Genomic DNA, 71,384 nt, shown 5'->3' on the forward strand with positions numbered 1-71,384 from the left:
TATATTTTATAGTAAAAATAATTTTAAAATCTAATATATTACATTAAGACATATTAATTTATATTTATTTTTATAAAATATCTGTGAATGAGGGATTTAAGTGATCTAGTTTACATGGTGCAGCCCAATCTGAATATCGTAAGTTTATAAAAAAAAAATCATGATCTACCAATAATTCTATATCTTCACGAGAGATGGATCAATCACGGAATCAGACCAAACGAGGAATACAGTGTATAATTATGTGTTGTGCAAGTATTATATATTCTTTTTGAAAAATAATAGAATTTATTTTAAAAAGAAATTTATTTTTTATGTAGATTATATATATATTTATTTATTTTAAAATATTATATAATATTTACATATTTTATGACTGTAAATATTATTTATACGATGAGAATAGCCTCTAATACGGCGCAGCTACTAAATACTTTTAGCAGTTCATTGGGTCAACCTTTGCAGGTAGGCTTATTTGGGCTTTCTTTACTCTATAGGGCCCATTCAAGGTTGGTCCAGAAAAAACCATTAAAGCCCAATATGAATCCACCAAACTTGTTTCGACCCATTAGAGAAGGCCCACAAGATCGTGACCTGACCAGATCCAAAAAGTTTTGTCTTGTTCAGTAATGTGTTTTTCTCGACTTGTTGGTCCACTTATCAGTGAAGATAAAAAGAGAAGGGAAACCTATCATAAACATCTGTAAATAGCCAACTCTCGTGAAGGCTGTCCAGGACCGAATTCCTGACCTCTCATAAAAATTATAAAAATAGAAAAGAATATCGTAGAGACCTCATAGTTTCATGCAAATAAAGGAACAATCTTCAGGTTTTTTTATCCAAGTATGTTTTGATGGGATTGGTTGATTCATCTTCGTGTTATCTTTTTCTGAATTGGGCTCAACTTTTTTAGCCCATTCATGCTTTTGGATGGGCCTTACCTCCTCTGCATCAGAGCCCGAAGCCTGACCCCTAAACAATAACAGAGCTTGGAGTTGGGCCAAGGAGCCGGTGCTAAAAACTGAACAGAAGGCCTCACTTCTATGTAACCCCCGGTTCACTTTAATTCAAATAATTAAACTTTTTTTTTTTTTCAAAAAAAATGAAAACTAAATTACTTCTTCACCCCTCTAATTTTATCATTATCACTTACCAAATACCAACAACCGGTTGAAAAAAAAAGTGTACTTTGCCCCAAAAAAACCCTAATCCCCCAAAAGCTAACACCACCAAAAGATAACCCCTCAAATTCCTTGCAAAGCCATCACCAGAGTCACCACCACCGATCTCCCCAAACCCTAGGCAAGCAGGAAGGAAGCTGCAATTCAAACCACATTACACATATAACCCTTTTGTTTTAACAAAATTTCATCGGATTGCCACTTTGCACCATTTCGTTAAAAAAGAAAAAGAAAAAAAAAATCACAATTGGACCGTGGTTGGTACGCTCCCAATACTGGAGCCAATAAAGCCCTAATTTTGTTGCCTACGTCGGATTAGATGGACCGCCTGTAGCCGGTAAACCCATACATCAAGCAACCGGGAAAAATGATCGTCGAGAAATAAAAATTACTTTACCTCCACACCACACCCCCAATTCTTCTCCTCCTCTATTTGAGTATATTGTGAGTGTTTGTATGTGTGCGCGTTTTTATATCCCCATTCTTCCTAAGTCTCTCTCTCTATCTCTACATTGTATCCTCTGTTTCCTGTTTGTGTTCCGAGAAAATCAAAAAGTAAAAACTTGTTTTCAATCCTTAGTATTCTCTCCTTCTTGTGTTGCATAAACACGTGTAATCTTCAGACCGAGGATTCTTTCTTTGTTTTGTATGTTTGTTTTTTGAAAGCTTGGTTTGGAAGACTTTGGTATTCGGCAACTCAACGATCTCTCTCCCTGCAAATTTCGCTTCGATAATATTAACGTTTTCCCTGTGATTTCTCTGGACGTTGCTTCATCTTCAAGTAACGCGAATTACTTGTGTTTTTTTTTTTTGGTCACGATTTGGCTCTTCAGAGGTGATCTGTTCGAGAGGTCCGGATTGGAATTCTTGCTTCTGATATTATTATTCCTGTTTTCGTCTTTTTTTGTCTTTTAGATCTGCTTTCTGGTTGTTTCATTCGTGTGAATGAGCGAGTTGGTCTTGCAGGATTTTGCTTTCCATCGGAGTCGGAAGCATGATTTGCTCTTGAAGAGAGAAGAACTTCGCTTGCAGAGATGAAGAGGTCCAGAGACGACGTTTACATGGCCTCTCAACTTAAACGGCCTATGGCTTCTTCTAGAGGAGAACCGTGAGTTTTTATTCTCTTTTCTCTTTTGTTTTTTTTTATTCATTTTAGTGTTACTGTGTAGACGATGAGGTTAAGCTTCTTAATAATTGAAGTGGTGAATTTTGGCAATTGTTTTTGGCCCCCCGGGGGGCAGTCGTTGTGCGAGTTTTATTAATGGATTTTTATTGATTTACTTCGTTTGTGGTTACTATTTTCTTTATTGTTTATTTTTCTAGATGAGACTGTGAAATATGTTTGATTCGTTGAGAAAAGATCCTATTTTTGCATAATAAATTCTGCTAGAGGTTTGATTTCGTTTAGATGTTGATAGAGAAACCCAAAAAAATAGCGACCGTTATGTGCACTTTTCTCATCTGCTTACGATGAGAATGTGTTGGAGATTTAACTTTTTATTCTAGGGGGGAAATTTTTTTGGGTATTGATCTACTGGAAGAGTTCGTGAATCTCACAATCTGTCCAATTATCTGTGTTATTTTTGGGAAATGAAGGTCTGGGCAGCCCCAGATGATGGGAGGGGGAAATACACAGAAACTGACAACAAATGATGCCCTAGCCTATCTCAAGGCGGTGAAGGACATATTTCAAGACAAAAGGGAAAAATACGATGATTTTCTTGAAGTCATGAAAGATTTCAAGGCTCAAAGGTTTGATTATGATTTGCTTAATGCTTTATCCTGGCGTTTTTTTTTTTTGTATACTTTTCTTGGGGTATGGAGATACTGTTTATTTTACCTTGTTGATTGGTATTACTTTTTTTATTGTAGAATTGACACTACGGGTGTCATAGCAAGGGTAAAGGAATTATTTAAAGGACATCGAGACTTAATTTTGGGTTTCAATACATTCTTGCCAAAGGGATATGAGATCACCCTCCCACTTGAGGATGAACAACCTCAACCAAAGAAACCGGTGGAATTTGAAGAAGCTATAAGTTTTGTGAACAAGATAAAGGTAGATTCCACAACTTCTTCTGAGGTTTGCTTTTGGTTTCAGGTGTTGTAATCTAAACAATTCTCTTCTGCAGACACGATTTCAAGGTGATGATCAAGTTTATAAGTCATTTTTGGACATTTTGAATATGTACAGAAAGGAAAATAAGTCCATCACTGAGGTCTACCAGGAGGTTTGCTTCTTCTTGTCCCTCATTATGGTGCTGCAGCATTTATTCTTAACATTTTTTGAGATTTTTGGTCTCTGCTCTTATCAAAAGAGATTGTGGTCTCTGCTATTGATGATTCTATCTTTTGCCTTATTTAGGTTGCTGCACTTTTCCAAGATCACGAGGACCTGCTTGATGAGTTCACCCATTTTCTGCCCGATACCTCAGCCGCGGCTCCCACTCCTTATGGTCAATCTGGTCGGAATTCAATGCTCCGGGATAGAACTTCTGCCATGCCTATCATGCGGCCAATGCATGTTGACAAGGTTTATTTATTTTCATATCTTCATGTCACCCCACAATTTCATGATCATTCAGCTAACATACTAGCATTTTACCAGAAAGAAAGGGTAATGGCTTCAAATGGTGAACGTGACCTCAGTGTTGACCGGCCTGATCCAGAAAATGATAGATCTTTGATGAGAGTGGAGAAAGAGCAACGGAAGCGTGGTGAAAAGGATAGGCGAGAAGACAGAGACAGGAGAGAACGGGAAAGGGATGATAGAGAATTTGAGCATGATGGCAGTAGGGACTTCAACATGCAACGTTTTCCCCACAAACGAAAACCTTCTCGTAGGCTTGATGACTCTGCCGACCAATTACATCAAGGTGGGGATGGTGACGAGAACTTTGGAGTGCGTCCTATTTCATCCTCCTATGAAGATAAAGGTTCCTTGAAAAGTGAGTGTTTAAACTGTTTTGATGCTATACTCAAGACTTTTGCTAAACTTTGCACCCTTGTTCCACTTACCAATCTTATTACAAAAACACTTTATCTCTCAAGTACATTCTTAACTTATTTCTGTCTGAATATGGTTTTTAATTTGGGAAACGGGGAAAATAATTTATCATTTTGCATTAGAAATTTGTTGATTGAAAAATACATAATTCACATTTGTTTTATGTTGTTGTTGGATAAGATATCAATTATATGGGAACATTCAGAGGTTCTTCAATATTTGCAGTGTTTTCAGAAAGAGGTCACTCATAATTAACTCTAGATGTCAACATTAACTTAATTGCTTAATTTTATCACTGTTCAATGGCGTGATCTTTTTCCTCCTTTTTCCCGGACATGTATACTAAGCATGTTTGCTTCCCTTTTTTTTAGTATTGTTCTCTTAGTTACGATCCTATGTTACATATCATGTGAAGAGAAATCTTTTGGTGAATTTTCTATGTAAATGCTATAAGTTCTCATCAATCCTTATCTAGTAATTTTTCTGTAACCTGCCTTTTCTTACGTTGCTTCTTTTACTTGGTTTATGTTCTGGCAGGTATGTACGGTCAAGAGTTTGCCTTTTGCGAGAAAGTGAAGGAGAAATTACGAAACCCTGATGATTACCAGGAATTTTTAAAGTGCCTTCATATTTATAGCAAGGAAATAATTACACGAACAGAATTGCAATCTTTGGTATGGCTGATAAAATATCTGTTATTTGATAAATTTACTGTGGTCTCATTGTATACTTGAGTTTATTTATTTATTTCGATAAGTTATATGGTTTGAGTTTATTGATCATTCACTAGGATCGATATTACCTCAAACAAAAAAAAGTGCTAAAATTCGTAGGTTATTGAAATACAAATGTTTGGCTGGAGCTCTGTATAAAGAATAGACATAAGGTGGCACTATGCACAGCCGTAATTACAGTGGTTGGTGCCCGTTTAAATTGGTCAATCTACAGCTTAGCATGAGACCCTCTTCTTCTCTTATCTCCTATAACATGGGTAAGGTTGGTCAGTAGTGGTGATGTTGGCTAGTTGGACAGATCTAAGAGGCAATCAACAGATCAAGGCTGTATGGAAAATGCTGCCTATTTGCATCATGTGGTGTGTGTGGCAAGAGCGCAATGAACGGACGTTTGAGGACAAAGAGAGATCGTTGGTGGAACTAAAAGCTTTCTTTTTTCGAACTTTTTGTACTTGGGCCATAGCCGTTAATTTTAATGGCCAAGATTTTCATGAGTTCCTTGTATGTTTTGCCCCTATGTAGTATAGGGTCTTCTTTCTACTGAACATGGCATTGCCTATTCTTTTATTAATATACTCTTTACTTATTAAAAAAAAAAAAAAACATGGGTAAGGTTGGTTAAGATAAAATTGATTTCATATTTGGGGCACACTTGAGTTATCCCAGACCAGATGACATATATGTAGCAAGCTTGTTTCTTTTGACTCTTTTTCTGGATTAAGGAATAGAAGTATACATTCTGATTTAGCACAATGGAAAAAAGATTATGTTGTTTTGGTCTTTCCTTGATGAATTAAGCACATCATATTTTTTTAGATTGAGAAATTGTTAATGCATTAGATGTTTTAAACCCTGTCCATTAGCGAAGGCATATACCAAACTCTAGTTTTTCAAATACTTCCTTTCCTGCATTTGTTGCTGCAAGTGGCGTATTGTAATTTGAGTAAGTTTCTAGTCTGGTGTTGCTGACTGCACTAATTTATATAGAGAGATTTTGTGTCTGCTTGCTTGTGTGCTTAACATTTTCAATAATCATTTATAACACTAGCTAAGTTTCCCCTTTGACTTAAGAGGCATTAACAGGAATGGGATAACTAATTTTTTGATTCTTTGACTTATGTCAGGTGGCTGATTTACTTGGAAGATATCCGGATCTTATGGATGGATTTAATGAATTCTTGGCACGTTGTGAGAAGAATGGTAACTCTTAGCTAGCATTTACCTATGGATTCTGCATTGTTAAATTCGTATCTAACCAAGTCTTGCACTGCAGATGCTCTCCTTGCTGGTGTCATGAGTAAAAGTGCGTAAGATGATTTCTTTCCCTTATTTTATTCTCAAGCTAGATGCAGTTTTTTGTGGGAGTTGTTTTAGGCTGGCGTTGTTTCTGAACAAAACCTTTTTGTAGTTTCCTGTGAATGCATTATGATTTTCTCTAACTTAATGTTTGGAGTGTAAAATTTAGGACTCGTTTGTTTTCAGAGATGAGATGAGATGAGTTAAGATTAAAGTTAAAAAGTTGAATAAAATATTGTTAGAATATATTTTTTAATATTATTTTTGTTTTGGGATTTGAAAAAGTTGAATTGTTTATTTTATTTTGTGTGGGAATTTGGGAAAGTTGTAATAATGAGGTGAGATGAGATGAGATGAGATGAAATGTTTCCTAAAAACAAACGAGCCGTTAATTGAACTGTTACTTCATTACAGAAGCCTTGTGGATTGATGGACCTTCGCCCAGACCTGTAAAGATAGAGGATAGGGACAAAGATCGAGATCGTGAAAAGGATGATGGGGTGAAAGATAGAGACTGTGAAAACCGAGAAAGGGATAGAGTTGAAAACCGGGAAAGGGATAGACTTGAAAAAAGTTCTGCCTTTGGCAATAAAGACGTTGGGGGTCATAAGATGACATTATTTTCCAGCAAGGATAAGTACATGGCAAAACCTATTAATGAACTTGACCTATCCAATTGTGAGCGCTGCACTCCCAGTTACCGTCTGCTGCCAAAACATGTATGCAATGCTTTCTTTTTTTATTTCATAATTTTTAGAGATTGAGTTTCTTTTAGTAACTCTTTATATTCATCTGGGTTTTTTTTTCCTTTCAATGATGCAGTATCTAATACCTTCAGCTAGCCATAGAACAGAACTTGGTGCTGAAGTATTGAACGATCATTGGGTGTCTGTCACATCAGGAAGTGAGGATTACTCTTTTAAACATATGCGCAAAAATCAGTATGAAGAAAGCTTGTTTCGTTGTGAAGATGACAGGTTAGAGGTTGCCTGAGGTTATTATATTTATGTTCCTTGTTTCTTTCCCTTTTTGTGTTTTTCAATGTATTGTTCTCATTGGACTTTAGCTTTGTTTCTCTTGTTAGTTGTTGCTGTTAATTTGTCATCTATGCTTGTGTTCTATTGCTTAGATTTAGGCCCTGTTGGGATTTAGAGGTGAGTTAAGATGAGTTGAGATGGTTGTAGATGAGTTGAATAAAATATTGTTAGAATATTATTTTTAATATTATTATTGTTTTGAGATTTGAAAAAGTTGATTTGTTTATTATATTTTGTGTGGGAATTTAAAAAAGTTATAACGATGAGATGAGTTGAGGTGAGTTTCGAATCCAAATGGGGCTTTCTGGAGTTGGTAATAGCACTATTGATATCATATAAAGTTGGGAGCTTTATCATGGTTTAAAATATGTGCTGTGGAAATTTAGGTGATCTCTTTGTAATTCTGCTGTCAGGTTTGAACTGGACATGTTGTTAGAGTCTGTAAATGTAACAACCAAGCGTGTAGAAGAGCTATTGGAAAAGATCAACAACAATACATTGAAAACAGACAGTCCAGTTCGTGTTGAGGAACACTTCACAGGTAGTTTGATTAGTGACTAATAGAATACTTAAAATTATTCAAGTACGTGTATTGCAATATGTAAAGCTAACTCTTTTTTTTTTTTTTTTCTGATGGGGATTTTTCCTTGTCTGTTTTTGTAGCACTGAATCTCAGGTGCATTGAACGTTTATATGGCGACCATGGACTTGATGTCATGGATGTGTTGAGGAAGAATGCACCTCTTGCTTTGCCAGTTATACTAACACGTCTGAAGCAGAAACAAGAAGAGTGGGCACGGTGTCGCTCTGATTTTAATAAAGTCTGGGCTGAAATTTATGCCAAGAATTATCACAAATCGCTTGATCATCGTAGCTTCTATTTCAAGCAACAGGACACAAAGAGCTTGAGCACAAAAGGTAATTTTGCATTAACATCTTGGTCTATTGATACATTTTAAGCTCCTTAACACCACAAAAGTTTATATGTCATGTTCAATGTTCATGACATACGATAATTTTGTATAACTGAAATAAATATCACTAGCAACCTTTTGAATAAATTCCTTCCTCCCTTGTGCAATTGTTGATGTTTTGTTTCTTCTCTCCTTGTTTGGAACAATGTTTGTGCATAAGATTACAAATGTACACAAAATGTATTTGTACTTAGATTACGCCGTTTAATGAAGTTTTATTACTTATAAAAAAAATAAATAAACTGTGTTAATGCATGACATGATAATGTCACCATAATTTTTCTAAGGAAAATATAAAAGTCTCGATACTACCGGAATAAAAAAGGCTGCTTTACCTATTAATATAATTATATAAAAGACAATAGACTCATCCAATTACCACAAGATGTTCTGATGCAACATATGTTCAGTTTTCATGGTTTATTTGTCATGTGTTTTGCAGCCTTATTGATGGAGATTAAAGAAATTAGTGAGAAGAAGCGCAAGGAAGATGATGTGCTACTTGCTATTGCTGCTGGAAATAGACGACCAATCATTCCAAATTTGGAATTTGAGTACCCTGATCCTGACATCCATGAAGATCTATATCAGCTCATTAAGTATTCCTGTGGAGAAGTTTGTACAAGTGAACAGTTGGATAAAGTTATGAAGATTTGGACAACATTTCTGGAACCCATGCTTGGTGTTCCTTCTCGTCCTCAGGGTGCAGAGGATACTGAAGATGTTGTTAAGGCAAAGAGTGATTCTGTCAAAAGTGGTGCTGCAACTGTGGGGGAAATTGATCTCAGTGCTGGTGGCAGTGCTAATGTGATAAATCCTAAACATTTAAATCCTTCCAGAAATGGAGATGAGAGTAATGCACCAGAACAATCAAGTTCTTGCAGGGCTTGGCCAGTAAATGGGGATAATGGAGTTAAAGAAGATAGTCCTCTTGATGAAGAACATATTGTACATAAGAAAGATGCTTCATGTGATACCCCTCCACATGGTAAAGTACAGATCAATGCATCTATGCCTGATGAACTATCTAGAGTCAGCAAGCAGGATAAATCCAATGAACAGTTAGTTAATTCAAATGCATTGGTTGCCTCTGGAGTGGAGCAAAGTAATGGAAGAACTACCATGGAGAACACATCAGGTTTGCATAATGCTTCGAACTAGTCATGCCCGTATTTGTGACAAAATAATTTCAGTTGAGCCTGTCACTGCTAGTTCTTTTGATTTTTTGATATGTTTCACTTTATCCTTTTTTTTATATATAAATATTATGTGTCAGTATGAATTCTGAGATACTTTTTTTTTTGTTACAAGGACTAGGTGCTACTCCATCCAGACCGAGCAATGATGTTGTTGAGGGTGGGGTCGAGTTACCTCCATCTGAGGTATGGCTAATATTGTGTTGCCGTCCCCCTAAAGTTAACATCTCAAGTTTACCCATTTGTCCCCTGGCCATTAGATTTAGTTGGTTTTGCCTATGGGCTTTTATCGGTCTTAATTTGGACTCCTGATGTTGGTTAGATTAAACTTTTTGATGGTTGCTATGGCTAGTATCTTTAACTAATTATGAAATATATATATTTTTTAAAAAAATGCTATGGACACAAATAGTATACAACTAGTGCACAACTACATATTAAATTTTGTTCTTTTAAAATTTTGTTGACTATTGCTTTGACTTTGGTGTATTTAAATTAAAAAAATTAATATTTTATTTTGAAGTTGTAAAATGGCTGCCCCCTTTGTATTGGTTCCCTTTTATGATACAGTGGTGGAACCACGTTGAGGCTAGAGAGGGCCATGCCCCAAAAAAATAAACTAATTATTATTTAAATTCAAATAAAAATTGATAAAAAAAATAATATTGATTCCAAAACAATTTAAAATTTCTTAAAATATTTTAAAATTTTGAAAATATTCTTCTAATCCCATCTAAAATTCTCAAGTCTTCTTAGCCACTGTTTTGATGGGTAATTATGAAATATATATTCCCAAGTAAGCTTTTAGCCTTTTAGTAAGTCATGGAGTATCATCGATCAATTGGCTATGAAGTTTTATCAATAATTTTTAATTTGTGATATATTCTTCTCTCAATACACCCAACTCCTATGATGTAATTTTTTGTGGTGATGTTTTTGGTGTTTTCTATGGCGTGATTTGTGTTTGAGGCTAGTGTGCAATGGGTTATTCAAAGATTGTTGGGATCGAATCTAAGGTGTTTGAGATGTCAAGGGATGGTAGATACGTGTTCGTAATCAAAAGGGGATGGAAAGTTGTGAAAGAGTTAAGCTTAGGGACAGCCACGACACGATGGTTCTCTAAAGTGCTGGAGGATTGCATGAAGTTTGGGAGTTAGGAATTTTATTTCGCTCATCAGGAAGGAGCCAGGGGCTATATTGCGCAACGATGTTCTAACGCACGAGGATGTTACATGGCACTGGTGGAATATGGTGGAGGTGGCCGTCAGAGTTTCATTTTTATACCAAAAGATAGCGCCGACAGGGGGTGGTGGAAACTGGCAAAGGTGTTGAGGGAAGCTGGAAGAGAAGATGTTACTGAACGCTGGTCACAGCCAGGGATGACGGTAGCTCAAGATCATCACCAACCTTAGTCGTATTGGGAGGCACTCCAACAACCTAGACGTGAAGGTGTCAGAGGGAGAACTAGCTTTGATGTATTGGCTTGCTCGAGAGGTGTTGTAGGCCTGCAAAAGTCATGTAGTGGTGCCGTTTTCGTATATGCTTAGAGTATGGTGGAAGGTGGCATGGATGCTGTCAGTCTGACTGAGGAAAAGTACCAGCGTGTTTTGTATGAGATGAAGAGACAAATGGGAGAAATGCAAGACAAATTAGATTGGCTTATACGCTGCATTGAAGAGAAGAAAGGGGTGGGTGTGGGTCTCACAATGGGCCAGACAAATGGGAGGGCTTCTTCAGGGAGTTTAGTGGGCAAACAAAAGTCTAATGGGCTTCAGCAGAATTCTAAAGGAAAAGAAATAATGATTCTGGGCTTAGGCGTAGGGATCCAGCCCATGGCCCAGCAAGGCCCTAACCCACACGTAGGCCCTGTGTGGAGGAGATAGAAGGGGAGTGATGCAGGCCCATCAGTGCATGGGGATCAGTCGCTGGCGACAACCCAAGGGTTTTTCTCGAAGGTGGTGGAGCCATCGACGGGCGTTTCGTTGTCGTCGGTTAGCACCTACGGTGTTTTCTTAGGGCAAAGGGGTGCTTCTAGCACTAGTTATGTCCTGCTTGTCGTTGAGGTGCCAGGATCAACATAGACGACGGAGGCAATTGGTGCCTTGACTGATGCTACCTCGTCGATAAGTGTAACAACGACAACTTCTATAGATAAGAGGTGGCGAGCTTCGAAGAGGCCATGGGTGAAGTGTCGCAATCACAGGGGTGGTATCCACAGAATGAATCACCAGAGGCTTCTGCCTCTTTTATTGGTATTCTTGCGTCGGAAAACTTACCGAATAGTGGAGGAGAGGGCCCTCAAGGCAGTTACATGGAGACGGGCGATAGTCTTGGCCCAAACTTCCTTGCCAAAGACCCGAGAATGGAGGAGGTAGTTGGGGGGGTGTCAGATGATTCGAACCGGCAATTAATCCCCCATGATGGAGTGTGCAATGATGGGGGAATTGCTGAACCAACCCCACTATGTATGATATCTCCCAGTCTAAACTCAGAGAGGTTTATATCAAAGTGGGTGTTTAAGGTTGAGGAGGTACAAATTGTAATTGGGTTTTCTTGTGTAGGCTTCAAAGAGCAATTTAGAGCCCTCCTTGTAGCTATTGAAGATACTCGTTTGAAGTCAGCCGCAAAGAGAGATAGAGAACTCAGAAGGCTCAAATGTACCATTAATTATGCAACAAAGGAGGGGAGTGGAGGAAGGGATAGATTGAAAGAGAGGGGTGCTTTTTTTGTTAATGAAACCTAAGATCCTTTCTTGGAATGTGTGGGGGCTTTAGGATCGCAACAAGCGCCTTCGCATAAAATCTTTGTTACGACGTGGAAGGTTGATGTTTTGTGTTTCCAAGAAACCAAGTTGCGTGTTATTGATAGAAGAATCGTTTGTTGTTTGTGGGGATGCCCTTTTATGGGCTGGTCTTATTTGGCTTCTAGGGGAGCTTCAGGCGGCATTCTTTTAATGTGGGATAAGAGAGTGGTGGAGGCGGTTGATGAGTGTATTGGGAATTTCTCAATTGCTAGCTTATATAAAAATGTTGAAGATGGGTGGGAGTGGGCTTTTGTAGGCACCTATGGGCCAAACATGGATGGAGATAGGAGTTGGTGGGTCTATACTATTTATGGGATGTGTTGTGGTGCATGGGTGAAGATTTCAATATTACCCGCTTTCCTAGTAAGCGATCGGGGCATATTGAAACTCCTCGGCCATGGAGGAGTTCTTTGAGTTCATATTTGATTTGGACCTCATGGACCTTCCCCTTGTTGGGGGTGAGTTCACATGGTCAAATAGCCGGGGTTAGTCCAGGTTGGACAGATTTTGTCTCCCCTTCGTGGGAGGCTCATTTTCCGGAGTTGTGTAAAAAATGATTGCCTCGAGTCTACTTAGACCATTTTCCTATTTTGTTAGACTGTGGAGGTGTTCATGGGGGATTTCGGTATTTCAAGTTTGAAAATATGTGGCTAACAGCTGAGGGTTTTACAGAGAAGGTTCGTTCTTGGTGGTCTTCTTATCAATTCACAGGTACTCCCATTTTCATTATTGCAGGTAAGCTAAAGGCTCTGAAGCAAGATTTAAAGAAGTGGAACTTGGAAGTCTTTGACAACATTGATGACTAGAAGACTACCCTCATGGAGGAGCTACAAGAGTTAGAAGGGAGGGAAGTGTTGGGAGATACCTCGGAAGAAGCATTATTGAGGAAGAGTTTGGTTGTGACGGAATTGGAAAGGGTGTCGTCGATGGAGGAGACCTCATGGCACCAAAAATCTAGGGCACTTTGGTTAATGGAATGTGATAAATGTACAAAATTCTTCCACAAAGTGGCTAATTCACATAGGTGTAGTAATGCTATCGAGACACTCCACTCAGGTACTCAAGTGTTATCTTCACCCTCTGAAATAGAAGACCATGTTGTACATTATTATGAGAACCTCCTCACAGAATCAGCTTGCTGGAGGCCAAAGCTTGATAATTTGTTGTTTGAGTCTATTGACCGGCAGAGTGCGAGTTGGTTGGAAAGACCTTTTGATGAAGCTGAAATCCATAAGGTCATTTGTGGCATGGCGAAGGATAAAGCACCGGGTCCAGATGGCTTTTCGATGGGATTCTTTCAAGCTTGTTGGAATATTGTGAAATGTGATGTTATGCAGGTTTTCTTTGAATTCCAATCTTTCAAGAAATTTGAGAAATGTCTCAACGCAACGTTCATTGCCCTCGTACCGAAGAAACAGGGGGCTACAGTAGTTGAGGATTTTTGCCCCATAAGCCTTGTGAGTGGAGTGTACAAGATCATTTCGAAGGTTCTTGCAAATCGGCTAAGCCCGGTCTTGGAACAAATTATTAAGCCTCAAAATGCATTTGTTCAGGGAAGACAAGTCCTTGATTTGGATCTTTATTGCCAATGAGTGCTTGGATCATAGGCTGCAGGAGGGAGTTCTGGGTATTTTATGCAAGCTTGACATGGAAAAGGCTTATGACCTTGTGATTTGAGAAATTCTTTTATATTTGCTTGGGAGGTGTGGCTTTGGTGATAAGTGAATTTCATGGATTAGACATTGCAACTCTACTGCTTGCTTCTCGGTATTAATTAATGGCACCACCTGCTGGTTTTTTTAACAGTTCTTGTGATTTGAGGCAAGGGGACTCATTGTCTCCTCCACTTTTTGTTATCGTTATGGAGGCACTTGGTTGGATGCTGAAGGCTGCTGTGGGTGGTGGTTGTTATCTGGATTTCTGGTGGTTAATGGTACTAATGGCTCTATTTTAATCTCACATATCTTATTTGCAAATGATACTCTCATTTTTTGTGAAGCGAACCATGGCCAGATTCAAAATTTACGAGCACATTTGTTATGCTTTGAAGCCTTTCGGGGCTTAAAGTGAACCTTTGTAAGTCCGAGATGGTTGCTTGGGAATGGGGGAGGAACCAAAAATCCATCTTGTTAAGTGGAAGAAAGTTTGTTCTCCAATTTCGAATGGTGGCTTGGGAGTGTGCAACTTGAGGATTTTTAATAAAGCTTTATTGGGAAAATGGTCATGGAGGTTCCACTTGGAGGGGGATTTACTGTGGAAGGAAATCATAGACTCTAGACACGGAAGTATTTGGGGGGGTTGGTGTTCCAATGGGGGGGGGGGGGGGGGCTTATGGAAATTTATTAGGAGGGGATGACAGACTTTAGAAAACCATATCCGTTTTGTGGTTGGAAAGGGCACCAGCATAAGGTTTTGGCATGATGTTTGGTGTGGAGATTGTGCTCTTGATAGGGCATTTCTAGATCTCTTTCAGTTTGCAGCCAACAGGGATGCCTTCATGGTGGATCTGAGGGTATCTTCCCATGGTTCTTACTGTGGAATGTCCTATTTAATAGGGATATTCATGATTGGGAACTACACTGTTTCAGCATTTTTCTGATTGATATACTCTGGGAAACAATACGGCACAAGGGGATAGGATGCAGTGGAGGTCCAATGGCAGTAGGAAGTTTACAGTTAGGGAGTATTACAAAATTTTGGCATCACAAAGTAAGATGATTCCGCTGTATATTATGTGGTGTATTTGGGTGGAAAGGAATGAGTGTTACTTTGAAGATGGGGAGCACACAATGGCGGAGTTTCAGAATTTTTTTTATACACTATTGCTTTGGTTTTCTGCTAATGTACTTAATGGGAACAGTGCTTATGATTTTCTGTCCTTAATTTATCATTCCTAGAATGTATTTAGGTGTTCTTTTGTATACTCCCTGTGTACACGGGCTATGCCTATTTCATTCGTATCAATGAAATTTACCTATTACTTATATAAAAAAAAAAAAAAAGTTTGGTTAATAATATGGTTGATAATCCACTTGTAGAATAACTATTTGGTTGATAATTGAGCTTGATGCTAGGTTCTTTGTCTCGACTCTTGATGGTTACAAATATCATAATTAATATGGGCTGAGAAAATGTTTTTTCTTTTTCAATTGATCCTAAAGGGTGGTGATTCTACAAGACCAATTATATCCACGAATGGGGTGATGTCAGATGGCGTCAAAGTTCGCAGATACCATGAAGAATCTGTTGGACACTTCAAAGTTGAAAGAGAAGAGGGTGAAGTATCTCCAAATGGAGATTTTGAGGAAGATAATTTTGCAGTTTATAGAGATGCTGGTTTAGTGGCCGTGCAGAAAGCAAAGGATGGTGCTGTAGGCAGGCAATATCCAACTAGACATGGAGAAGAAAATATATGTGGTGCAGAGGCAGGAGAAAATGATGCTGATGCCGACGATGAAGGTGAAGAAAGTGCTCAGAGGTCTTCAGATGACACTGAGAATGCCTCTGAGAATGGGGACGTATCAGGAAGTGAGTCTGCTGATGGTGAGGAGTGTTCTCGTGAAGAGCACGAGGAAGATGGAGATCACGATGAGCATGATAATAAGGCTGAGAGTGAAGGTGAAGCCGAAGGGATGGCTGATGCACATGATGTTGAAGGGGATGGGACATCACTCCCATATTCAGAACGTTTTCTTCTTACCGTGAAGCCTCTGGCTAAGCATGTCCCTTCAGCATCACATGAGAAAGAAAAGGATTCTCGGGTGTTTTATGGAAATGACTCCTTCTATGTGCTTCTTAGGCTTCACCAAGTAAGGCTTATCATTTGTTAATGTGATTTCCTTGGCTTTCTAAAAAGGGGATTTTCTAAATGTATTATATGATTGTTATCATAAACTATACTTGTATCTTTTTTACTGATTTGGCAGACATTGTATGAGAGAATACAATCAGCAAAGGTTAATTCATCATCTGCTGAACGGAAATGGAGGGCTTCAAATGATTCAAGCCCTACTGATCTTTATGCCAGGTGGTTTAGCTCTTGTTTGTTTCTCAAATCAACTCAATGTCGGTGTCTACCAATCAGTTGGCTTTATGTTTTTGCTTATATTACTTATAAAAAAAAATGTTTTTGGTGTTACAGGTTCATGATAGCGCTTTACAATTTACTTGATGGTTCTTCTGACAATACAAAGTTTGAGGATGATTGCCGAGCTATTATTGGAACTCAATCATACGTCTTGTTCACGTTAGACAAGCTGATATATAAACTTGTTAAACAAGTAAGATCCATATTTAATTTTATTTTTAATTATCTCCCTTTCTTTCCATTTTGTTATTCTCATCTGACCTATTAGGGTCATCTTCATGCACTTGCTTCAGCTTCAAACACTTGCTACTGATGAGATGGACAACAAGCTTCTCCAACTATATGCATATGAAAAATCAAGAAAACCTGGACGATTTGTCGATATAGTTTATCACGAAAATGCCCGTGTTCTTCTTCATGATGAGAACATATATCGTATTGAATGTGTATGCCTCAGTGATTGTCTCCTTATCTTTCTTGAATAAGCGCGCTTTCTTATTTATTTTTGATTAAAATGTGTGAAGTTTTATATGTGCCCTAAATTGTGTGATTGTAAATTGTTTCCAGTCATCGACACCAACCCATTTGTCTATTCAGCTTATGGACTACGGACATGATAAGCCCGAAGTGACTGCTGTTTCCATGGACCCTAATTTTTCAGCATATCTGCACACTGACTTCCTCTCAGTTGTTCCTGAAAGGAAAGAGAAGTCTGGAATCTTCTTGAAGAGGTATGTAATAAATACGAGAAAAAGATAGTCACTGCTGTTAAGTGGTCATGGCTAATAATTGCCTGCTGCTGTTTGCAGGAATGTTCGCAAATATGCCAATGGCGATGAAAATTCCACTGCTTGCCAGGCAATGGAAGGAGTTCAAGTTGTCAATGGATTAGAGTGTAAGATAGCTTGTAATTCATCCAAGGTATGTTTTATGAAATTTATTTCTTGTCTTTTTTGTTCCAATGATGATATGGTATGCAGTTTAGACATAAAAGAGCAGATAAGCATGTAATTAATACGGAAGATTTCTGTTGTATGTTATAGGTCTCATATGTTTTAGATACAGAAGACCTATTGTTCCGGGGGAAAAGGAAAAGGGACACTTACAGCTCATGCCACGACCAGGCAAAGTCTTCAAGCAGTTCAAGTAGACGACAACGGTTTCACGGACTGCTTTCTAGCTGGATAATATGACTTCCTGTGACCCCAAGTAGATATTTGTATGTACTAACTTTCTGTTGCTGAATCTGGTTTGACTAGGATTGATATCCCATTTTGCTAAAACATGTGTCTGGGGAACATGTCTGTTGGGTTTAGCTTTTAATATGCATATCTCCTATCACACCCCAAAACCACCATGTTAAGTCAGTAATGAGAGCCAAAATGTCTGTATTTAAGTCAAATCATAGCATGCGTCACCAGGGAAAGTTGTTATTGGCTCTTTCTCTGTTGTATTATAATGTTCTTTTTCACAAATTGCTTCTCAATAGTGCAGGATTTGTTGTATCAGGGTGTGAGGGTCTGTGGGCGGTGGGAGTTCTACCTCTTGTATGTGCTTTTGTAGCTCATAGTTTATTTTGGATCAGGATTGTTCCTTTTTTCCCACAACAGAATATTTTTCATCTTTAGTTTTTCCAGCGAATTTTTCATATTAGATTTAAATTCCTATATTTTTCATGAAAGTAGGCCGCAGTTGAGGCTTATGACCTCTGGACTGGAGTAGTTTAATTTAAGTTTGAAGTTGATAGCGTACTGAGTCTTTGCACTGTGCGAAGAAACACGAGGTAAAAAGGCTAAAAATTCAGAGTTTAGTTACGATAGGATTGGCTTTTTTGCATCTGGTGTAGAGTTTGAACTAGAAGATGTAATCCAATAGGGGGATGCATGTACTAGAGAAATTAGTTGGTTCTGAGTCTGCTGACTTATCTGTTGCTCGAATAGATGTAAATTTTATCTAATATGATGATGTGGATACTTTTGATTTGCAGTAGTTTTTTGCACGCTTCAGTTACTCAGGCCACCAGAGTTGAAAAGATTACGACGCCACGAAGGGAAAAGCTTTCGTGGAATGAATCATCTTTCATGTATTCTCACATTTCTGTCTCACCGACCAAATAAGAGGGGGGGGGATATCGCTCGACGGTTGTAGTATACTGCATGTTTTTGTGGCGTTTCTAGCCACAATAAATGTAAATAGAGGTAATTTGTGATGTAAACTTGAGATATGCGTCCGTTCCATTCATCGATATTATTGTTAAAATCTTTTTTTATTTCCCCCTAGGGAGATTCCCTTGTCCTTTTAACATTTATCACAAAATCTCTCTCTATCTCTCTCTCAGCATTTGAAACCTCCTGTGATTTCTTAACATTACAGCAATCCTGAATATGATTTCTTACTAATTTTCCGTGTGATAAAATGTTCTACGGCTGCATTGCTAAAGGCGACTGGTAAATCTTTGACGTGCTAAAAATAATGAAAAACGCTGAGTTTAGTCAAGCAAGGCAAGCGCCGCCTAAGCGGCTGCTGATGTGGCAAACATGACCAAACGTATCATTTTGAATTATTTTTCATTTTTCCAAACTTTTTCGCATCCTCGTCTTTGTGACTTTTCAGGTCAAATTTATTTCCCTTTGCGATTTTTCTTTCCAAACGAGAAGTTTTCCTTTTCTACATTAGGATTAAACGAAACCAATTATTGAAAAACACCATCCTAAGGTTGCTGAGAAAAAAATAAGTAAATATGATCCTAAACTTCTCACAATGGTAATTATTACATATTGAAGTGAATTTTTTTTTTTTTTGAGAAAAGTTGGGAAACGGTCCGGCTGTTAAATAAAGAATAGTAGCCCTTCATTCACACTGCGACACATAGACAATATATTGTGTTTATTTTACATCTGCATGGAACCGATCATTGAATCCATTACACCTTCTTCTTCACTCGTATTTCGTATGCTGCCCCTTATACTTCTTCTTGAGGAACCCCGACGGGCTCAAAATCTCAACACTGCCATCCCACATGGCACTCGATCCAAACGGTGGCGGAGCTCGACCTAGACGGTGGTGGTGACCCAGACGATCCAAAGAATGGGCTGAGGCTAAGAGGGAGTGCGAGAGAGAGAGAAAGAGAGGAACCTGCTTACTTGACTCACCTTGCTCATGGCAGATTCTCTAGAACGAAGGAACCCGGTTCCATCTTCTACAACTTTTGGATAGAACCAAGCAAAAATTCTCAAGAACACAAAAGCCCTTAAGAGAAAGCAAAAAATAACTTGAATCGCAACTCATCATAGCTTTAATCCAACTAAGAAATCATGAAAATCGAGAAACTAATTAGAAAAAATGAGAAAGAAGGTGAGAATCCAACAATGGAGACTCACAAAGATGGGAAAAAGAAGAAAATCTAGAGCTTCGCCCCGTTTAACCCAGTTTAACCCATCTCTCTTGCGTCAGAAGCTCGAGCTCCCCTTGACCGAGTTTTTCCCTTGCTCATGGTCTTGCAAAGTGGGCTGCCTCCAACCTTGGTCGGTGTCTGACGGTGGAGGGTGAGTCTTGGTTGGTGAGCTGCCGGCTTGGTGGCGCAACAAAGTGCAAGAAAACGAAAAGAAATGTGAAAGTTGTAACCTAATTCTATGAATAGAATTACTTGTGATTCTGTGTGGTGAGGCTTAAAGGGTTTATTGTGTTTTTGTCTACGTGTTACTGTGTGCAAGGTTTTGAATTTCGTTCCGTACCGGCCGATATTTCGGCCAGTGTTTTTTTTTTTTTCGTTTTTTCAAACTATAAATTTATTTTTTAACCCTCAATTCAGACTAGACTATTTATAATTTATATATATATGTATTTATATATAATTTATTTATATATAGACTATTATTTTGAAATATAATTTTGAAATATAATTTATTTATATATCGACCATTCCGAAATGTTATCCCGAAACGGTACCGGTATCAAAATATTTCGTTCTAGTGCCTTGACCGGTACAGCATCCGGTATGGTATTCAAAACATTGACCGTGTGAATGGAGGGCTGCTTTTCTCATCTTAACAGCTGGACCACTTCGCAACGGAACTCTTTTTTTTTTTTTTTAATTTCCAAAGGAAACCCAATTGTTCATTTTCTTAAATTCTCGGGAACCAAGTAGGAAGTTCTTCCTTTTTACCTTTTCTAGGATTGTAAATAGGTGTCTTGGACTCCCGTGTTCTCTTGGAAAACTTTAGTTGCTTCGAAGAAGTTTTGTGACTCTCAGCTGCAAGGAGACTCACACAGAGAGGGAGCAGGTGCACTATTGTTGATCCAACTTCCATGTCTAGTTGTCTCCATGAGGAAGAAGAAGAAGACCCACACGGTAGAGCACTGTGAAGAAGAAGACAAAGACCCACAGTGATTTCTTACCGGTTTGTTTAAAGACGACGATGTCGAAGACTAAAAGCAGAAGAAGACGATGACGTTTACCCCATGCGACTGGACTCAGCGTTTTTCCGAGTTTTTTTCCACTTTCTTTGAACAATCAAAGCAAGCACAATGTGAAAGTTTTTTCCACTCCAACCCAGAACTCAGAATATTTCAGAGAAAAAAAAAAAAAAACCTGAAGAAGAAGCTAAAATAACATCTTTCCCGCATTTCTTGTTTTTGGTTTTTTCGTTGTTTGTTTTTTATTTTTTTCTTAATTGACTGATGTGGCAAATTGCCACGTCTGGCTGACTGCCCACCGTTTGTAAGGGCCGACTGCACCTAACAGAATTGAAAAATAATAGGACTGGGCTTCCTTCACATGATTGAGTTTGGGTCAAACCGTGTGACCTGCACACGTTAGACCAAGTTGTCCGACAATTTGTTTGTAAACAGGTCGAAAGATTAGGATTTATTGACTATAATAATTAAATTGTCAAAAGGGTTCAACACATGATACAGATCCCGCAAGGATCGTAAAGTTCTTTGAATTATGTTCGGTTTGACTCTCGTATGTGCATAACCTATCTCCATCAAGGCGAACCTAACAAATTGCCAGCTCTAAAACTATAGTCGCTAAAGTATTCATGCTGTAAAAGTTTGAATGGAGCATGTTAATAATGTGGTCAACTACATGATCGGTAAGTGTTTATTATTGACATTTAGCTGCGGCGAGGATGCGTTTGTATATGAACTAAATATTCTTTGAAATAGCATGCCAAATTAGGAATCAGAACGGGTTCTTACTTAAAATGGCTAATCTGTCGTTTGAAAAAACAAAAACTGATTAAATGATGAAGTAAAGAATGCAACAATCTCCAATAACGCGAAATGAGAATAGAATTGCTTGTAATTTCGAGACATTAGGTATGCAGTTCAAGAATCTCTCTTCTGTTCTCTAAAGTGCGAATAAAAGTATAGTACGAGAAAGGGGGAAGACTGCTCAGCCTCTATCACTACGCACAAAAAACTCGAAAGAGTAACAGTATTTTTGTGGATAGATCTAAAAAAGGAGCATGGAGTATGAGCACACCCTCTTAAGCAAAAGATGGGCCTATTTTTCCAGAAGGTAGGGCTGAGAGATTCAAGTATGACACAGGGTTGCAGCAAAGCTCAAGACTTCGATACCAATTACTGCATCAAACATAAAATGAGTCTTTAAATGTTACCATTCAATCAAGAGAACAATGGATGAAGAATTAGGCAAGTTGAAGACTATGCATCTTCCGCTGACAGGATTTGGGGGTACAGCTTCCATACATCATTTCCCACCAATATATAATCTGAAAGCATACGACCTGTAATGAGATATCAAAATCATTGTACTAACAAATCAATTGATTAGTTTATCAAAATCATTGCATTGCACAATGGAAGTGAGCTAAGTAAAAACCCAAAGCATCTGAGAATAAACAAGCCAGAAAAATTTAATCGTGCAAAAGTTTTCCTGGCTTTGAAATAGCAAATGGCAAACAACCTTAGTTGCTGACAGGCACCTGGTTTTAGTGTCCTCTGAGTAGTTGCATCCTTGTTGCCAACATTTTATTCTGGGGTTAGTGATGTGTCATTCGACATCATGGACAGTATTCAGCCTAGCCAGAAAGGCTTACCTCCACAGAATACAAATGGGCCTTTTGCTGGTAATACGTGTGGAAAATCCATTATGCATTGCAAACGTGAAGCCGGTTATCTTTCTTGATTGAAGTTCAATCAGATACATTAAACAGATGCTGTGAAATATGAAAAGCTATTGACCCTGTAGGAAACAATGGTCACAATTTTACAAGTACCTTATGGTGGCAATACGACACTATCCAGCCAGCTCACTGATTGGAGGGCGGTCCATGACATTAGATGCTATCTTTGCATTGGTTTGCAACAGTGGATCAATATCAGGTAATTTAGGAATCTGAGCTAATATATCAATAGTGCGCCGTAAGAGGCGTGCTAGATCTCCTTCATCCATTGCACAGTCCATCATCATTTCCCTCCAAGATAGCCCAGATGCCCAGGCTTCAACCATACCCGAAAATTGACTATCCAAACAACAAGAAATGTTTACCCCATGCTTTTCTTGAAGTTGCAAAAGGGAGCATCTTTGATCATCCAAGAACTTGACTAAATTGATTACGGTTGTGGAAGGTTCATATATATAGCTGTTGTTTTTCCAAGGACGAACTTTGATCCCTTCAGAAACTAAACTTGCACAGGCAGCAGCAAGTTGTGCAGGCTTTAGGCCTAGAAGGATTTTATTGCGGAGAATCATTGCAAGCCAAAGCTCATTTTCTCCGCGAATTGCAGCTGCAGTTTCACCAAGAGGAAATATTACATGTGTATTGATATCCAATGCCCTAATTTCATGTATGACATTGCTGATTTGCAAAAACTCTTTCCAGCCAGATGGTTCGATCTGCTCTATTCGATTGGTCAAACGTTTTGATCTAGCCTTCAAACGTTTTATCTTTTCCTCGGTCAACTTCGTCATGTCAATGATTTTTTTATATTCTTTAAAACCTTGTGTACGTGCTATCCTTTTCTTCAAGCGTGCAACTTTATTTCTTTGTTCCTTGTAGCGTTCAACAGCTTCACAGTATGGTTCTGACATATGTAACAGCTCATCACTTTCAGAAAGACTATTCAAAACTGGCACATTTAAACTCCAAGACCATGTCTCTAGAGATGCTTCCATGCACCATAAGCAACCAAGTTCAGAAGCAGTAAGCTTCTCCCACTTCATTTCCTCCTTATCAAGAAGCATTGTCATAATTTCCCGAGGCAAAGCATCACCTTGAGCTAGTGCAACATTAGGCAAGCCTGCCCTATACATTGTTTTAATCCACTTTTCTGTAAATAGATACCACGAGTTATCTGAACCAAGGGCCACATAATAAGATGGTTCAACATCTCGGCCCATTTCAAGGTCATTAACACTTGACTCTGTCCCAACTACATTCAGTGCAAAAGAATCGTCAGCAAAAACCATGTTCTTAAGTTTTGAACCATTGAGTGAGTCAACCTTCCCCAAATAAACAGCAGGCAGTGAGTGTTGAACTCCTTCAGAATCTTTATATTGCAAGCACAAAAAGGGCAAGTGTCCATTTTCAAATTCCATTAAAAGAGGTTTCAGAGCAGCAATTCTTTGTGCTTCCACCCTTTTTCGCAGTTCTGTCCGAAGACGTTTTTCCATCCTCAAATCTTCCTGCAAATCTGTAATCTCCATATATGATACCTCTGACAAAACTTTCCTGCTCTTTCTATCTATGGCCTCATCGCTAACTTCTAAAGTCAGCATCTCGATCTCTTTCTCTATTTTAGTAAGCTCATCTTTTGCAGCAAGCATAACGTTGCTGCCAACATAGTTTCCAAAACTTCGCTCAACCAACTTCCTAGCTTCTTCCAAAGTTCGACCCGCTTTTACAGATTTCATTTCACTTACTTCATTAGATCTGCTAGTAACTTTTGCACCTGCAAGAAGATTCAGCACCATACCGTAGGAAGCAGTAAACTGTGAAACAAGAGGTTCAACTCCAGTGAATAGAAGCTTGCAGCACTCTTCAGCCCCTTCGTAAGGAGTCTGAACAAGTACTACATGACCCCTTTCATCAGTGCCTCTACGTCCAGCACGCCCAGCCATTTGAAGCAGTTCATTTGAGCTTAATTGGGTTCGTCCACTATCACTCCTCTTCATGAGTGATGAAATAACAGCTGTCCTAGCAGGCATATTGATTCCGGCAGCAAGTGTTTCAGTAGCAAAGACAACCTTGACAAGTCCTCGCTGAAACAATTCTTCTACAAATGATTTCCATAACGGTAGACAACCAGCATGATGCGCAGCAGCCCCTTGCAGCAGTCCTTTTACAGCAGTCTCCCTGACAGCATCAGGATACTTAATGCGGAACCTCTTCAAGGCTAGTTTAACCTCACTCATCTCACACTCATCTAAGAGATTGCAATCTTCAAGATACTGGACAGCTGCATCACATCCTTTCCTGCTAAAAATAAACCAAATTGCTGGCAGCATGTCCTTTGCCTTAAGCTGCCATAATGTGTCAATAACTTGAGGGACCTGAAAATTAATAGTTCACTCCAGTAATCAAATTGATTTGTCATTCTATAGAAAATTAAAGCATCAGGTAGATGAAGACCATACAAATGAAAACAGTACTGTTATATAAAAGAATTGATGCAATGAGCCCATACTTGTGAACGTCGAATAGTGTTTATATCATTCTTTGAAAGAGGTGATTCGGACATGCTATCAACACTGTCATAGCTCATGTTACTTCCTCTTTTTTTTGAATTTCTTCTTCTAGACCCATCATCCTTGTAAGATTTAACTCCTGAAGCATAAAGTTGCAGATAATTGAGTGACAGCTTCCTGTTCCAATTTAGAAAAAAGAAAATGAAAGTGGTTGAAAATAATAACTTTCCATCCATGCGTTCAAATAACAGATTGAAGGGAGGGGATAGATACAACTAATTGAAGAGGAAAAAAAAATTATATGTTGTACAGTGTATCATACTTATGGTAATCTGAACCAAACCTCGAACTTTCACTGTGAACGTTCACGCGAATAACCACTGGCAAAATATAGCTAGTAATTTTTATTCAAGTGCTGGCAGAATCCAGCTACTTTTGTTTTGTAATGTATTAAAATGATAATTCAATAGAAACCAAAGCAACTAGTCTACAAAAAACATTAACTATTCAATGCTTTAAAGGTATCCCTATTCTTGCATTCATCTATAGTGAAGCTATAAGTCAAAGTGAATGAAGTGACATAAGAATCAATTAAGAAAAATACCTATTCAATTGCGTTCCTTTCTCATCAAGAAGAGGTAACAAAGTTGTCTTCATAGAGAAATGCCAAGTCAATGGAACTGGACGCTTTGAGGATGTTACCAACTCAGTTTTACCATGAATCTAGAAAAAGGATGAAATTAGAAAGACTCAATCCTCCTACAAGTCTATAGATCAGTCAACCCGACAGCAGTTAGAAACCAATGCTAGAGTTGACAGTGGAAATTATTCTATCTTTGTATGAAAACAACATGTAATGACGAGTTGATGATGCCAGGAGACAACCAATGATTACATGACGGATCTAGCAGCAAGAAATGACGGGCCAACACACCAGAAGGCAGAAAGAATGTAGAAGAGAATCATGAAGGGTCTTCAATCAGAAATATTTTCTCTAGACATCAAAATTTGGGTTGCCAACTTCACAAAAAAAAAAAGGAAAGAAAGAGCAACTATGAAATATACTACGACCCCAATTTATGAGTCCTTACTGCTATCCCTTTTGAAAATATAGATTTACTATCAGTTTGTGTAATTAACTCCACATTGAAATAAGAGAGAAAATAGTGGATGATGGCATTGCTAAGACACAGCTTCACTGAGGCAAATATTTAAAGAAACCCCCTCAGTTCATTTTGAACCTTTGTTTTTTGTATTTCTGATAACTATATGTTTAATTGTGCACTGCAGGATCAATAGCACAAATCATTGCCTAATGAACAAAAAATATCCCAATAGAAATATCTCATGTGATTTGTTTAGCTCTCCTAAATTAACAAAAGCAAGAAAATCTATCTGCTGGACAAGGCCTTTTTTCTAACATCAGATGGTGTCTGAAAATGTTCTGTATTTCCCCAAAAAAATATCGCAAAAAAATTCATTATCAACATATGGCACATTTTTTTTCTTTGTAAATAGAACTCTGCAAGGAGAACAAATAATGCCTTCATCTTTCCATTTCAACATGTGACAAATGGTATCGCTATATCCAAAACATAAACTAGGTCAGCTAGGGAAAAAAAAAAAAAAAACAATACCTGACCAATCCAACCAGCAAGCTCATCAGGATTTGCCACTGTTGCTGATAGGCATATGAGCTGGACTTCTTTTGGGCAATATATAACCTGAAATAATTGATTACGCCATATGAAGAAAAAGTGTGAGGAAATCATTGGCAATAAATGAGATCCTGGACAAGAAAATGTACTTACTATTTCTTCCCACACTGTACCCCGAGATATGTCACTTAGATAATGAACTTCGTCCAAAACAATCACATCAACATGGAACAGTCCACTATCAGAAGAAACCATTCCAACACTGCATGTGAATATGAAGTAAACCACCATCCTTTTAATTTAGAGAATCAACTTAACCAATGAAGAACAAATTTATGGAGGTCACAGATAATTTCTAGAGGTAGCAACCATGTTGAGGAAACACTTACTGCACTAATGATATTTCCTACCAGCATACATTTTTCGATAATTCTATTTACAAAGCTTCTGTACACATCTCTCCACACGGCCTCGTTTGTTTTCAGAGATGAGATGAGATGCGTTGAGATTAAAGTTAAAAGGTTGAATAAAATATTGTTAGAATATATTTTTTAATATTATTTTTGTTTTAGGATTTGAAAAAATTAAATTGTTTATTTTATTTTGTGTGGAGATTTGGGAAAGTTGTAATGATGAGATAAAAGGTTTTCAAAGTTTTCAAGATTTTGGATCTTGAAAGCAAACCAGGCCATATTGGCATTGTTAATCTCACATCCAGTTATCATATCAGTTAACCTTAATTGAAACTACAAGGTACGAATGAGAAGTAGGCAAAAGAGAAGTGTAAAGAAGGTGTGCAATAACATATTCGTATAGTTTGTCGCTGAAGATATATGCAGTCAGTTTACAGATCAAAACGATAATATGTAGTCTGCAGCCAGCTAATGGATTGCAAAACCAGATCATAACATTAGTTCAAATTTATACATTACATCACGCCTTCATTAAGCAATTCTCATAAGCTACAACTAGAGTTTTAAATTCACTATAATGTACCTCTGATATAACATATTGCGTAAAATCTCCGTAGTCATAATCAAAACCTGAGCATCTTTATTCACTGCAGAATCCCCCGTAAGAAGGCCAACATTGCTGTCTCCAAATGTCTCGCTGAACCACAAAACATTATTAATACAGCGGCATAAGTACAGTTGACAAATTCAAATTTCTGCTATTTACACTGATTTAGAAAGACTTATATACCGAAATTCGCGAAACTTTTGATTGGATAGTGCCTTGAGTGGAGTCGTGTAGAAGATTCGCCTTCGCCTGGCAACTGTGGCCACTGCGGCGGCTTCGGCAATTAAAGTCTTCCCACTGCTCGTCGGCGCAGAGACCACAACCGATGAGCCTCTCAAAAATGCTTGTATCGCCAAACGCTGCCCAAAAGAGAAAAAATAAAATAATTACTAAGAGTGTCAAAATTTTCTTTGACCTGAATATCTACATTTCATACAAGATAAGAAATACATATAATCTTTGTATGCTTGCGAATAGGCAACTGAGTTTAAGATTTGAATATCTGCATAGAAATAAACCTGAAATTTATCTATGCGGAAATCGTATATCGAAGCGAGCTCATCGGCATCGATAATATATTCGCCGAAGTCTCTGACTTCGTTGCAAAGCTTTTCCACTCTCTGCCACTTGGACTCCTCATGCGGAGTCGGCGCCTCTGTTGCAGCAATAGGAATTTCGGTTTCATCGTCGCTCTGTTCAACTCCTTCCAATACATCGCCGGAGATGTCGTAGTATTCATCAGCAGCCACATCGTCATCTTCGTCGTCGTCCTCGTAGTCGTCGGCGTCGGAGATTTGGGGTTCTACGGGGTATAGAGAACTCGGGGACTTAATTGAAGATCTTGATTGTGGAAGTGTGCCAAGTGACTTGGGGGAACAAAACCCTAGGGACTGGGAAATGACGGGAGTTTGGGGATACAGAGAGGTTGTGTAAGTCGAGAAGGCGAGGACAGGAAGCGTCGAAGGGTATGGAGGTGAAAGGATAGGGAGCGTGTTCATGGCGGGAGAGATTTCTCGGGGATTTTCGGATTCCACCGTGGCTAAATACGGAATCACGTGATTTTATGGCGAGCGAGCCAGCCGCGCTGGACTAGGCATCGTTTGGAAGTTAAATACATTTCAATTCATTTTAATTTTTTATTATAATTTTTTAAAATTTTAATATAAAATATAATAAATAATTTAATTTTTTTAAATTCTAAAATAATAATAATAAATAATAATATTTTATCATCTCAACTCAACTCAACTCAATTCAGTTTAACATCCAAATACACCCTTAAAGCATTAACATTGATCTATACATATGCATATACAAAGTCACCTCTTTTACATATCCACTTTATCATTCAAGCACGTTAGCTTATGAATATTTGAGATAAAATATTATTATTTTATTATTATTAATTTTTTATTAAAATCAATTTTTTATATATATTTTATAATTAGCATCCACTACATACATTTGACATTAATAATATAAATATAATAATAAAAAATATAATTTTTTTATATATTATTTTAAAAATATAATAAAATGAAAAAATATATATATAATATATTATAATAATATAATGAATGTGTAAGTGGAGATTTGTTGTGTTGTTGAAGAATGGAGAAAAATAAATGATTGTGAGAGAGAGAGTGAGATGAGAGATAAATAATGATTAAAATATGATTTGTAGGGTGAATAGTAGTTATCCAAATTTAGATAAGAACTGTTGTAGCTAAATATTTGGATATGCATAAACTAATTTGAAAGATTTTAAGATCATGTTATGTAAATATGACTTTGCAATGCATATGCATAAACCAATACTAATACTCTTAATAAATGGCATATAGCTTACAAAATTCGATTCAACTCATTAAATTTCGTTAAAAACTCTTCGTTTATGATCAACTCAGCTCGTTCACTCAATTTGATTAAAGTTCATTTATATAATATGTATTAGTTAATAATATAAATATAACATCTTTATAATTAAATATATAATATATAATCTAATTACTTATGTCTATATATTAAATATACTTCATAATTATATTTTATAATTTATTTAATAATTAATCGATAAGATTTAATGATTTCATATACTAATATGTGGAAACCACATATGAAATAATTATGTGTATTTATTAATAATATATGTAGACATATAATATATTATTATTATGGATAAATATCAGCTAGTTAGATATTAATTATTTATAAATTTTTAAAATCGTATAATTAACTAGAGGTTCTACTTGTTAGTTGTATAAATTTAATATTATATTTTTTTATTTATCTAATTTATTAATTATTAAATCTTATTCAAAAAATTAAAAAAATAATAATAATTCGAGCTTGTTTGTGGGATGAGCTTAAACTCAAGCTCGAGTTGAGAGTTTAGTTTACCGAACCGAGCTCGAACAAAAAATAAATAAAAATCTCAAGTTCAAGTTTGAATATTTTGAATCAAGTCGAGCTCAACAAACTAAAGATCGACTCGACTTGACCCGATTATAGCCCTAATACCAACTTGTAAATACAACGCTTTATATTATTATAATATAAATTGGTGAATCATTCTACCTAAAACTAAGTGAAAACGTCTGTTTCAAAAAAAAGAGAGTGAAAACATAGCATTTATATTTTACAATCTTTAACATGACATGTCAATTTGAAAGATTCAAAATTTTAAATTTCTCTCGTAAATTAAATCATATTATATCTATGATATAAAATGAATGTCCTCCACACCGCTTGCAAATAAAACTTTTTAATAAAATTTATTATATCTTTCTCTTTTTCTGATTATTGCTATTTTTAATCTTCTTTTTCTGATTATTGTTAAATGTATTTTTTTAGAGGGTTCAAAGATATTTCGTCTATCGTATCCAGCCTTGTTTATGGGAGTTGACCATGTTCGAAGTCGTTAGCTTAATTAGGGGATGCTAAAAAGGCAAGGTTGGTCATTGTAATAAAGTCGTTATACGGTAGCCAGATTGAAAGGCGCGGCTAAAAAGAGAACATCTTATAGAAAATGATAGGATTACTCTACTTATTTATTATTTTTTTTGTATTTGATTTTTTTTAATTTTTAATTTTATTTAATAGTTAATAAAGTAACTATTAATAAATTTCTTTTTAATTTTTTCTTAATGATTAATGATGTTAAAAAAATATTTTAAAACAATGATAAAAAAATAAATATATTATAAATAATAAATGGGTAGTAAAATGGTAGTAACCCTATCACTACCCATATCTTATAATTGATTCATCCGTTCTCTTCCAAATAACACCCTCTAATGAAAGTACTCCACGTAGAGGCTTCATTTTACTTACCATATGGCCGCACTACAGAAGAGAAATGATGTACGAAATGTTGCATTTAGATATATAAGTATTTTTAGGTATTCTGTGTATAATAGTAAAAAAATAATAAAAAAATAATAGAATATTGAATAGTATATGACCCTCTCTCTCTCTCTCTTCCAAAAATTACTTGCCTTATTCTATGTCCCCCCACTTCCGAGATCTCCCTCGATGACGCACAAGCATCGAAACGGAGACTAGGGCTTGTTTGGAAATAATCTCAATTTTAAAATTCTCATTTCATCTCATCTCATTATCAAACATAATTTAAATACAAAATTTTTAAACTAATTATTACAAGCTTTTCAAATTAATCATTACAATTTTCTCAAACGTTTAAACAGAAAATAAAAAATAATTCAAGTTTTTCAAATTCTCAAATAAAAATAATATTATAAAATTAGATTCTAACAATATTTTAACTTTATAATATTTTTTATTCAATTTTTTCTTTCTCATTTTTCTAAAACTCAAAAAATACTCAACTTGAACTATCTTATTACTATCTACAAATTATCTTACTATTATTTACAAAATTCTCATATCATCTCATTCCTCAAATTAACCCTAAAAACGATGGTGATTAATAAGTTGCTTTCATAGCATTGGCAATGTTTAGAAGTCCAGATTTTGGCTATAGCATTAACTTTTGGCTAGGTGAATCCATATTGAAAAATATAATTATATATTAATTAATAATTTAATTATTATTAATGAAATAGAAGAAGGTAGAAAATAACGGACTATTTAGCAAACTTGAAATAAATAATATAGACTTTAAAATAATTAGATAATATAATAGTTGTTGGAAATGATTAAAATATTATTGTGGTGAGTGAATAGTATCTAGCCAAAGATGACTAGGGAGCTTAATTTACTGTAACTCATATGTTGAACTTTAATGGTTTGGCTAGTCCAATATAGAGGATTTTATTCATGCCTAACCAAAGTATGAATATGAATTGGCATTTGGCTAGTCCAATGGCAATGCTCTTAGAAGAAAAGTGAGAATACGATAGTTTTCTGATTTTCATCCCCTATGATGTGACTCATGAAAATTGTGTGCAGGTGCTGAGTAGTTATTGGAGGGTGTTAAACCCATGAGATCAGAAGATCCACTCCAAAGAATTTATGGACTACAAATTTAACTTAAATGTGTGGTTTGGATAGTGAATTGAAATAAGATAAGATAAAAGTTAAATAAAATATTATTATTATTTTAAAATTTGAAAAAGTTGAATTATTTATTATATTTTGTATAAGAATTTAAAAAAATTATAATGATAAGATAAGATGAGATGAGACACTTCTTGTATCAAAATGAAGCAAATGGAGAGCAAAATGACAGAAAAATAACGTTAATTCTCTTTTTGTTGACAAAAATAAATCTTTGAACTTTGATTAAGTTTTTTTCATTTTGTCCCATTCAAAATCAATGCAATGTATTTTCTTAAATTTCAGAAATATTAATAAATCCAATTATACTAATGAACCAAAATAAGAAACAATTGAAGAAAATTATTAGATGGTGTTTAAGAAAAAATGTAGTATTTCTATTCTATATATGAGATCGTCTCATTAAAATTGTTTATATAATAAGTATTAAATCTTTTATAAGTATATAAGCATTAATTAATTTTAATGGCATGCCAATAAAAGTACCAATATTTGTATTCCAGAACGACCTAGTAATTAATTTTCTTTTGGATGAAAAGTGTTAAGACAAGACTGATGGATTTGTGTTTATGAAAATTATTAGTACTTTAAGAATATAAATAACATGGTGCTCTCATTTTAAAAATGTTGTTGATAATAATATATGTTGCTAAGAACCACTACTTTGTGCTCCTAATGCTCTTGCAATAAAATAAGAGCCATGTTTGTTTGCATATACATTAAATTTTAATGGCATGCTAATAGGAGTACCACTTATATATACTCCAAGACTGTCTAATAATTAATGGATAATGTTAGGGTACATTCTATCGAGTAATAATATACACACAACATATTACACAACACATTATATAATAATGTTATAAAATGAAGGTATTTTTATAAAATGATGTTACTTTTATAAGATGTTTTATAAAAATACGTCTCATTTAAAACATAGTTGTGTAAAGTATTGTAAAAAATATTATGTATAAATCATTTTCTCATTCTAAATGTGTACATTAATGCAAATGGTCTTTTTCTTTTTTCTTTTAGGTATTTTTTAAACATACTTAACTATTAAGAAAAAATAAAAATAAAAATTTACTAATAGTCACTTCCTTGATAATTAAAAAAAATAAAAATATAAAATCAGATGATTCAAGTGTTACCTATTGCACTATATATAAGCGTGGGGAATATTGGATGAGTACTATAAATTGGTCAATTTTGCACAATGCTTAGCCATTATAAGGCTTATCCCTGATATATCAGAATTATGTAATCACCACATTATCCATATTCATAAAATGATGGTTTATCCACCCTAATAAACAGGGTGGCTAGGGCCTACGTTCGATTCACGCGACTCCTTTGAATAGTTATCATTTATGGATGATGGGCCTTGGGCCCTTAGTTTGAGCTAGACCAATATTAACTCTTCCAATATAAGTTATTGTCGACAATTACATTAGCATGCTTGGCAACATGATGGGTGGCTAGAATAATAAATTTATAAATCAAATATGTCATGTGGATAGTGTGATATAGAGGTATTAGAATGTTGTCATAGGGATATAAGGCAATACAAGAGTCCCACATTACTTAAGTGAAACACTTGTATTACCTTGATCTCTTATATAAAGGCTACACCATGCCACATTATAACTTGCACAAAGTATTAAGTACAAATTATAATTAATACATATTACTATACTTATATATAGTAAGACTATTAACATATATTTATAAACATGTATAAATATATATTTATATAAAATATATGTAAGTAGGCGGAGTAGGAGGAGGTGCGAGGCCTCGTTGGTGCCAGCCCTCCCCTCGCCCCTGCAGGGGTTCCTTTCTGTGGGGGAGACGGGGGCGGGGTAGCGAGGTGCGAGCCTCTACTGTCCATCCCTAATTGTTGAAGCTAAAAAAGAGAAAGATCTTAATAGATGCAGGAAGAGTTGTGTGTGGTAATTATGAAAAGTATTTGAGACATACTGCTACGGCGGGGAAGTCAAATTATAACACTTTTAGATGTATTAAGGAGAGAGTCTGGCAGAAGATATACAACTGGAAGAATAATTTTTTTTCTCAAGCTCGGACTGAGGTATTAATCAAAACTTGCTACCTACATATACAACGAGTGTTTTTAAACTGCCAAAAACACTGTGTAAAGAGTTAAATTTGATGCTATCAAGATTTCGGTGGGGCAATAGAGAGATGGCTAAGAAAATCCAATGGAGGAGCCGAGAGAGGATGGGATTGTAGAAAGCTAAAGGTGGCATGATATTTAGAGAGTTTTAACTTAGCAATGCTTGTAAAACAAGGCTGGAGAATGATTCAAAAGTCTTTATCGATTGTGGCTTAGGTTTATAGAGGTAAGTACTTTAGAGTACTAATCTTTTGGAAGCCAAACTTGGGAGATGTCCATCCTTGATCTGGAGGAGTGTATGGTCGGCTATTGGTTTACTAAGAGAGGGCTTAAAGTGGAAGGTAGGCAATGGAGAAAAAACATCAGAATATGGGGCGACAAATGGTTATCAACTCCTTCATCTTTTTGTGTGCAATTTCCTACTAAGATTCTCAATGGGGAAGCCAGAGTGAAGAAGCTTATTTATGCACAGACTAGGGAGTGGGATGAGGCACTTGTTAAAGAAATATTTGTGAAAGAAGAAGCTGAGCAAATATGCAGGATGCCTTTAAGCAACTAGGATTAGAGGATAAATTAATACGGGGATACATTAAAGATGATTTATTTTCTGTTAGAAGTGCTTACATACTAATATTAATAGAAAAAGTAAATCAAAAGGGGAATTATAAGGGACAAACTCAAGTGAAGCAAGTTGGAAGAATATATGAGAGTTAAATGTCCCCGAGGTGGTGAAGATGCTTCTTGGGAAAGCAAGGGATAGCATTTTGCTACTAGGAGTAATCTTTATAGCAAGAAGATAGTAAGCAATTATTTGTGTCCAATCTATGAAAGACACGAGGAGATAGTGATGCATGCCCCATGGAGTTCTCCATCTGCCAGTGATGTATGGGCATAAAATTTAAGTCCAGTGCAGAAATGGGTCACAATTGAAGAGGACTTCCTTGAGATGTGGGATAAATTGATGTGGAAGTTTAAAAGGGAAGAGATAGAGTGGAATGCAATTACCACGTGCATAATATGGTTAAGAAGAAACAAATTTATTTTTGAGAATCAATTCTATAGCCCAAGAAAGGTGATTCAGATGACTCGTCAAGGGATGAAACACTTTCAGTCTGCCCAGGTGTTGCTGAAAGAGATACATACTAGGGCTGTGCATAAAAGGCCCTTGGGCCGATCCATCCACAAGAACCAACATTGCCTACCAGACAAAAGTCGGGTTAAAACTAGATGCAGGTTGGAGGGGTGTTTAGCGGGTGAAACTGTAACCCGTATCCAATCCCCCGATAATATCTAACCCCATTTCTTCATAAAAAAAACCCTACTCTCTCTCTCTCTCTTAGATGGTGGTTTGCTTTGCTCTTCTTCACATCAACATAACATGGTGTATGTAAAAAACGGTGAAGATTACTTGATTAACCAACGTGTAGGCTCCAATTTCTTCAATGATGAGGTTCTTCAAGTCTCACACTGCAGATTCTTGGGAGAAGGGATGGTCATTATGGGCGAAGCAGAGCGAACATCATCCAGTGAAGGATAGCATATATCCCGAGCCTGCTGATTTTCGAATTCCAGGGTTGGGTAATGAACTTTTTTTGCATCCGAGAAATGGATTCCAGACGAGGAGTCCACTTCTGGGCTCTCAGTTTCGACCCTTTTCTATTTCGTTTTGTAGTTCTTCACCTTGCAAGAAAAATTCAGCACACCATTAGGCTTTTCGTCCCTCGTTCTAACCTGATATCTCATAAACCTCACAATTCCATTGAGCTCATCGTCAATCAAGTCCTTGAATATCAGCGCTTCGCCGATGGTTTTCTTTCCCAGAACGATACCTTCATAGCGAAGATCGAACTTCAGAAAAAGATTTTGCTTGTAGTCATCTCAAGAACCTAGATTTCTTTAAGATCAAAGTGCATCTCGTGATTTGACCCAGGATTCCCATCCCCCACTCTGTCCACCGGCATTTCTTGACGCTGAAGATGTTTTCGCTCTAGCTTCTTCGATTCATCAATGACAAACGATTTTTTAAGCTGCAAATTTTGTTTCTTCTTGGCTTCATCATTGACCAGCGTTTTTTAACCCTGTAGATATTGTTGGTCTGGCTTTTTCTTCGCTTCATCATAGACAAGTTAGTGGTGTTGGTGGTTAGAAAAAGGAAGAAGGGAAAAAAAGGAAAGAGGTGAAATGTCAGTTTTGAATTTTTGACCCGACTCGCATGTTTGTGGGTTGGATCGATTTAGTCTATATTCCAAATGTTTGCGGGTCGGGTCGTGTCGGCCTCAAAACTGGTTTCGGTGGATCGGGTATTAATTAAATGTTGGAAAAAAACTAGATATTAATGTTGTAAAGGCTAATTGAGATTCTACTTTAGATTCAAAGAGTAAGAGGATGGGGTTGAGAATTCATAAGATATGCTGATGGGGAGATATTGACCTCTATGTGTGCTAATAGAGTGAATATTGATAAGCCAACCTTAGCAGAGAGTTTTAAACTTTGAAGTATGTAATGACCTAGCTTTCAGGAATGTGATATTGGAAGGGGTAGTGATAGGGTTACTAGTAGTACCCACCCATCTACTACCCTATTGCATTTTAATTTTTTTTTATAATTTTTTTAAAATATTTTTTTAACATCCTTAATTACTAATAAAAAATTTTAAAAAAAATATAATTTTATTAATAATTATTTTCTTAATTATTAAGTAAAATAAAAAAATAAAAAAAATAATAAATAAATAATAGTAGAATAGTAATCCAATCGTTAGAACGAGGGACTATATTTCGGGATGTACTTGCAATCATCAATGCTGCGAGCTGAGGAAGAATCTTCATGGATTGGTCATATCATCGAAAGCGAGATATATCATAAGGGAATACTGTGGGTTTGCTTGTTAAGTATGCCTTGACTTTAAGGGGGAAAAAGGTCTGGATGGAGGAAGGACCTTCTGTGCTGTTTGAATTTTATTAGCAATATGTCAATATGTTTGAGTATTGATTTAAAAAAAACCTTGAACGTAACGAATATATATATTTTTTTAAATAAAAGACTTTTTTGGCTGAGGAGAAAAAAGTCAAGTGTCGTTTGGACTTTAGAGTGTAGGCGCAGCTGAAGAATACTAAAAGAGTAGAGACTGCGCCTACTCAGACACGCGCAGCACATTTTTGTTTACATTCTGCCGTTCCAGCTTCAGGGAAAGCAAAAAAGTCAACATTTGAGATTAGATGTTGACGTGAGTTGAGTTGAATTGAATTATTAAAATATTATTTTTTAATATTATTATTATTTTAAAATTTGAAAAAATTAAATTATTTATTATATTTTATATTAAAATTTAAAAAAATTATAATGATGAATTGAGATGAATTGAGAATAATTAATAATTCAAACGAAGCATTTTTGACAGAGAAAATGGTTTTAGTTGTACGAACTACGCAGGCTCAAGCTTACGCACACCAGTAGGCAATAAGCTTGCTGCGTTTTATTTAAGAAAAGCTTTCACTTATTTTTATATATAACAAACTATATTTACTTTTATTTTTTAAATTTTATTCTTTTTAAATTAATTAAATTATTCTATTCATTATTTATATATTATATATTTTATAAAAAAAATTTAAAAATGTTAATTGAATATTTTATTTAAAAATATTTTAATTAAGAAAATTATTAAAAATTATATAATAATTATATATATTACAAAACTAAGGACAAAAATAAAAAAGAAAATTGTACGACATCTTATTACTTATTGGCTTTTATTATATATAAAATATATATATATATATTTTTTTGCGCGATAAACCGATTTTTATAGGAAGTCCAAGCAGCAACACGAAGGGTATTTGTGCTCCACTGTCTTTTTAGCTTCGAGGCTTCCCTCGCTGTCCCTCCGAACAAATCCTCTTCTCTCTTAAAGCCTCTAACAAATCAGAGCACAACGTCCACGGCCCACTGCGTTCTAACAATCGAGATGGCTCTAGCGCACCTAACCTCATCCTCATCTCGCTCCAATCTCCTGAAGCCCATTTTCGCCGCCTTATCTTCCACTCCATCTCTCCGCCGTCCGATCTCCTCAGCCGCCGCCGGCGACAGCAGCACCCTCACCATAGAAACCTCCGTGCCCTTCACCGCCCATCAATGCGAGGCGCCGTCGCGCTTAGTGGACACCACCCCGGAGGAGCTCCTCACCTTCTTCCGCAACATGGCAACGATGCGGCGCATGGAAATCGCTGCAGACTCTCTCTACAAGGCCAAGTTGATCCGCGGGTTCTGCCACCTCTACGACGGCCAGGAAGCTGTGGCCGTGGGCATGGAGGCCGCGATCACTAAGAAGGATAGCATCATCACCGCCTATCGCGACCATTGTACCTACCTTGCCCGCGGTGGGACCCTCCTCGAGGTTTTCTCCGAGCTCATGGGCCGCCAGGCTGGGTGCTCCAGAGGGAAGGGAGGGTCTATGCACTTCTATAAGAAGGAGGCTGGGTTTTATGGCGGTCACGGTATAGTCGGGGCTCAGGTACCGCTAGGTTGTGGCTTGGCCTTCGCGCAGAAGTACTCTAAAGATGGGACTGTGGCGTTCGCGTTGTACGGTGACGGTGCGGCTAATCAGGGCCAGCTGTTCGAGGCCTTGAATATAGCTGCGCTTTGGGATTTGCCGGCGATTCTGGTCTGCGAGAACAATCATTGTAAGGAAATGGTAGATTGAGTGAAAATATGGTTTATTTGTTGTATATGCTGCGCGCTTTAATTTGGATGTGCTTGGTTATATCACAGATGGTATGGGAACGGCAGAATGGAGAGCGGCAAAGAGTCCGGCCTATTACAAGCGTGGGGATTATGCTCCTGGATTGAAGGTGAGTTTGATCCACGTTTTAGTTGATTGATGTATCAAATTTTGGATCCTCTCGTTCTGCACATGTTGTTACTACATTGTTATCGGTAATTAAAAGTTGTGGTTAGTGAAAAATCGATATGCTTCTGTTTTCTAGGAAGTAACTATGTGCCATAAAATATTAGATCAGTGTGGCGTTGTATTTCTAAAATGGCGTTTGGTTCAATAATCTACATTCTCTCCTGAGGGGGAATTCGGTTGTGTTGGAATGCAACTAAACTCATGTTTGGAAATGACTAGGAATCTAATAAGATTTTTGGGAATATTAAATTACTATGTTTGACTTCTTTATATGCATTTATGGATACCGAAATATCTTATGTTTCCCTCTTCAGGTGCACAAAACTGTTCTATACAAAAATATTTACAAATTAAACATAAATTGTGGTTTTTCTTTCATTTCTCGAAATATAAATCATATATACTAGTCTGTTTATTTATTTATTTTAATTTTTGTCTCAAACCAAATAATCAGATTTATTTTCCTTTGTTTATAGGATTTGACAGCAGCCACAAAGTATTAACTAGCAATATGTTCTTCATTCAAACATTCATCCCTTTTTCTTACCATACAAAATTCTGCTTGTGCACATCGACAAAGAGGTAAAGAACAGATAATAAAGTCAAAGCAACTGAAACAGTAATTTTTGTGTTTTTGTAGCCTTTCCATATAAATACTTAGATGGCCTAAAGTCTTCCTAGAGGGCATGCAATTGAAAAAAGGAATGTTTTTCAATTTAGAAAAAACAATCCCAGGGCTAGGGGAATGTGGACTCTCATCTCTATACAAGAGAATCCACATTTTCAACAAAAGTGGGTTGTGAAGTTATTCATATTCCCCATCTTTTAGGACTTGGAATTCTGAAAAAACCCCACATCCTAACGCCACATTAGTGTTTTGAGTGTTCAAATTGCATTTCAAAAGTCCAGAGACTGCTTAGCCTGTCTTTGTGATTGAGTAATTTTCTTGTTTGATATCGTTATCATTTTAATTGCCGGTCCTGTTAGGTGCATCAGTTCTCTACTCTTCTGCAAGCCACAGTTTTTATTTAGGTAAGTTGATTAAAGAATGCGGCGCTGATGTCTTTAATGTCCATTTATTGTTTCTTACTCTTATGAACAGGACATGGAAATGCTTGCTGTTTGTAAATATTGGTGCATTTTAGATGTGGTTAACCTGCTATGACTCTTAGATTTTTTGGATGCTAAAATGTTTATGAGTTGCATGTTCAAGATTAAGATATAACATATATTCAATCTTTTAGATGTAGTGTCTGAATAGCTTTATTTTATTTCCCTTAGTTTTTTTTCCTTTTCCTTTGAGATATCACTTTGGAAACTTGTGTTCTAGATGGAAAACTGTCTTAGGGATATTAGTTTGTAGAATGCTGACACAAAAGGGTAGTGGGGAAAATGCTTTTGACATTGAAGGAGTCCGGTTTCCTCTATCTGATTTCTTGTTATGATAAGTAAAAGAAAATACATTTAACTCTTGTCTGAATTTGGCTGCTGCTTGTATGCTGTGTGAGTGTGACATATAATTGGCTTTTTCTTAAGAACTATAAACGAGCTATTTGTTTCATACTTATGTATTATTGGACATCTTTTGCATTTCTCATATTGTTATTTTCTTTTTCAACACGGTTATTTTTCTTCCCCACCCCCAAAAAAAAAAAAAAAAAAAAAAAAAAGGTGGGAAGGAAAAGCCCAGTTGTGTGTTTCCAAAGAATTGTTGACATCAAACCGGATAGGAGAGTTTTATGCTTTGATATTCCTTTCCTTTCTTTTATAACAGGTTGCATATGTGCGGTCTCCATAACTTGCACTTTTAAGTAGCATTTAACAACTTATGTTATCTTATATTTTTTATATGTTATATTTTGTTTCAGTGATCAAAGCTAGAGAGTTAACCTTTTAATAATGGGAATTATTTTGAGAGAGCAGCTGTAAGAGTTATTGTTGCCCATGTGGTGAATACATGGATTAAAGTATTCTGATAGACATCCACTTGTTAATTTTATGAAGTATGTTTAACACATTTAAGTTTTATGTCTGTTGAAAATTATTTGGTCATTCTGGAGTTGGTGGTTTGAGTATCAATAGAATCAATGTCTTCTGGAGGAAAGAAAATATCATGTTCTTTGCATGCAGAAATGATTACAGTACTAGACTATTGGCAGATTTTCTTTTCTAATATTAGGGGAACACTTATATTGCCTGTTTTTGAATTAAAATATTGCTAATGGCTTAACATATTTGTATATACGAAACAGGTTGATGGCATGGATGTCCTTGCTGTGAAACAGGCATGCAAATTTGCCAAGGAGCATGCTTTGAAGAATGGGCCAATTGTGAGTTATTTTTTTCAGTTGTTCTGGTATTAATATTTTTCGAAGTTTCTTCTGGAAGCTATTGTTGATAGTAGTTAAATTTCCACTTAATTTCCAGTCCACTGAATTTCCTCACTTCATTAATCAAAGAATATGATAATTACTTGGTAAAAACAATGCAAATTTCCTTTGTATACTTCCTGTGTACTTGGGCTGTGCCTATTCTTGGTAATAAAATTCATATTAATTATCAAAAAAAAAAAAAAAACTGCAAATTTACATTTTGAATTCAATATAGATGTAGTAGGATTTATCAATCATGTATTAGGAGAAAAGCATGGCCAGGTTGGTCTCGATCCATCTCCTTAGGGTGGCTATAGAAGTCTTTCTTATATTTTAAGTGTTGGATAATAATTTGCTTTTAGTTTCCAGCACTTATAAAAAAAAAAAAAATTGCTTTTAGTTTAGCCTTGTTAAAGGGCATTATTGTAATAAGTATAACTTATGAGGGTATAATTCTCAATTGTATGTTTAGTATATATGTATATAGTGGAATGGTAATGAATAGCCTTTTTTTTTTAATGTATGCAGACAGACCAGGAAAAATCAAACTTACAAATGGAATCAACAAGAAGCACGCTCTAATACCATGTTGTGAAACATGGAGAAAACCCAAACAACCCTTTGATAAAAAGAACTCATGCTATTCATTACTGTTCCACTATGTATAACTAAACAAACAATTGATGATTATACCCTTATAAGTTATACTTATTACAAGAATGCCCCTTAACACTCTCCCTCAAGTTGGGGCATATATATTATATAAACCCAGAACATATAAAATTGAAGTTTTTTGTTCTAAAAATGCTAAAGAATATCGTGGGTAGCCCAAGTGGCAAGGGCTCACTTGTGTGCATGTGCCCCATGTCACAGGTTCGATTCTCCCTGGGATCAAACTAAGATTTAAGTGGGAGGCTATGGCAGTTGGTTGCTGTGCTAGTCTCCCCAAGCGTTTAGGTTCCATGGGTGAGTCCTAAGGCCAATTGTGAGCTATTTTTTCAGTTGTTCTGGTATTAATATTTTAGGAGTTCCTTCTAGAAGCCATTGTTGATAGTAGTTAAATTTCCACTTAATTCTAGTCCACTTAATTTCCTCACATCATTAATCAAAGAATATGATAATTACTTGGTAAAAAGTAAAAACAATGCAAATCTACACTTTGAATTCAATATAGATGTAGTAGGATTGAATTTATCAATCATGTATTAGGAGAAACGCATGCCCAAGATGGTCTCAATCCATCTCCTTAGAGTGGCTATAGAAGTCTTTCTTATATTTAAGTGTTGGATAATAATTTGCTTTTAGTTTAGCCTTGTTAAAGGGCATTATTGTAATAAGTATCACTTGTGAGGGTATAATTGTCAATTGTATGTTTAGTATATATATATATATAGCGGAACAATAATGAAATAGCGTGAGTTTTTTTTTTTTTTAATGCATGCAGACAGACCGTGCGAAATCAAACTTACAAATGAAATCAACAAGAAGCACGCTTTGATACCATGTTGTGAAATGTGGAGCAAACCCAAACAACCTTTTGATAAAAAAACTCTCATGCTATTCATTATTTTTCCACTATATATATATACTAAACATGCAATTGACGATTATACCCGCATAAGTTATACTTATTACAATAATACCCTCTAACACTCCCCCTCAAGGTAGGGCATATATACTATATAAACCCAGAATATATAAAATTGAAGTTTTTGTTCTAAAAATGCTAAAGAATATTGTGGATAGCCCAAGTGGTAAGGGCGCACTTGTGTGCATGTCAAAGTTTTGAATATCGTACCGGACGTCGTACCGGTGAAGGCACTGGAATGAAATATTTCGGTACTGGTACCATTTCGGGATAGTTGATATATGAATAAATTATATATAAAAATTATATTCTAAAATAATAGTCTATATATGAATAAATTCTATATAAATACATATATATAAATTATAAATAGTTTAGTCTGAATTGGGAGTCAATAAATTATATATAAATATCGGCGGGTATTTGGGCCGTTACGAAATATATGTAATATCTGTACCGGATCAATGGCCGGTACGGCATATACCGATCGTACCAGCCGGTACGGTACGGTATTTAAAACAAAGGTGCATGTGCCCCATGCCACAGGTTCGATTCTCCTTGGAATCAAACTAAGATTTAAGTGGGAGGCCATGACAATGGGTTGCTGTGCTAGTCTCCCTAGGGGTTTAGGTTCCATGGATGAGTTCTAATGGTTCTGCTGTGGGGTGGTTCCCCCGTTATAAAAAAAAAAGAATATTGATCTAGTTCCTATGCTATTTAAGTTAGTAATAAAGGAATTGTTCATCAAACCTCATGTTCTTATACCCACCAACAGAACGGTGTGGCTAAACACAAAAATCGTCATTTGTTAAATGTAGCCCAAACACTTTTACTTCACATGCATGTTCCTAAACGTTTTTGGAGTGATGTTGTCCTTACTGCTTGTCACCTTATCAATCGCATGCCTTCATCAGTCCTCGATGGTGCCTCTCCTTTCTCCATTTTGTTCCCTAGATCTCCTTAATTTTCTCTTCCTCCAAAAATCTTTGGGTTTGTTTAGTATGTTCATAACCTTGGCCTAGAATTTGTTAAGCATGATCCACATGCTACCAAAGCTATCTTTGTTGGTTATTCTCGGACTCAAAAAGGATATCTTTGCTATAGTCCCGTTCTTAGATGCTACTTCAATAGTGCTTATGTCACGTTTTTTGAGTCCATATCCTATTTCTCGGACACATCTTCGATTGATGAGTGTGATCTTCTACCATTACCTACTCTTACCCTTCCTTTCTCACCCTTGCCCACTCTTACTCATTCTTCCCCAGTGCCTTCCACCGTTCCTTTACAAGTTTATTCGCGTCGCTTGTGGTCACTTTCTCCTATGTCTCCAACCTCGTCTCCGTCTTCATATCCTAAGTTACCTAGTACTTTAGATTGTTTTTTGAAAAGGTATTCGTTCTTGGGTTACTCAACACTCACTCGGCCAATTTGTCTCTTGTCATGATTTTGTCTCCTTCATTCTCATGTTTTGCTTCTCAACTTTCAAAACCTTTTGTTCCTAAAACAATCTAGGATTGTAATGACTCGGTTCAATAATTCTAAGGTCGGAATATTGATAATTTTTATTGGGCCTAAATTATATTTAATGGGCCATTAGATTAGCTCACGAGCGATAAATTATTGAGATTGATTAAGAGTTTTAATTAGATTCAATAACTAGATTAAATCTCATTTATTATTTATTGAACGAGTTAGACTCGTTTTAAAATTTAAAGATCACCCATTAGAAATTTATTTCAATTCAAAATATCACTGATTGAAGTCCCATAAGCAGTCTCATCTATTGCCAATCCTACATTGAATGAACTACTAGATTGTGTTTTTAAATTCAAACTCTCTTCTTGAGTGATCGCAACCGAATCCAACTCGAACTCGAACTCATTAGCACCCTTTCCCAAATCTCTCTATAAATATATTCCCTTCCGTGTGTTAGTTGAAAAAATCATAAACCTCCATAAGTGCAGCAGCCGAACCTAAGATATCTAGTCCAGCACCGTGAATTTCCCACGTTCACCACGCCGCATTTCCCACGTTCACCACGCCAATAGTTGACTGCCTAATTCCTCTCACAATATCCCTCACGTTTTCTCTCTCCTCTCTCATTTGTTTTCTCTCAAGCTCTTGGTAATCTATTTCTCTCTAGCCAGGGCCGAGGCCATGAAAGGAAATCAATCGTGTCTTGAAAATCGGATTAGTGCTACAAGTAGCTTGATCATAAATTATGATTAATATACGTTAGCTAGTTATATATATTATTATTAAAGTTATTTCTTTGGAAGTCAGTGTTTATGTACCACGCATGTCATGATATTTGCAAGCGCTTTATTCATTATGTTTCATTCTGCATATTACATTTATATATGTATTATGCATCTCACGCATATCGCGTTGCATAAAATACATAAGCTTTTATAAGATTAAGTGTAAATAAGCTCAGAACAATTAATCATATGGTCTCATTCAGATACATGGTACCAATGCAATCGGGATGGTGCAAGTCACAGACTCCAGCGTGGTCCACCATAATATTTTATCAAATCATATCAGCGGTTCCCATTTTGGCCACAGGATGTGGGACCGGTGTACAACCTTGCACACATGGTTAAGTGTGTTGGCCAATCAGATAATTTAGATCAGCCAGACAAGTCAATTAATTCAGATAAGTCATGCATATTATAACATACGTATGAATAGTCATGATTTTAAGTTCTCAGCATGAAATGTTTTATGAAAAATCTTATATTAAGTATATTTACGTTATAGTGGGTTTCTTATTGAGTCATTGAGTCATTTTAGTTTGTTTTTATGTTTTTAAACCACATTAGATCAAAATATTTATGAAGGTAGAGCTGTAGGACGAGACTTAGTTCAAGGAGGCATGATAGTGCCTAGATCAAGTACTGAAATTTTAAGTTATGATATTTATGTCATGGACTTTGAGAAATTTTAATAAATACTTTTGTGCACTCTTATTTATGATTTTATTATTTTAGTACAAAACGACTCTATTTATTATAAGGAATCTTTGTACTTGACACTTTCTTTAGAATAAAAAAAAACAAATATATTTTTAAGTCAGGTTCAATAGTAGCACTCCGGCTCCCGTATTTTCTCAAAAAAAAAAAAAAAGAAAGCCTTTTTTAACTATGGGGAGCCAGGTGTTATAGGGATGTTTTATTTGATCCAGGGTGGAGAACAACTATGAAGAATGAAATGAATGCTCTTCACTACAATGAGACGTGATCTTATTCCACTACCACCTGATAAACAACCCATTGGCTGTAAGTGGGAGCATACAGTCAAATCCCATCCTGATGGTTCTGTGGAACGTCTTAAAGGCCGCTTGGTTGCTAAGGGTTACACTCAAACTTATAACATTGATTTCTGGTTGCCAAAATCTCTTTTGTTCGAGTGTTGATCTCTCTTGCTGCTAATTTAGACTGACCCTTATTTCAATTAGATGTTAAAACTGCATTTTTACATGGCGACTTGCATGACGAAGTTTATATAGAGCAACCACCTAGGTTTGTTGCTTAAGGGGAATATCGAGGTGCTGTGTGCAAGTTAAAAAAAGGCACTATATGGTTTGAAGCAATCCCCTCGAGCATGGTTTAGAAGGTTTTCTCCATGTTTAACAAGCAGCCTAACACATGCCTGAGAAAATTTCCTATGACTCGAGGTTCTCTTCATTCTCAGCACAAATTCCAATTTTGGAGCCAAGGAAACTTTTTTTTTTTAATGAGAAACCCCCAAAGACCATGCAAATGCAACATGTCTTTTATCTGGTTAAGCCAAGGAAACCAATATTGCTAGATAAAATTAGTAATTGTCATCCCTTGTCTGAGGGATTTTAGTCGGTGCTTTAGAATTTGGGAGCCGCTCCCTTCCCCATTCGGAGCCTTCTTGTTTCCTCCCATTTTAGCTTTAGACAAAATGACAAGTGTGTAAAAATGTTATCTAACGACTAATAGTCTTCCATGTCATTACCACTTCAAAAGTAACATTAATGACACAAGGATAGAGGTAGAGAGAACAACTAACGACTGAAATGGTGGGAGAAAAGAAGTTAAGACTGCAAGATGGGTAAGATTGTAAAGAGCAAGAAAGAAAAAAGCAGAGTCCAGGCAAATTTGGCATGGGGATGGAGGTGGTGTTTGGTGATGAGAACAATCCACTGCCAATTTCATCGGGGAAGGGCAATGCTTCCTCAGTCATGCATTCCTTGTAGATCTAAGAGGAATTAAATAATTCTTCCTTGCCTGAAATATGGTTTCTGCTTCATCACGAGAATGCCAAGTATTAGAAGCCACATGTGATTCAACAGTGTGAATTTCACAAAACTATGAATGGATTTTAGAATTTGTTGGAGTAATTACTAGACAAGATGGGCCACATTGGCAGAAGCCCACTTTAGTTTAGTCTCTTTTCTAAGGACTTTGAATGCAATGGTGGTGATTTCTAGTTAACTCTTTTGCCTTTCAAAATCATCCTTTAAAACAATTATCTTGGCTTCCTCCACTTCCCATTGTGTGAAAAACGATTTTTTATTTTTGTCCCCGGGACAGAGGGACAGAGAGAGAGAGAGAGAGAGAGAGAGAGAGGGAGTTGTTTGGGTGTAAGGGAGGTGGGGAGTTGTTTGTGCTAGTGAGATTTCAGCCAAGTTTGTTTTCGCAGATGAGATGAGTTGAGATTAAAGTTAAGTTGAATAAAATATTGTTAGAATATATATTTTTAATGTTATTTTTATTTTGGGGTTTGAAAAAAGTTGAATTGTTTATTTTATTTTGTGTGAGAATTTGGGAAAGTTGTAATAATTAGATGAGATGAGTTGAGAGAGAAGTTGTGAAAACAAACGAGGCCAAACATATGCTTGACACAATGAGATAATTTGTTCAAGAAGCCACTTAAAAGCTAAATGTTCTGCCGCCTCTATTTTTAAGAGCTTTGCTGCTTTGGTTTACTAAGGAAGACAAAGCATATTATTGGAAACAAAACAGAAAAATAGAGGAGCATGGGACAGACCCAGCAACTCGTCGAGTCATTGAAGCCTGGGGGTAGGACTTTTAAATTTGGACTGGATGCGCCTTCTGGGCTTTTAAGTTTGAACAACTTTTAAGCTTTTATCATTATGTTAGCATGGGGGTAGGATTTGGTTGGATTTTCTCATTTATCAAATCACTATATTCTGCTTTTTATATAGTAGACTTCTACTTGAACTTGTTCCTAACTCTAGTAGGCTTTTAATTGAACTCATACTGGTGATAAAATGGCAGTTATTCTCTTGATAAAATGGCAGTTTTTTTTCCTTCTACTATCTATAGACATGTTGGTTGTAACATTCTTGATGCTTGTGTTCAGATTCTTGAAATGGACACTTACAGGTACCATGGCCATTCCATGTCTGATCCTGGTAGCACCTACCGCACTCGCGATGAGATTTCTGGTGTGAGACAGGTCGATCCATACCTGATACTCCTTTCCACAAAGGGAAGCAATTGTTGATTTTATTTGGAAGTATTCATGTCTAATTTTGTGTTCTTTTTACCAATATGATTCTAGGAGCGTGATCCAGTTGAAAGAGTAAGAAAACTGGTATTATCTCATGATCTAGCTACTGAAAAGGAGCTGAAGGTAATTTATGACGCTTGAATTTGAAGTCAATATTGAATGCTGTACTGCTAAAGAACACAACTGAATATAATTTTCTCACTTCTGCAGGATATGGAGAAAGAAATAAGAAAAAAAGTTGATGAAGCCATTGCTCAAGCCAAGGTAGGAAACACTATTGCAGTTATAACTTATAGTTTTGAAATTGTTTCAAAGTTCTTGTTCCTCGTTGTGCGTTTGTTTGTCTGTATAGTTTTCAATTTATGGAGAAACATTATGGAATATTTTCAGTTTCCTGATGGTTCATTGTTTTTTCACCTTCGATATTTCCAGGAAAGCCCAATGCCCGATCCTTCCGAACTCTTTACCAATGTATATGTGAAAGGTTTTGGAGTCGAGGTATACTCTTTGTTTCATCGTACCTGTTTGTGTTCAATATTTTTTTTATTGTTTTTTCTTCCTCTTTAAAACTCCAATATTGAGATGATCACTTCATGCATGAGATATCACTTGATCAAATTGTACAACTCGTTATCCTTTTTAACCACTTTTTGAAATGGAGTGGAATTTCTGTCCTTCGAAATTGGCTGCTTCATGCATATATGAATAATGTTATGGATTCTCACCTGATCGATCTTTTTGTGTTCTTATGATGGTGATTGCATTGATATTGGTTGCAGGCATTTGGACCAGATAGGAAAGAAGTGAGAGCTTTGCTTCTATAAATCGACATTTTTTGTGGGAAGTTGCCAAAACCCCTTGAACGACACCCCTTTCCTACCCAGAAAAACCAAACCCATTAAATTACAACAATAAAATGGTTCGAGTAAAGATGGTCAGCGCTTCCTGGTTTTTGAAGTTCAGTCTTTTGTATAGGAAACTGATTCTTTAGAAGCTGTGGCGGAGTTGCTACATTCTGCCCTGTATTTTTTGGGGAGCCTACAATCTGACATTTATGTGATTGATCTGAATAGTCCCATGCTCCTGAAAATCTGTATGTAGTAAAAATTCAGTTTCAAGTCGAGGGATTATTTTCTCGGTGCCTGCTCTATTCATGAACATCCTGTATTTGTTTTTTTTTTTTTTAACAATAAAAGAAAATCATTAGAATTCGTCACTCGAGGTTTTCTCCTTTTTATAGATCGTATTTGTAGTTTTTACGAACCGGGTTATTAAATGGATGCTACTGGAAAGTATTGCTTTATTGTTCAGTTGTTTGACGACGACGTCATTGACGTACTGTTTCTATTTTAGCGTTATTTGTTCTGAGAAAAAAAATCTATTTATTATCTATTTTTTCATCATTTTTTATCATTTCATTATGTGATATTAGATGATAAATTTATAAGTGAAATATAATAAATAGTTTTCAATCATCTAATGTTACATTATGAGATGATGAGTCAAATGAGAGAATGAGAATTGAAATGATGAATATCATTACTCTTCTTTGTTTGAGAATTATAGATGTTAATAGGTTATTCCTATTTTCATAATTATTATAGATATTCTTCTATGATTATAATGTAAAGCTTGTACTCACGCAATTGCTTTGTATTTATTTTTCTCTTTTATTTTTTTATAATGTGGGATTTGGAAATTTCAATGAGTTTTATGTGGATCACTCGGCAGGTCTAATAAGAGTATTTGCTAAGGTTGTGTTTGGATGTTGAGCTGAGTTGAGTTAGATTTTCTATGAATAGTAGTGAGTTGAGATGAAGTGAGTTTTGTAGAGCTCATTCAAGATGAGTTTAAATCTATTTATGAGAAGTTGAAAAAGATTGTGGGTCCCATGTGTGAAGAGATGTTGAGTTGAAAAAAGTTGTGAGTCTTACATGTAAAGAGGTTTTGAGTTCAGATGAGTTTATTGATTTGAGGGTTGAGTGTTTGAATATTAGAAGATATCTAACTCTAAATCGAACTAAACTGAGCTGAGTGCAATCAAGAAACCAAACGAGCCCTAAAGTTTCAAGCAAGTTTCTTATTTAAAGCATTGGCTTGGCTAAATGTCAGTGAATTAAGCAACATTCGGTTATCAGACTTTGATCTACAGTAAATCAAACTCGTTGCTCATCTTTGGTGTGTATTGTAGCAAGGTCATTCTAACTATTTACTATTATTTCTGTTGTCGATAATGGATCTCATATCGATTAAGTATGTGATTGGTTGGTAGTTTATAAGTCTTTAAGCACCTTCCCTTGAAAACTGGCTCACAAGGGTGAGTTCTTCTTAATGATAACAAATAGTATCAGAGCCACCCTACGTATGCAGTCTATGTTGGCACGGTTGCAATTGTGCGGCATGGGGGGTGATGCCTGCATGACAGTGTTTATCCGGGGCTAGGGAAGTCCTAGTTCATGGCCAGTCCGTGTGAGAGTCGGAATTGCTGTGGATATCGGCTGCAGAGCGTGATGGTTGTTACGATCCCACATCGACCAAGTATTAGATTGGTTGGTGGTTTATAAGCCCTTAGGCACTATTCCCTTGTAAGCCAGTTTTCAAGAATAAGTTCTACCTAGTAGGTTCATAACATCTGGTTTAGTGGAGAAATGTTAGGTAGGTCGAGGGTGTACCAATGGAATGCACCGATTGCTGTATTCTTGTTTTTGTTTTTTTGTTTTGTTTTTTTTTAACACTAAGAAATGCATTGATTTTTTTTCTTAAATATTAAGAAATGAAAAAAAAAAAAAAAAACAAGAATGCACTAATTGATACATTCTATTGGTAGACCCATCGATTTCCGTAAAAGCACTGTATGGTGGATGCCCTCTCTTTGTTGTAGACGATTTCTTCGACCCTTTCAGTCCACTTAAGGAAAAATAAAAAAGAAACTCTCTCTCTATGATGTTTGTGTATATATGTGTATATATGTGTGTGTGTATATATATATATATATATATTATAATAGTAGGAATACTACCAACAGTAGTAAACTTGTTAGCAATATCTAATGGAGTAGCAAACTCATTTTTAATAAGTTTAATGTTAGGAATTAGGGGAGGACTGACAATCTTCTTCTCTTTATCTTTTTTCTTGCTCATGGTTGTTGCAAGAATTTATGAATAAGAAAATCAGAAATAGAATTTTGAAATTCTTTTATATATTCAATATCAAAATCAGATACACTTAAAATAGAATTCTGGCAAAAATATGCTTCGAAGCAATGTTTTCAACATTTTTTTCTAAAACATATTTAGCACTTTTACAATCAATACGTAATAAGAATTTTTTATTTAACAAATCACTTTGAAATTTAGAAATACATAATACTATAGATAAAATTTATTCCTTAATAATATTACAATTAAGTTGTGCATTATTCCAGACTCCAAAATAGAAACGAACAATTTGTTCGGATGAGTCTGGTGAAACAGTTTGTTTCAGAATGCCACCATAACCAATGTCCAAGACATATGTTTCAACAATTTTGAAAGAAACAGAAGTAGAATACCAAGACACGGAAGAGTTTTAACATGTGTCTTGATCTAATTAATAAGATTAATATGAATTTCAGTCCAAGGACAAGGGTTGAAATGTAGTCGTTCAAAGAGTTGACGACATTATTTTCTCATATCCTTTTAGAATTCTGGAGCATAGTTGAGAGAACCAAGAAATCTCTGCAATTGGGTTTTATAAAAAATAACATTGGAAAATCTGTCAGCAAATTCAATAGCACTGCTAATAGGTTGAATTTTACTTTCAGAAATCTCATAACCAAGGAATCTAATCTTGGTTTGGAACAATTTGATTTTTTTAGTAGAGACAACAAGACCATTTTGTCTAGTCATATCTAGATACGAATTCAAATGTTTTCAATGTTCATCAATAGATTTTGAGTAAATAAAGACATCATCAATGTAAACAATAGTGATATGTGTGAAGGGGGAAAATCTCTTATATTGGGCCAAGAGCAGGGCCAAGGTTACAACGTAGATATGAGGCCTGGGTTGAATCGGGCCAGAGATATGGGCTGGATTAGGGCTCAGATACACAATATGGGCTGTGATAGACAGTAACACTTGGGTCAAGGCTCGGGTATGATGCCTGGGTTGGATCTTGTTCACAACGGAAAGCAAGACAGGAAATACAGGCGAGGCTTGAGAGGGAAGGAACCTAGCACTCAGTACCAGACGAAAAGACTTGTGGCTGTTTACACCCAGCATTAATGAGAAGGCATGCCTCATTCAATGCGGCTTAAAGCAGAAGGCGTGTTGCATTCAATGTGGCCCAAGGCCCGAGCCAACCTTGAGCACTTCATAGCTCGGCGAGGTGACAACACATGAGTAGCTTGGCGAATCGGCATCACAAGTATATTATCTCCTGCTATGCAACACCCCACTATCGTGGAGACCAGGTCAGTAACTATAAATAAGACACTACCAATAGTAAACAAGGTAATCAATCATTATCACTATACACTCTCGTCTTGTCTACTATTTATCATCTCATTCATTATCACTAACTTAAACATCGGAGGATCAACGGACCCCAAGGTCCCTCCTTAGTTACTGTGCTGGTGATCGCTTGAGCACTGCCTGCGTGAAGTTGCCCAGGCTCGCGAAACACGACATCAACAGCGATGCTGTCTGTGGATCTCTGTTGTCCCATAACTAGTGTGTCCTTCGTATGCAGGCAACGACCCGCTCTCAGCTTTCCCAGCATGAAGTGATCCAGTCCGAAGCAATGGAAGCAAGATTCAATGAACAAGCAGAAGCAATACAGAAACTCATGGTGGACATGGAGACCCTCCGATAAGAAAATGCTACCTTACAGAGGGATAATGAAGAACCTGAGGCAGACCGACAGAGTCATCACTCTGAGGTCCATCCTCATCCCCACGCAGTCGCCGCAAACGAAGAGCGACGTAGAAACATGCAAATCCAAATAGATGTGGCTAAGCAAATAGGCCAGCCCCCATGGTAGATTAGCTCCTTACCAACGTAGAACTACCATATAGTATTGAGATTCTGGCAGCACCTATACCTCCAAAATTTAAAGTCCCTTAGATGGAAGCATATGATGGGTCAAAGGATTCGTTGGAACACCTAGAGACATTCAAGGTCCATATGACTCTCCACGGCTTCCCTAGTGAGGTAGCAAGTAGAGCTTTTCCCCTCACTTTGAAGAGAGTAGCACGACCGTGGTTTGGGTCCCTATGGCCTGGAACTGTGGGTAGCTTCAACGAGCTAGCACGTCTCTTCCTAACACAGTTCATGGCCAGCCGAACAAGGAGGAGACCAGCGGCTTACCTTTTGACTGTTAAACAAAGGGACGACAAGAGCCTCAAGTCATATCTCTCCCGCTTTAACAAGGAACGAATGACAATGGATGACCAAGATGAAAAGATCACCTTGGCCGCCTTGTTAGGAGGAATCTGGCCCCGTAACCCCTTTATGACGGAAATAACCCGAAAGACCCCAGCCACTCTAAGGGAGTTTATGGACCGCGCTGACGGTTACATAAACGGCGAAGATACTCTCCGAGTGTTAACTGCCCCCAGTAGGAGTGACTTGGAGAGTGCAGATAAAAAGACAGCAGACTAGCATAAAGGATCGAGCCGAGGGGACTGCAAAAAAAGGGCTTATGAGATTAAGGGCAAAGGAGAATAGACCCGACAAAGAAGATCCAGTCCTTGTATACATTCTAACCTAACGGTGGAAATTGAGGAGGACCTAAATTTACGAGAAGAGCAGAGACGAGATTCATTAAGTCCCAAATATTGTTCCTTTCATAGGAGTAGTGGGCACAATACTCAAGATTGCTATACAAGGAAGAAAAAGTTTGAAGACACGGGGATTCGAGCCAACCAATATGAAGATGAGAGGGATGGGTCATAACGAGACTACCATCCCTATTCTCGGAGAGATTAGAATTGAATCCCCATTCGGAGAAACCAGGGTCCAGTTCGCAAAAGTCATAGCCGAACTTGCAGGGATCGAAACTCTACTCAAAGGAGCCCCAACAGAAGAAGAACCGCGAACCCAAGCGAAGAGATTTCGCATCAAAGAAGCTCGGGTAGAGAAGAACCCCCTATAGGCGAAATTAGCACCATAGTAGGAGAATATGCAGAGGGAACAACCTCCTCGGCATGGAAGGCCCATGCAAGGAGGGCCAGGTATGAAGAAGTATTCTCAGCCTACAAACCATCCCTCCACAACAAGGATCGAGCTGGGGAACAACTTATAACTTTTAGTGAACAAGATGGAGAAGGTTTGTCATGCTCACATGATGATGCTCTAGTAGTAACAGCACAAATCGCTAACTATCGGACAAGAAGAGTTCTGATTGACAACGACAGTTCCAACGACGTCCTCTTCTGGGAAGCGTTCACTAAGATGGGGATCACTCCCAATTGGTTGTGACCTACTCCAACCCTTCTCCAAGGCTTCACAGGGGACACAATCCAACCAGTCGGGGCAATCACTCTATTCGTATTGGCTGAAACCTCCCCTAAAACAACGTCCTTTATAATAAATTTCCTGGTAGTAAAAGCCCCGTCCTAGTACAATGTGATTTTGAGACATTCGTCCTTAAATCTGATGAAGGTAGTAACCTCCACGTATCATCTAAAAGTGAAGTTCCCGACCCCCTTGGGAGTAGGGGAAATGTGTGGCAAACAACAGACTGCAAGAGATTACTACACTCGAGAAATGAAGTCTAAGGCGATAGCTATACAGGCCTTCGAGGAAGACCAAGGGGAAACAACCATGCCTCCACCTCCGACCCTGACAGAACTGGACAAGGAAGTAAGGGACAAAGAGGCATTGAGGCAGGCCGAACCTAACGAACCATTAGTTTTGATACCAATGGATCCCGAAAAACCAGAACGAACTGTATGAATGAGGTCTAAGATGCCTATCGAATTGAGCCAATCCATGAAGCAACTACTCATTGAGCATTGAGATGTGTTTGCCTGGAGTCATGAAGAGATGCCTGGCATTGAAATGACAGTAGCAGAATACCACCTCGGCGTGAATTCTGAGGCAAAGAGAGTCAAACAAAAGCGTCGTAGCTTTAGTGCAGAGAAATACGCCGCCATCGCTGAGGAAGTAGATCGACTTTTGGCAGCAGGATTTATTTGGGAAGTTCATTATCCCGAATGGATTTCCAACGTCGTGTTGGTTAAAAATGCAAGTGGGAAGTGGAGAATATGCGTGGACTTCACCAACTTGAACAAAGTTTGTCCTAAGGATAGTTTCCCCCTCCTAAGGATAGACTTGATAGTAGACTCAACAGCCGGGCACACCCTGCTTAGCTTCATGGACGCGTACTCCGGCTACAATTAGATCAGGATGAGCCCTGATGATGAGGAAAAGATTGTGTTTATCACGGACTAAGGCCTTTATTGCTACAGAGCAATGCCCTTTGGTCTCAAGAATGCGAGAGCAACGTATCAGCAGTTGATCAACCGAATGTTTAAAAATCAAATTGGAAGAAACATGGAAGTCTATGTGGATGACCTTTTGGTTAAAAGCAAGAAATCAGAAAAACACCTTGACGATCTCCGCGAAGCTTTTGCAGTGCTTAGAAAATATAAAGTGAAGCTCAACCTGCAGAAGTGTGTTTTTGGAGTCGAATTAGGGAAGTTCTTGGGATTCATGGTCTTTGAGCTCGGAATTGAGGCTAATCCCGAAAAAGTTAAAGCAACTATGGATATGCTTCCACCCTGAACAATCAACGAGGTTCAGAGACTCGCAGGGAGGATAGCTGCCCTAAGCCGCTTTATCTCGAAATCAACCGACCGGTGCCACCCTTTCTTCAAAGTTCTATGAAAAGCACAAGAATGGGATGAAGAGTGCGGAAGGGCCTTTAGCGAGCTAAAGGAATACTTGACCCATCCGCCTTTGCTCAATCAAACCACATCAAGAGAAGATTTGACTGGCTACTTAGCAGTATCACCCAATGTGGTGTCCGCCGTATTGACTCGGGTGTAAAAAGGAATCCAATGGCCCGTTTATTATATAAGCAGAGCTTTTCAGGGTGTAGAGGCTAGATAACCCTGAACAGAAATGCTAGCATTCGCATTAGTAATCACTTCCAGGCAGTTGAGGCCTTATTTTCAGCTCATCCAATAAAAGTGCAAACTGATGTCCCTTTGAGAAAGATATTACAAAATCCTAAAACATTTGGCCGGATAACTAACTGGGCAATCAAGCTAAGCGAGTTCGAAATTGAGTACCTTTCACACACCGCAGTTAAGGGATAGGTATTGGCAGATTTTGTCACTGAATTCTCGTATTTTCCAGAGGAAATAGTCATTATGCCCTAGGGCAAGCCTTGGCAGGTCTACGTCACCGGCTCTTCCTACTGGACAAGGGGAGGAGTGGGAGTGTAAATAATAACAGACTCAGGAGAGAAGCTTGACTACACACTCAAGCTCGGATTTAAGGTCCCCAACAATGAAGCTGAGTATGAAGCACTTTTGTCTGGTTTAACAATTGCCAGATCGTTGGGGACTACTGAAATTGAAGTAAAGGCTGTTTCCCAGATAGTAGTGGGGCAAGTGACCGGACAATTCCTTACGAAAGGAGAAAATTTGAAAACGTATCTCCAACAGCTAGGAGAAGAGAGTGATCTCTTCCAATACTCTACCATCCATCAGATCCTGAGAGGAGAAAACTAGGAAGCGGATCGACTAGCTAAAGTTGCCTCAGGTCAAGAAGAAGTACCACTCCCGGATCATGTTGTAATTCGGGCTATTGACGTAGCAGCAGTAGGGATCCTATTGTCCACTATCGAGGTCATACAACCCCCAGAATGGGCCACTAACATTCTAAAATTTCTTCAAGAGGGAGTCCTTCCTAGATGACCGGGAGGAGGTCTGAAAAATTAGGAAGCGAGCGGGTCGGTTCACTTTGGTAGAAGGAGTCCTATACAAGAGAGGTTACGCCGAACCTCTATTAAGGTGTATCTTTTTTCGAACAAGCTCAGTATGTGCTAGTAGAGATACACGAAGGAGTTTGTGAGAATCACGCTAGTGGAAGGGAACTAGCGGCGCGAACTACTTGGGCATAGTATTATTGGCCTAACTCTCTAGAGATGCCGAAGAGTTCGCCAGAAAGTGTCTCAAGTGCCAGGAATACACTTCTATTCCTCATTGCCCCTCGGGCCCCCGTGGAAAAACTCACTTCTGTCACCTCCCCATGGCCCTTCGCGCAATGGGGATTGGACCTTACTGGCTCCCTCCTTGTGGGCAAAGGAGGAGTAAAGTTTGTCGTGGTAGTAGTCGACCGTTTCATAAAATGGGTGGAAGCAGAAGCTCTAGCAACAATTACGACTCGGGCAATTACAAATTTCCTCTGGAAATCTATAATCTGCCTATTCGGAATCCCCCAAAACTTCGTATCGGACAATGGAAGACATTTCTATTGCTCCCATTATCGAGAATGGTGCTCAGAGGCTCAGAATCAAGACTAAGTACTCATCTCCAGGACATCTGCAAGCCAATGGGCAAGTAGAAGCAACCAACAAAACGCTACTCAACATCTTGAAGAAAAAGCTGGGAAGCCAGAAAGGGGAATGGGCTGAATAACTTCCTAGCACATTATGGGCATACTGAACGTCAGTAAGGACCCTTACATGGGAAACTCCTTTCGCCCTTGTCTATGGAACCGAGGCCATGATACCAGCTGAAGTGGCGGTACCCATGTATCGTGTACAACACTTCGATCTGGATCGTAAAAATGAGAGGCTGAGAGAAAACTTGGACTTCTTAGAAGAAAGGTGAGTGGAAGCAGTAAGCCGAACGACAGCCAACAAACGAAGAGTTAAACAGTATTTTAACAAACAAGTCCGACCCTGCAACTTCAAAATAGGGGACATAGTTTTAAAACAAACAAGAGTTACTACTCAGGATGAAGGCAAACTAGGCCCCAAATGGGAAGGGCCGTATGTGGTAACAACGACCGGAAGACCTGGTTCTTTTCGACAAAAGAACCAAGAAGGACATGAATTGTTACACCCATGGAACGTCGAGCATCTAAGGAAGTATTTTGTATAAAAAGTCCAACCCAGGCACGAACAATGTAAGCTTGTGATCTATTAAATTTCATGGACTAATTTTGAATGTTGCATTATCGTGTCTCCTACAAATAGCTTAAATCAAACAACCCCGGTCTCTAGATCGGCCACAAAGTATAAAGCACAGGAACCGAGCCATGAGCTCTGACCTGCTAACAGCTATTCTCAACACAGTCTAAATGACTTGCCGAGCATCGTGCAAGGGTGCGTATTGATGCGTTGGTGATGGAGCAAGGCCCTCGGCCTCTGCCAACCTATAACTGCCAATCCAAGAAGTATATAGCACAAGAACCGAGCTATGAGCTCTGACCTGCTAACATCTATTCTCAACGTGGTCTAAATGACTTGCTGAGTTTCATGCAAGCATGCGAAATGATGCGTTCGTGAGGGAGTAGGGTCCTCGGGCTCTGCCAACATATAAGTGCCAATCCAAGAAAGTATAAAGCACATGAACCGAACCATGAGCTCTGACCTGCTAACAACTATTTTCAACACGATTTAAATGACTTGCCTAGTTTCGTGCAAGTAAACAAAACGATGCGTTGGTGAGGGAGCAGGGCCCTCGGGCTCTGCCAACCTATAAATGCTAATCAACAAAGTATAAAGCACTGGAACCGAGCCATGAGCTTTGACCTGCTAACAACTATTCTCAACGCAGTCTAAATGACTTGCCTAGTTTTGTGCAAGGATGCGAAACAATGTGTTGGTGAGGGAGCAGGGCCCTCGGGCTCTGCCTACCTATAAATGCCAATCCACGAAGTATAAATCACAGGAATTGAGCCATGAGCTCCGACCTGCTAATAGCTATTCTCAACGCGGACTAAATGACTTGTCGAGCTTCGTGCAAGGATGCAAAACGATGCATTGGTGAGGGAGTAGGGCCCTCGGGCTCTGCCAACCTATAAGTGCCAATCCACGAAGTATAAAGCACAAGAATCGAGCCATTAGCTCTCACCTGCTAACAACTATTCTCAACGTGATCTAAATGCCTTGTTGAGTTTCGTGCTAGGATGCGAAACGAGGCGTTGGTGAGGGAGTAGGGCCCTCGGGCTCTGCCAACTTATAAGTGCCAATCGACGAAGTATAAAGTACATGTACTGAGCCATGAGCTTTGACCTGTTAATAGCTATTTTCAACGCGGTTTAAATGACTTGCCGAGCTTCGTGCAAGCATGCCAAACGATGCGTTGGTGAGGGAGCAGGGCCCTCGGGCTCTGCCAACCTATAAGTTCTAATCAACGAAATATAAAGCACAGGAACCGAGCCATGAGCTCTGACCTACTAACAACTATTCTCAACACTGTCTGAATGACTTGTCGAGTTTCGTGCAAGGATGCGAAACGATGCGTTGGTGAGGGAGCAGGGCCTTCGGGCTCTGCCAACCTATAAGTGTCAATCCACGAAGTATAACACACAGGAACCGAGCCATGAGCTCTGACCTGTTAACAACTATTCTTAATGCGGTCTAAATGACTTACCGAGTTTCGTGCAAAAAAACGAAACAATGCGTTGGTGAGGGAGTAGGGCCCTCGGGTTCTGCCAACCTATAACTGCCAATCCGCGAAGTATAAAGTATAGGAACCGAGCCATGAGCTCTGACCTGCTAATAGCTATTCTCGACTCGATTTAAATGACTTGTCGTTCAAGCAAGGATGTAAAACGATGCGTTGGTAAGAGAGCAGGACCCTTGGGCTCTACCAACCTATAAGTGCCAATCTACGAAGTATAAAACACAGGAACCGAGCCATGAGCTTTGACCTGTTAATAGCTATTGTCAACGTGGTCTAAATGACTTGTTGAACTTCGTGCAAGGATGCAAAACGATGCATTGGTGAGGGAGCAAGGCCCTTAAGCTCTGCGAACCTATAAGTGTCAATCCACAAAATATAAAGCACAGGAACCGAGCCATGAGCTCTGACCTGCTAGTAGCTATTCTCAATGCGATCTAATTGACTTGCTGAGCTTCATGCAAGGATTCAAAACAATGCGTTGGTGAGGGAGCAGGGCCTTCGGGCTCTGCCAATCTATAAGTGTCAATCCACGAAGTATAAAGTACAGGAACCGAGCCATGAGCTCTGACCTACTAATAGCTATTCTCAACGCGGTCTAAATGACTTGTTGAGCTTCGAGCAAAAATGCTGAAAACAATGCAAGCTCAGTCTCTAAACTGACCACAAAGGGAGCAAAAGAGAAAGACAACAAAAAGAAAACTAAACAGCCAGGTACACAAAATTATTTTATTAATTATACAATCATGCCTTCGTAGGATACAAGCCCAATCACTTGACTGAATGAAGCAAAAGTTAAAGGAAAATGGCAGCATGGTAAAACTCCACATTAGTGGACTTTTCACAACTCGAATTTAAAAGCCCAATATACAAGAGCGGAATAAAAGCAAAGAATCATGCAAATAGGTATACAAAAGCATCGTAAAGTCATTTTATTTCCCGAACATGGTTATAAACAGGGTTACAAGAAGAATATTACATCGTCAAGAGCTACAAAGATAGAAAGAAAAGTCTTGTCCAAATAAAAGCAAAATGATCAGCAATGCAATATCTCCATTAGGTAGGAAGGCGTCCAATGGAATCTCGTTCTGGCCAGACAGAATAGGGGGATGGGCAAAGTGATTTCTCCCTTAAAGAAGATGGACACACAATAGAGCTAGGTTCATCTAGGCAGAACTAAGATGCTCAGCAGTGTAGTACCATCTCCACACAACACCGAATGGGATGCTCAACGCTACTATATCTTCCTTCTCAAGAAAAGGGGGAGTCTAGTGGCACCCCACCCAAGTTCTCATGAGAGCAAACCGGGCTCAGAGTTGATCGGCGTAGACGTCCTGAAGAACAGAAGGATGGTAGAGCAACAAGAGGAATCAACTCCAAAGATTTGATTGCCACCTTGAACCGTTTGTTCTTGTTCTCCTCAAACACCACCACCATGCCCCTATCCTGTTTTTGCTCCATACAGGACTCGTTGGCTGTGAGTTCTTGTATAACACTTACGGGAGTTTACCCATGTAAGCAAGGGGGTAAGAACAAGCGAGGCACCATAAGCAAAAGGGCAAGGCCAAGAGGTATGGGTAGCATGTTTCTTCTTTGATACTCAAACCGCCACAACCAGCGACAACCTAAACACCATAGAAGAAGGAGTCACCCCCTATGGTGAAAAGTATGAAATGGGAAAGACATAAGAATTTGGAAGTCACTGAAACTTAGAAAGAACATATGAAAAATGGAATGGGATGAATTCCTCAGAAAAAAGGGAAAAGCCCCATTTATAGGCAAGAGCGACGTTTAGCATCCCAAGGCACCATAACTCCTGGGACTGCCCTGGGCGACCTCGTGTCTCCAAGACCTCCCAAGTTGTCCATACGTCTCTCATGGGAAATCGTAGACCCTTGAGATTCGAAAAAGGCAGAAACTTCAACCGATGTATTAAACATAGTTCATGGAGAAGTTAATGACAGGGTTAAATGCAGAAACTTCAACAGACATGCTACACGAAGTTCATGGAGAAGTTAATAACATATTTAAATGCAGAAACCTCAACCGACGTGCTACACGAAATTCATGGAAAAGTTAATGATAGAATTAACAGTAGGTTTAACTTTACCGACGAAACTAAACAACATTCGAAGCAAACAAGGAATGAAAATACGTTAATAAAAGTAGTTTTAGGATCAACGTGGAATCAACAGTAGGTCAAGATGCCCACATGAGTAAAAGTGGTGCCGCTCGGTAAACGCTCAGCAAAGTGGTGCCGCGGGTTGAACACTCGGCAAAGTGATGTCGCGCGGTAAAAACTTTATGCATTCAGCAAAAAGCTTGCTGCGCGGTAAACGCTTGAACATGGGCTTAGCAATGGAGAACTACAAAATGCAACATGTAGAAAAAGGAGAAAAATCAAAAGCTTTGAATTAGTCGAACTCAAACAAACCAAAGGCATATTATTTTGTACAGATTATCAAAATTAACTCAAAGACCAAATGCAGGTCTGGAAAAAAAAAAAGAAAAAAGAAAAAAAAAAGGAGTACACAAGTGATCAACATACGTCCACACTAATATGAAGACTTAAGAGACGTTCTGGTTGATACGAAGAGTTGCCGCTTGGCAATCACCCATACAAGAGTACCTGCTCGATACCCATTTATGTGGAAGGATCTCACACTCCACGACGCAATGACCCCAATGAAAGATGCAGCTTAGTAAACATTAAGCAAAGGAACCCAACCTTGGCCCCACTCAAACGAAAAAGAAACCAACTCGACCTTCATCAATCGAAGGGTAATATGTTCAATTTCTATCAACAATGGATCAGGATGTATAGTTCAATGAAGGAGAACCATAAAAAACAGCAGGCAATAAAAAAAAAAAGGATAAAACGAAAGATATGTACATAACCAAAGGTACCGTCATTTGTATTGTCAAAATTACATTGAAAAATCGGGCGGGTCTAGTAACACGAACGACAGAACATGAGCTGAAAGCTAAGAAGGAGCATCGCGGAAGGCTAAAGACATGTCCTCTACACCCCACGTCAACAGTTCCTTGTAAGCACATGTATTTGGCGGGAGCTCTTGAAGATTTAGAGTACGAAGATCGGTCTTAGGATTTTCAAGAAGCACCTCCCGAAGACGCTCGAGACCTTCCTTATTCCCATTAATCTAGGCTTTGTCATGCAGGGCAGGGGCCTTTCTGAGCTCAGATTCAATAAGTTCCACACGAAGCCGAGCTGCCTCTACAGAAGACTCCATAAGAGCAACTGTAGCCCGGGCAAAAGCCCTTATCTTATCCCCTTATTTGGCGATCCCCAAGTATTTGTGGAACATGCGGCATCGAACCTGGATGGCACGTTTCGACGGCTTCTTCGCTTTGCCTCAGCTCTTCCTGGGCGGACTCCAGCTCGCACTCCAGCCTCTGGACCTCAGCTTGGGTATCGCCCCTTTCGGTAAAAAGGAGATCGGACTGGACTCGAAGATCCTCAATATCTTTCTTTACAGATTCTAACTCTTTGACCTTTATTGACATCTTCGTACGGATTATATCGATCTCCACGTCTTTTAGCTGAATCTCCTTGTCTTTAAGCTCGAGCTCCATGGCCATTACCTTCATCGCACGCTCCATCTTCTCAGCCTCCTTTTGTCGAGCATGGATCTTTTGACTATAGAGCGCGTTGTCCCTTCTTAGGGATTCATTCTCCACCTCTAGAGTAAGGAGGTCACCCATCAGTTTCTCTCCTCGCAGGTTCATCAACTTGTTTAACACACTCAAAGCTCTAAAATCTTCTTCAAGAGCCTCTTGCTCTCGAGAAACCATCTCTGCTAGTTGATTGGCGGCCTGAAAGACCAGCAAGATATGAAATTTATCCACCAAATATGAAAGATGGGAACCCATTAACGGAAGATAATTACTCACATTAGCAAAAATGGGTTTGAACTTTCGGGCCTGTGCCTCAAAAGATTCAGCTTAGGCCTTCTTATAACCTGGCCCGAGCTCCTGCGAATTTCCTTGCCTAGAAGAGGAGGAAGGTTCACCGCACACCAAAGGCAGAAAGGCCTCGGCATGTATGGAAGGCAGACTGGGTTCCTCCTCTTGTTGACAAGGAACTTCGACTTGAGGAGCCTGGGGGAGGGCGAACTGAGGGTTTAGCTGTTCCTCAATCTGGGCCAAACTCTCACCCTGAGCAGCCCCCGAACGAGGAGAACTGCTCGCGAATGAAGAATTGCCCTCCACTACGACAACGCCTTCATGTAACAAGGAAGGGGACTCGGCTTGAGGAATGACGAATTCCTAACGCAAATAAGTAGCTTGACATAAGACACAATAACAATGAGAAAATAAGGGAAAACAATTCAAGTGAAAGTAAAAGAAGTGAATACCGGAAAAGTTGGAGGATGAGGGAAAACTTCTGGGATCGTTGAGGGAACCAGCTCGGCAGTCTGTCCCAACACTGATGATGAGACTGGAACTTCAGAAGGAATTGCTTCCATAGCCCCCTCGGAACATGGCTCCATAGTCTTAGGCGGTTCAACAACCTCCGTAGAGCACGGCTCCACGGTCTCGGGAGGAGTTAGCTCTTCGTCTCCTACAGGAGTAAGCTCCGTGTCCAAGGGCAGAACAAGAGGGGAGGTGGAGACTGTTGGAATGGGAATCGAAGGGCCGTCGGGGGAAACCAGACCTGGGATTTTCGAGGGTGAAATGGGGAAGTTAGTTAAACACTCCCCGAAGGATGCTTCAACCTCGACAAGCATTTCCTCGAAGGGAGTTGGTAACTCATGCAGAGGAACCTCTTCCTGACTAAAAGCTTCCTCAAAAGAGGTAAAAGCTCCCATCGCCGGACCAGGACCCTAAGGCACCGGGTGGTCGAAAGTTCAAGCAAAAAGAAAAGCAACGACAACATCTGCATCATCTCCCCTAGCGGGACTTGGAGAAGAAGGCAAAATAATATTATCTTCTGGAAATCTCAAAAAATTACCTCTAGGAGGGTTGTTTTTTGGAGCAGCTTGGTCAGAACTATAATCAGGAGCAGTTTGGTGAGAATTGCCCTCTGAAGTGGCTCGGTGAGAACTGCCCTCTTGGACAACTTGCTAGGAACCGCTCTTCTCCTTAAGAGGAACACTTGACTTAGTCAGACGCAAGGTAGTGGCAAGGATCTCCTTGGCAAGAACTTACTGAGTAGGAACGGAAACACCTTCCTCCGTTCGGGATCACTTTGGGCAGTTGCCTCTGAGTGGAGAAGCTGCGCGACGCTTCTCTCACGGAGGAGGTGGTGGAACCGATAAGAAGTCCCGACCTAACACATGTACACGGTGTGGGAGAGCAATATAGCGGCGAATGTTCTCATTGCTCGGTAACGAGTCGGTCTCGGCTAGGGTTGGATGAGCCGCCACCTAAGACATTATAGAAGCAATCATGAATTCATCTCTCTCTCCGATAACTTAATAGAGAGAGATTTGGTAGTCGAAACCTTACCCCAAACGGATCGAATAGGGAACTCGTTGTATTCGCGCTCTCCTTCTGGGCATTTCCATTCTAAGCCCCTAACAAAGAAGAATCGCCAGTGCCAATTTTTTTGTGAAGAATAACGCCTCTCAAAATAGTGAAACATTTCTAGGCGGACTAGGATTGAAAACTACAGATGTTTCCCGTAAGCCGTTTGATTCAATATGCTGACAAAAACTCCCGAGCAGTTAGATCGGGGTAATCTTCTGAGCCACTTAGAACGATTCGAAAGGCCACACAACTGGCCATGATTAAACGCCAAGCATTAGGATTGAGTTGAGCCGGAGCAAGTTGCAGAAAATCCAGAATCACCGGATGGCAAAATAGCAGATATAATCCAACGGAAAACATGTGAGGATAAAGAGCCACCTTTGTCGACATGCCATCCTCATCCACCATCGTAACGCGAGGTTGAGGGATTTCAAGAATAGTTCCAGTAGGAACATGAAATCCTCTACAGAATGTACGAAGTTCGTTATTAGTCATGATTGACATCCACCGTTTCCAAACAAAATAACTGAACCGGGGATCGTTCACGCCTCTTTTCGTCATAGTAAAAGTAGACAGAAGGCTTAGAGTGTCTTTTAGAGTTTCAGAGAAACGAAAGAGGAGGATGAGATGAAGAGGAAAGGGAGGAAATGAGGAAAGAATAAGGAAGAAGAAATAAATAGGAACAACATAATGGAACGGCTAGGTATCCGAAACAGCGGCACAAAATTATAAGGGACGCCTCGGCTATGGGAATACAGAATGACGTTTACCTATCGCACGCGTAAGTGGAACGAACCAATCCCGGGCAACGTTGTTACGCTAGAAAGTACCTTTAATTAATGAGAACGACGTTAATGATTATTCAAGCCCGATAACACTAGAGATCGGTTCACATCCCAGTAAATATGGAGATCGGTTCGCATCAACAGTGAAGGGGCAAGTACCTGTTCACCTTCTACATGTCTAGGTTCGAGATCTTTAAAAAAAAAAAAAGAGAGAGAAAAGAGAATTATTACAATTTCCAGCCCACAAGTGTGCTAAAAATTTGCGAGATACTGTGAAGGAAAAAAATCCCTTACATTGGGCCAAGAGCAGGGCCCAAGTCACAACCTAGATATGAGGCCTGGGTTGAACCGGGCCAGAGATATGGGCATAACATAAGCATTCTTCCAACGCGAAAAAACGAGCATACACTTTTAGTTTCATGGGTATCTTTCCGGTGGGCTCTAAAAGTTATTTGCTGCGTCAATTAGATCACATGGTAAACCATGGGAAAACACACTTGAAGCCCCCATTATTTTCACGGGCGAGTTAAGGCAATCATAGGGATAAGACGGGTTTGGATTTTGCTCTTTTTTTTTTTTTGGAGATTTCATTCGAATTTTAATATTTATTCTTGAGAGATTCATTCGACGGTCATAAATAATGTGCCACTCATTTTATATATTTGTCTTCCTTCATTTTTGAGCTCTAGAATTCGAACTCTAATCCTAGGGTGTGAGGGGAGTAATCCCCAGGGCTGGGCTTGGGGAGTAGGCCCGGACCTGGGAGCAAGGATAAGGTCTAGGCTGGGCCGAGTCGACCCAGGAGGCCCAAGAAGAGAAACAATTGGGTAGAGCACGCTGACAAAAGGACAGAAGGTAGGGCAGGACAGTCTGACACCACTACTGGCCAACATTCAGGGACATCCCTTGTCCCTGAACCTTGGCATCCAGACGGTGTAGAAGGATGGATGTGCCTGACTAGAACCACGCTGCATTTAATAGAATGGAGACGGGCACACCATAATAGGAGCCATGTTGCATTTAATGCATCCCGGGGATCGGCACAACATGGCATGCCTCCTGGGGTGTCAGTGACAGCCGCAATCTGGTTTAGTTGGTTTGCAAGATAGTACGGAGTTGGCAGGGACATCCGACCCCAGTACGGAGCCTCACACCCGCTACCTTTGCCTCGGGAATCCCTCGGCCAGGTATAAATACCCCTTTCCCTCAGCCAAGGGAGGAATCACACTCCTTAATACTTCAAATCTCATCCTCCTTGATTGATTATTTCTCTCTTTCTCTCTTTCTCTCCTTTCCTACAACTAACTTAAGCATCGAAGTTACAACGGCCCACGAGGCCCCATTCTCTCTCTCAACAGGAACCAGGTCCCGAGCTCAGCATCATGGAGTTGCCTAGGCTGCGAAACACAACATCAATAGTGGCACTGTCTATGAGATCTCTTTGTTTGCTAGAGTAGTGTGTCCTTCGCATGCCGGCAACAACGAGCTCACAAGCCTCACGTCGTGAAGAAGAACAACCCGAAACGATGGAAGCAAGAACCAACAAGACCTTGCTAAACATCCTAAAAAAGAAGCTGGGAGATCAGAAGGGGAAATGGGCTGAAGAGCTCCCTAGTGTGTTGTGGCCTACCGAACGTCTGTCAAGACCCCCACAGGAGAAACACCCTTCGTGCTTGTATACGGTACCGAAGCTATAATTCCAACAAAGGTGGGGATGCCCACGTATCGAGTTCAACACTTCAACCCAGCCTACAACGAAGAAGGATTAAAAGAAAACCTGAATCCCCTAGAAAAAAAGCGAGAGGAGACATCGAGTTAAAAGACGACCAACAAAAGGAAAGTGGAATAGTACTTTAACAAGCGAGTCCGACCCCGAGCCTTCAAGGTAAGGGACTTGATTCTGAAGCAGACGAGAGTCACCACCCAAGAAGAAGGAAAGCTAGGTCTCTGATGGGAAGGGCCCTTTGTGGTGACGACTAGCCAAAGACCCAGCACTTACCGATTGAAGGACCAGGAAGGTCGCGAATTACCCCATCCATGGAACGCCGAGCAATTGAGAAAGTATTAAAGACCACGGGTTTGCCCGACTATGTAATCAACAACTTATGAATAAGAAAATGTGATTTCATCTCCATTCGCCTTTATTGAAAAGCTTGGGTCATACAAGCCAAGTCTCTGGACTGGCCGTGATGCATTGGCTAAGAGCCAGAGTGTTTCAAGTTCTGCCCACCCACAACCAGTCAGACATAAGTCCCTTGATTTGACGACCTTTGTGCTACAAGCCCAGTATCTGGATTGGCCGCGATACATTGGCTAAGGGCCAGAGTCTCCGAGCTCTGCCCTACCCACAGCTAGTGGACACAAGTCCCTTGACTTACCAACCTTCGTGCTACAAGCCCAGTCTCTGGACTGGCCGCGATACATTGGCTAAGGACCAGTGTCTCTCGAGCTTTGCCCCACCCACATCCAGTTGGACACAAGTCCCTTGACTTGCTGACCTTCGTGCTAAAAGCCCAGTCTCTAGACTGGCTGCGATGCATTGGCTAAGGGCCAGAGCCAATCGAGCTCTGCCCCGCCCACAGTCAATCGGAACCAAGTCCCTTGACTTGCCTACCTTCGTGCTACAAGCCAAGTCTCTGCGAGGAGGCTCTGCCCCAACAACAAGTAGGACACAAGTCCCTTGACTTGCCGACATTCGTGCCACAAGCCGAGTCTCTGGATTGGCCTCGATGCATTGGCTAAGGGTTAGAATCTCCCAAGCTCTAACCCACCCATAGCCAGTCAGACACAAGTCCCTTGAGTTGCCGACCTTCGTGCTATAAGCCCAGTCTCTGGACTGGCCGCGATGCATTGGCTACGGACCAGAGTCTCCTTAGCTCTACCCTACCCACAGCTAGTCGGACATAAGTCCCTTGACTTACCGACCTTCGTGCTACAAGCATAGTCTCTAGACTAGCTGCGATGCATTGGCTAAGGGCTAGAGTCTCCCAATCTCTACCCCACCCACAGCCAATTGGACAAAAGTCCCTTAACTTGCCAATTTTCGTGCTACAAGCACAGTCTTTGGATTGGCCTCGATGCATTGGCTAAGGGGCCAGAGCCTACCGAGTTTTGCCCCGCCCACAGCCAGTCAGACACAAGTCCCTTGACTTGCTGACCATCGTGCTACAAGCCAACTCTGGACTGGTTGTAATGCATTGGCTAAAGGGCCAGAGCCTACCGAGCTCTGCCCAGCCCACAACCGCTCAAACACAAGTCCCTTGACTTGCTGACCTTCGTGCTACAAGCCCAGTCTCTAGACTGGTCGAGATGCATTGGCTAAGGGGCCAGAACCTACAGGGCTCTGCCCTGCCCACAGCCAGTCAGACACAAGTCCCTTTACTTGCATACCATCATACTACAAGCCAAGTCTCTGGATTGGATGCGATGCATTGGCACCCCAAAGCCTCCCTAGCTTTGCCCCCCAACAACCAGTCGGACACAAGTACTTTGACTTGCCAACCTTTGTGTCGCAAGGCGAGTTTCTGGACTAGCCGTGATGCATTGGCTAAGGGCTAGAGTCTCCCGAGCTCTGTCCCATCTGTAGCCAGTCAGACACAAGTCCCTTGACTTGCTAAGCTTCGTGCTAAAAGCCCAGTCTTTGGACTAGCTGCCATGCAATTAGCTAAGAGCCAAAGTCTCCCGAGCTTTACCCCACCCATAGCGAGTCGAACACAAGTCCCTTGACTTACAGACTTTCGTGCTACAAGCCTAGTCTCTAGACAAGCCGCGATGCATTGGCTAAGGGCTAGAGTTTCTCGAGCTCTGCCCCACCCACAACCAGTCGGACACAAGTCTCTTGACTTGCCGACCTTCTTGCTACAAGCACAGTCTCTGGATTGGCCATAATGAATTGGTTTAAGGGCCAGAGTCTCTTGAGCTTTGCCCCACCCACAGCCAATCTGACACAGTCACACAAGTCCCTTGACTTGCCGACCTTAGTGCTACAACTCCAGTCTTTGGACTGGCTGCGATGCATTGGCTAAGGGCTAGAGTCTCCCAAGCTCTGTCCCACCCACAACTAGTCGAACACAAGTATTTTGTCGTGCCGACCTTCGTTCTACAAACCCACTCTCTAGACTGACCGTAATGCATTGGATAAGGGCTAGAGTCTCTCAAGTTCTACCCCACTCACAACCAGTAGGACACAAATCCCTTGACTTGCCAACCTTAGTGCTATAAGCCCAATCTCTGGACTGGTTGCGATGCATTGGCTAAGGTCTAGAGTCTCTCGAGCTCTGTCTTACCCACAGCCAGTCAGACACAAGTCTCTTGACTTGCTTACCTTCGTGCTACAAGCCCAATCTCTAGACTGGCTATGATGAATTGGCTAAGGGCTAGAGGCTCTCGAGCTCTGCCCCTAGTGGACACAAGTCCCTTGACTTGGACCTTAGGCTACAAGCCAGTCCCTAGACTCGCCGCAAGATTGAGGTCGGGCCAGAGCCTCCCAAGCTCTGCCCATGTGGCCCCTAGGAAGCGAGTCCTTGGACTCGCCTAGCCCCGTGGTCGTTGTCACAAAGCTAAGGCCTTAAGGTGAAGGCTGAGCTCGCCATGCAAATAACCAGGTCCCGAGCTCAACAGCGTGGAGTGCCCAAGTTGTGAAACACGACATCAACAGGGGGTATGCTTTTGTTCTGATTGATTTATATTCATACCTCCATCCCAATATATATATATATATATATATATATATATATACACACACTAGCGGTGGATCAATGTGATAGACACGTTTGTCCAGTTGG

At 38.9% G+C, this 71,384-nt stretch overlaps 4 protein-coding genes across 13 annotated transcripts; 3 read left to right on the forward strand and 1 right to left on the reverse strand.

Annotated features, from left to right (window-relative positions):
• The first annotated feature begins 1,613 nt into the window (after window positions 1-1,613).
• Window positions 1,614-18,664, forward strand: LOC109008676 (paired amphipathic helix protein Sin3-like 4). Of its 3 annotated transcripts, XR_001998980.2 has the most exons (25): window positions 1,614-2,032; window positions 2,148-2,289; window positions 2,778-2,933; window positions 3,054-3,240; window positions 3,314-3,412; window positions 3,547-3,714; window positions 3,790-4,129; window positions 4,726-4,862; window positions 6,047-6,122; window positions 6,196-6,225; window positions 6,633-6,937; window positions 7,041-7,195; window positions 7,669-7,796; window positions 7,919-8,173; window positions 8,672-9,367; window positions 9,541-9,611; window positions 15,390-16,037; window positions 16,155-16,255; window positions 16,370-16,508; window positions 16,609-16,761; window positions 16,883-17,046; window positions 17,125-17,236; window positions 17,359-17,534; window positions 17,810-17,862; window positions 18,303-18,664. XR_001998980.2 is itself a non-coding variant. In XM_018988861.2 (24 exons), exons 2-23 carry the CDS (start codon window positions 2,216-2,218, stop codon window positions 17,506-17,508), a joined length of 4,344 nt encoding a protein of 1,447 aa, XP_018844406.1. In that variant the 5' UTR covers window positions 1,614-2,032; window positions 2,148-2,215; the 3' UTR covers window positions 17,509-17,534; window positions 18,303-18,664. The 3 variants fall into 3 exon arrangements, 2 of the variants coding, with proteins under 2 accessions (XP_018844406.1, XP_018844407.1); XM_018988861.2 differs by lacking the exon at window positions 17,810-17,862; XM_018988862.2 differs by lacking the exon at window positions 17,810-17,862 and having other exon boundaries at window positions 18,306-18,664.
• Window positions 18,665-21,587: 2,923 nt separating this feature from the next.
• Window positions 21,588-28,703, reverse strand: LOC109008662 (DExH-box ATP-dependent RNA helicase DExH15 chloroplastic). 8 transcript variants are annotated; one of them, XR_004797999.1, is made up of 10 exons: window positions 28,168-28,703; window positions 27,833-28,008; window positions 27,626-27,739; window positions 26,783-26,891; window positions 26,609-26,695; window positions 25,576-25,694; window positions 24,971-25,148; window positions 22,561-24,836; window positions 22,248-22,460; window positions 21,588-22,068 (listed from the first exon to the last, which is right to left on the reverse strand). XR_004797999.1 is itself a non-coding variant. In XM_035684488.1 (9 exons), exons 1-8 carry the CDS (start codon window positions 28,645-28,647, stop codon window positions 22,581-22,583), a joined length of 3,519 nt encoding a protein of 1,172 aa, XP_035540381.1. In that variant the 5' UTR covers window positions 28,648-28,702; the 3' UTR covers window positions 21,588-22,053; window positions 22,561-22,580. The 8 variants fall into 8 exon arrangements, 2 of the variants coding, with proteins under 2 accessions (XP_035540381.1, XP_035540380.1); XR_004797996.1 differs by having other exon boundaries at window positions 22,248-22,407; window positions 28,168-28,702; XR_004797998.1 differs by having other exon boundaries at window positions 21,588-22,053; window positions 22,267-24,836; window positions 28,168-28,702.
• Window positions 28,704-38,145: 9,442 nt separating this feature from the next.
• On the forward strand, window positions 38,146-49,936 carry LOC109008675 (pyruvate dehydrogenase E1 component subunit alpha-1, mitochondrial-like). Its single transcript, XM_018988860.2, has 8 exons — window positions 38,146-39,004; window positions 39,093-39,172; window positions 41,484-41,561; window positions 48,550-48,645; window positions 48,751-48,822; window positions 48,910-48,963; window positions 49,132-49,197; window positions 49,479-49,936. Exons 1-8 carry the CDS (start codon window positions 38,290-38,292, stop codon window positions 49,521-49,523), a joined length of 1,206 nt encoding a protein of 401 aa, XP_018844405.1. The 5' UTR covers window positions 38,146-38,289; the 3' UTR covers window positions 49,524-49,936.
• A 3,868-nt stretch (window positions 49,937-53,804) lies between these two features.
• Window positions 53,805-54,341, forward strand: LOC109008661. Its single transcript, XM_018988851.1, has one exon. The coding sequence runs from the start codon at window positions 53,805-53,807 to the stop codon at window positions 54,339-54,341; it is 537 nt and encodes a 178-aa protein (XP_018844396.1).
• Window positions 54,342-71,384: the final 17,043 nt, after the last annotated feature.

Source organism: Juglans regia, chromosome 13 (assembly GCF_001411555.2).
Source record: "Juglans regia cultivar Chandler chromosome 13, Walnut 2.0, whole genome shotgun sequence".
NCBI classification, from domain to species: Eukaryota; Viridiplantae; Streptophyta; class Magnoliopsida; order Fagales; family Juglandaceae; genus Juglans; species Juglans regia.

Excerpts from the sequence above, each read along its gene's own strand:
- LOC109008676 (XM_018988861.2), top strand. The coding sequence starts at position 2,216 with ATGAAGAGGTCCAGAGACGACGTTTACATGGCCTCTCAACTTAAACGG. Across the intron at positions 2,290-2,777 it reads GCTTCTTCTAGAGGAGAACC|GTCTGGGCAGCCCCAGATGA; the intron begins GTGAGTTTTTAT and ends TGGGAAATGAAG. Across the intron at positions 6,938-7,040 it reads ACCGTCTGCTGCCAAAACAT|TATCTAATACCTTCAGCTAG; the intron begins GTATGCAATGCT and ends TCAATGATGCAG.
- LOC109008662 (XM_035684488.1), bottom strand. The coding sequence starts at position 28,647 with ATGAACACGCTCCCTATCCTTTCACCTCCATACCCTTCGACGCTTCCT. Across the intron at positions 26,892-27,625 it reads CGCAATATGTTATATCAGAG|TGTTGGAATGGTTTCTTCTG; the intron begins GTACATTATAGT and ends ATTCACATGCAG. Across the intron at positions 24,837-24,970 it reads ACACTATTCGACGTTCACAA|GTCCCTCAAGTTATTGACAC; the intron begins GTATGGGCTCAT and ends ATTAATTTTCAG.
- LOC109008675 (XM_018988860.2), top strand. The coding sequence starts at position 38,290 with ATGGCTCTAGCGCACCTAACCTCATCCTCATCTCGCTCCAATCTCCTG. Across the intron at positions 48,823-48,909 it reads CTACTGAAAAGGAGCTGAAG|GATATGGAGAAAGAAATAAG; the intron begins GTAATTTATGAC and ends TCACTTCTGCAG. Across the intron at positions 48,964-49,131 it reads AAGCCATTGCTCAAGCCAAG|GAAAGCCCAATGCCCGATCC; the intron begins GTAGGAAACACT and ends CGATATTTCCAG.
- LOC109008661 (XM_018988851.1), top strand. The coding sequence starts at position 53,805 with ATGGAAGCATATGATGGGTCAAAGGATTCGTTGGAACACCTAGAGACA.